The sequence below is a fragment of the Eurosta solidaginis genome, chromosome 4 (assembly GCF_040869045.1).
Source record: "Eurosta solidaginis isolate ZX-2024a chromosome 4, ASM4086904v1, whole genome shotgun sequence".
Classification (NCBI taxonomy): domain Eukaryota; kingdom Metazoa; phylum Arthropoda; class Insecta; order Diptera; family Tephritidae; genus Eurosta; species Eurosta solidaginis.
The window spans coordinates 244421252-244493340 of record NC_090322.1 but is presented as its reverse complement, the minus strand read 5'-3'; the positions used below and the strand labels follow the sequence as shown (position 1 = coordinate 244493340).

The 72089-nt window shown below is 37.2% G+C and overlaps 1 protein-coding gene and 1 pseudogene across 1 annotated transcript; one reads left to right on the top strand and one right to left on the bottom strand.

Annotated features, from left to right (window-relative positions):
• Positions 1-24707: 24707 nt before the first annotated feature.
• On the top strand, positions 24708-55713 carry mab-21 (nucleotidyltransferase mab-21). The gene is made up of 2 exons (XM_067785367.1): positions 24708-25984; positions 53506-55713. The coding sequence occupies exons 1-2, from the start codon at positions 25237-25239 to the stop codon at positions 53853-53855; spliced, it is 1098 nt and encodes a 365-aa protein (XP_067641468.1). The 5' UTR covers positions 24708-25236; the 3' UTR covers positions 53856-55713.
• Positions 42639-45367, bottom strand: LOC137249301 (piggyBac transposable element-derived protein 1-like; annotated as a pseudogene).
• Positions 55714-72089: the final 16376 nt, after the last annotated feature.

The following is a 72089-nucleotide window of genomic DNA, read 5'->3' as shown; positions in this document are numbered from 1 at the left end:
TTCTCAGAGTGTTTTTGACATTACCACCAACGAATTACACAAACAAATTATATGGAGTTTGTGTGTGTATGTGCGCTCGTTGTTACCACCTTACGGCTTCACCATGGCTATAGCATTGCCAGCACAATTCAAACATAAAGTATCACGTTTTTGTTAACGTTTTTAACGTTAACGAAAGCTTTTCGTTTCGGTTAAAAACGAGATACAATTTATCTTGATAATTTCTTTATCGATAATATTTCGAAGTGTTTCAACGGAAACGGTGGAAATTTTTTGATAAACGATTAGCTTAACGTTAAGGTGCATCCCTGGGTCAGTTACTTATTAGTTTAACGTTACGTTACACGTGTGTATCGATGGTTCTAAATTAACGGAAAGGATTAGGTCTGCTCTTGACTGTGTCTATCCAGAAATAAGGAAATCCTACAGGCTGCCACATTACCGCAGCGTCTTTCAGGCGGAAATCATAAACGTGAAGAAAGCATCAGAAATTTTGAAGAAACCGAATTTTATGAAACATTCCTTAGTTCTTATGTTAGAAAATGTGTATAGTTTTTCTTAAATATAAATTTAAGAATCTTCCACGGAATTTTGATTTTCAAACGATTTATTTTCCTATTTGGTTAGCTCCCGAAATATCATTCGCATGATGGACACTGAAAATCGCAGTATCGGTAGGCGTAACAAAATCTGTTAAAGCCGAGCCACAAACAATTTTTTCATATAGTAAATGCGTTCAACGCATTCTCACGCATGCCAGTAACATCTCCAAAATCACGCAAGATGTTGGGTTTGTAAATATAAAGGAACTTCAGACTTCGGAATTGAAGTTTATATCACGCTGCCCTTTCCCATACAAAATTTCGCGAAGCACTGTTATAAATATTCTTACTATACAAGAAAAAGGGTTGCTAACACATATTTTCCCCTTTTACTTACTTACTTACTTAATTGGCGCTTAACCGTCTAAACGGTTATGGCCGTCCAATAAGGCGCGCCAGTCGCTCCTTCGCTCCGCCAACCCGCGCCAATTGGTCACACCAAGGGAGTTTAAATCGTGTTCCACCTGGTCCTTTCAACGGAGTGGGGGCCGCCCACTACCTCTGCTTCCATAGGCGGGTGCCGATAGAAACACTTTCTTGGCCGGAGCATCATCATTCATTCGCATAACATGGCCTAGCCAGCGCAGCCGCTGCGTTTTAATTCGCTGGACTATGTTGATGTCTGCGTATAGTTCGTACAGCTCATCATTAAATCTTCTTCGGTACTCGCCATCGCCAACGCGTAGAGGTGCATACATCTTTCGAAGAACTTTTCTCTCGAACACTCCCAAAGCCGCTTCATCTGCTGTTGTCATGGTCCATGCTTCTGCCCCATATAGCAGGGCAGGTACGATAAGTGACTTGTAGAGTATGATTTTCGTTCGCCGAGAGAGGACTTTACTTTTCAATTGCCTACCCATTCCAAAGTAGCATTTATTGGCAAGAGAGATTCTTCGCTGGATTTCAGTGCTGATGTTGTTGCTAGTGTTGATGCTGGTTCCCAAATAAACGAAGTCTTTTACTATTTCGAAATTATGGCTTCCAACAGTAGCGTGGTTGCCAAGGCGCGTATGCGCTGACTCTTTGCTCAATGAAAGCAGGTACTTCGTTTTGTCCTCATTCACCATCAAACCCATCTTTACCGCTTCTTTTTCCAGTTTGGAGAAAGCAGAACTAACAGCGCGGGTGTTTAGGCCGATGATATCAATGTCATCAGCATATGCCAGTAATTGCATTTCTCCTTTTAATTTGTTAAAATACAGTTTTCAATTGTGAAAAATTTTGAAAAAGTACCTACAAAGTGTGAAATCACCTTTAGCGAAAGCAAATGTCTAATTCTTCTTCTTAAGCTTTGTTTGCAACAAAAGTTGCAAGTTATCTACTTTTTCATGTCAGATGGCGCCAGTGTCGATCGGACTGCCGTTCTCCATAATAAAGAACGTGCAATGTACTCAACATACATACGATTTCGTTAAACGCATCTGTATGAAAAACTGCTTATGTGACGGCGGACTGTTGCATAAAGTCGCGTGCTCGAAAGGCAACCACTGTAAGAAACACTCTAAATAAATACAGCGAGCGCAGTTTAAGTAAAGAGGGGTTTTTGCAACACCCAGTCCCTTCCACACTTATGCCCATGGTAATGCATTTGTTTTTATGTGTTTTGTATTTGTTGTTTTCCAAAATTCGATTACCTTAGCTTAATTTCCTGCTTCCTCCCCTCATTATCAGCGCACGGAAATTCGTGTCGATAATTCGTGAGTAAATCCCATTAATTACGATAATAAATGTATTAAATTTGACACATACTTACATACAACAATCAAGCCGAAACGAATGAAATTCGCAATGAACGAAAAATAAACAACAACAACAAAAAAGAACAATGAAAAAACAAACCAATCGATAAATAAACGCAAATGAAGCTGTGAAAAGGGCAAAATAATAGAATGGCAATAACAACAACAGCAACATTAGTATAATAGTTAATAATTGCTGTAGTTATTTATGTACGACGTTTTTGTAGCCATTGTTTGTTGTATTGTCTATATGTCGGCTAACATGAAACATGGATTCGAACTTTAAGCCCTGCTAAAGCTTTGCATCCATAACATACACACACACACACACTAACTGAGTAAATATGGGCGGTAATTCATTTAATAAAACATGCAAACATACATAAACAAAAAGGTAATAAAAACAATTAAGGGTGTCTAAGTTCGGGAGTAACCGAACATTATATACTCAGCGTGAGCTTCAATTGTACATTTCACTTCAGATAAATTACTTCAAAAAAAAAATGTCTTCCCATTTCCTCTTACAATAAAACTTGATAAGTGAAATATCTTTGATTCAAAACTATTTTTTGCTAAGTTATAGCTTATTATTCTAGTCTACGACCCTTTTAAACTTGTTTTATATCTAAGTTGCCGTGGTCTTTAACCGATCCCGTCCATTTTTACTATTTCTACTATAAGGAAAATATGTGTACAAAATTTCATTACGATATGTTAATTCTTCTTCGAGTTATGGCTCCCGAAACAAAGAAAATTGCTTAGTCATAAAAGGGGCGGTGCCACGCCCATTTTTTTAAATTTGAATTTTTTCTTATTTACTGTTTTAAATCCACTTGGGAAATGAAATACCATCGATATAAACCTATTTTTTGCAAAGATATAGCTTATTTTATTCGTCCACGACTCTTTAAAAAAACTTTTATATAAAAGTGGGCGTAGTCCTTAACCGATTTCGTTAATTTTTCTTCCAAGCATTCCATATAGTAAAAGCAACCTCTCTGCCGAACAAAATTCCTTACGATAGATTTAACGATTTTTGATTTATGATTAATAATATTTGTAAAATTGATTTTATCACAAGTGGGCGGTGCCACGCCCATATTAAAATATTTTTTCAAACTTTAATCAAGAGTCTCAATATCAGTCCACATATCAAATTTCAAATTTCTGGGTGTATTATTTACTAAATAATAAGGTTTTTTGTGTTTTTCAAAATGTTATATATATAAAGTGGGCGTGGTTATCATCCGATATCGCTCATTTTCAATGCCAATCTATTCTGGGTCCAGATAAGCTCGTGTACCAAATTTGGTGAAGATATCTTAATATATACTCAAGTTATCGTGCTAACGGACGGACGGACGGACATGGCTCAATTAAAAATTTGTTTGATACTGATGATTTTGATATATGGAAGTCTATATCTATCTCGGATCCTTTATACCTGTACAACCAACAGTTATCCAATCAAAGTTAATATACTCTGTGTGCAAAGCACGATGGGTATAATAAACGGGAATAAGTTCGAAAAGGGGGCAATCATTTGTTTGTGCTACCGGCTGTGCTGGCTGTTAAAAGAGGGAGGACAGCGCAACACTTAGAGGCATACGCTTGGTGCCAGCAGCACTACACCAACAAAAATACAATACATAAATACATAAATACACGTGTGTATGTAAAAATATATAAGGACTCTCTTTTTCTCTATATACCCATCAGAAATTGCGTAAGCGATTATGAAAAACTTAGATTACATCAAGCACTGGTGATTCTCAATACAACAGTGTTAACCCAGCGTGGTAGGGGGCATAGAATATACCCACGGTAGGAATGCCTGTCGTAAAAGGCGACTAATATACCAAATTGATTCAAGGGGTTGTGTAGCGCAACCCTCTCAAGGGGTTGCCAGCGCAATATATAGCTTCTCCAATTCTGTCAACCTCACCTACCCGTGGCGAATCCTGTTTCATTAACAGCCGAGGCTCTGGCGAGTCCGCACTCCTGATGAATCTAAGGGGTGGGAGGGCGGTATGGCCTAAAAGGTTTCATGATGTCATACCAAAGCGTTTCCGAGATGACCGGGCTAGTACCTTTATGGGGCTTGTTACCAGAACGTGCAGGATATGTGTCCAGAAAGGAATCATGAACTTTGATAACACTCCTCAAAGCCTTCGGGTAGTGTCCTTATCGCTACAACAACAATACAACAGTACCATTAACGCTACCGTAAACGGAACTGTAATCTTATCTCCAACCATAACTCTAACTGCACCCGTAGCCATAACGATAACCCAAACGGCAGTAAACGTAGCTTTAGCCACAGGCGTAATAATTCGTAGTCGACCGCGAACCGCAGCCTGCAACTAATATATATATATATACTTAAAGGTAAACTTCCTAGTTTTCGAATGCGGCTTCGTTCGTGTCTATCTCAGTAGCATCATTTCCATTGTCATCGCCAGGTACATCATGTCATCCACTAACCTTCTTCTACCTCTTCTTTTCTTCATTGATTATTTTCTTTTCTCTTTCCTTTAATATGATCTTTATTTTCATGTTCTTTGAACTTTCCATCACCCCTCGGATAGCCATTTGTTGAGGGCTTAGCCGAACTCCACAGCGCCCGACTATGTGGCTACCCGGTTTAGGGGCTTGCATCTACGCCGTTCCGCCTTATAAAAGGGAAGCCAAGAATTGCCAGCCCCACTAATCCAAGGTGTTATGCGAACTATTCCTTTTGGATGATTTACAGCCAGGGGTATAACCCCTGCTATGTTTCAATGAAGCCTTCCCGTTACCAGGCCTCATCGGGAAGTAATGATGGCCTTGCAACAGAAAGGCGCGCTGTCGTGGCGGATAGTTTTCTTCCCCTATGTATTTGTTTTGGCGAGACTTGCTCATATTGCTTTATACAGTGGTTTTTGTTATTGATATTAGAGAAAATTGCAAAGTTTACTAACGTCGATGGTTCGTAGAACATGTTTCTGAATTTCAATTCTTCATCAGCTAGCTTCTCGGGAGCTGAGTATTCAACTCGAATCTCCAACATTCATACCAGTGTAAAGGCATATGCCTTTAACCACTCAGCCATATTATTGCCCCGCTGTTCGCTTTGCAATTCCCCATATTTAATATTAGATCGCTGAGTTCTGCGAAGAAAATGCTGGTACATCCAATGGAAGAAGTACCCAAAAGGAGTAAATCTAAGAAGTAAATTTAAGATTTCGACTTTCTCGGAGAATCCAAAAGAAAGTAACCCTAAGACTCCCGCTGTTCCCGAGACGATGAATGATGTAGCGAAGTATTCATTGACTGTGGCGTTGATTGATCGCAACAATCATATCGGACAGCTGTCTACTGAAAAGTGGAGATCTGTAGACCTATTCCTATAAAAAGGAAGCTTATTGGGCGGCCACCGTGGGGTGATGGTAGCGTGCTCTGCCTACCACGTCGTATGCCCTGTGTTCACACCCCGGGCAAAGCAACATCAAAATTTTAGAAATAAGGTTTTTCAATTAGAAGAAACTTTTCTAAGCGGGGTCGCCCCTCGGCAGTGTTTGACAAGCGCTCCGTGTGTATTTCTGCCATGAAAAGCTCTCAGTGAAAACGCATCTGCCTTGCAGATGCCGTTCGGAGTCGGCATAAAACATGTAGGTCCCGTCCGGCCAATTTATAGGGAAAATGAAGAGAAGCACGACGCAAAAGCTGCAGGATGATATAAATAAGCTTCACCAATGGTGCCTGAACTCCTGTCTCTCCTTAAATACGCAAAAATGCTTCCAAATAGTTTATTCAAAATCAACTAACAATTTCTCTACAAAATACAGTATATCTAACTGTGAACTTCAATGTGTTGACAAGATTAAAGACCTGGGTGTCGTTTTTGACAAAAGGTTTTCCTTCATTAATCACATTAACTACGTAACGTCGAAAGCATATTCTATGCTCGGATTTGTACGGCGCAATGCTTCAAAATTCTCAGACCCCTATACCTTTAAGCTGCTCTACACGTCATACGTTAGATCTCACATTGAATATGCTGTCTTCATTTGGATACCAAGCAACCAAACGGCCATTTGTAGAATTGAGAGAATTCAAAAAATTTTCCTTAAATATGCCCTTCGCCCGTTAAACTTTTCGGAGCCGATTCCTTCCTACTCTGCACGTCTTTTACTTTTAAGCCTCAAGTCTTTGGAAAATCGTAGATCTATACTGTGCTTGTCATTCATGTATAATGTTATTAATGGCTACATTGATTGCCCTTATTTGCTGGAAAGGATTCGATTTAATGTTCCCCAAAGATCTCTCAGAAATTCCTTTCCATTTTATTACGATTATATCAGAACGAATTACGCTGGTATTGCTCCCATTACGCGTGCTATTCGGGAGCTTAACTCAATAAGTAATTCCGTTGCTCTTGATTTTTCTATACAAAGAGCTGAATTTATGAATATTTTGAAGTCTGCTTTCTAAGTAAACCGATTACTTTTAGGCATAAGTATTTTTTAAATTTTCCTTGTATCATAGTCTGTAAGGATTAAAATTCACAGACTTAAACAAATAAATAAATAAATAAATAAATTGGAAGAGAAGCTCGTCCTTAGATCTCTTCGGAGGTTTTCGCGCCTTACATTTCTTTCTTATTTTATTGTTTTAATGCTCAAGATGATTCGGCAAGACCCAAGTAAGCCCCATTCAACCATTGATTCGGCGGGGTGGCATAATGAAGAGAAGATGATATCGTGTGACTACATCTTGAGCCGAAAGGAAGTTGTTCAAACCATCAAGGACAAGGAACGAGCGCACTCATTGAAGCGTTGGATAGAGCGCAGATACTCACAATACCCAAAGTCAAAGTATAGATACCATGCGTGATAAAGTCGGAGAATACGCTGCGTCTTAATGTCTCTCTGCCTACGGAGGAGCGACAGTACTGCATCTTCAAAATAAACAAGCAGGCGGATGATGTGTTTAACAAGCAGCTTGGGTAAGTGTACTGGGGCACAAGGAAAATAAGTCCCGAGAAAAATAATCATTGCATGCTGGAAACTGTGTAGGTTGAAAAATACATCGAGAGTCTTAAAACAAAGGGCACGACGAAGATGTTGGAGGAGGACAAATAGACCAGTAATGGTTACGCTAGACTTCCTCTTTATTCCAGCCAAACTGCAATGAGAATAAACATGACATCAGACTTCAATATGATTTTTCAAATTTTTTGTTGGGTACTTATACGTATTACTGTGTATGTGGGAGGAAGAATTCATAAATATAAAATTTTTCCAAAGCATTGTTATGTGTGCAGAGAACGCGGCTGCTTTTGCTTTTCAAGCCCACGCACTATGGGCAAACAGGACTAATTTGATGGCAAAGAGATAATTTTAAATGTCGGTACACAAAATGGATAAGAAGCACTGAAACTATGAATTTTTATTCTTTGTAAGCTCTTTCAATCCAAACGTGTTCAATTATATTATGCAAATAAATGGATATTGATGGAAGCTTTCTCAAGAAATTTATACACAAAACTGCGTATATTTAGAGTAGTATCTACTAAATTTTGATATTTTGGAAAAGAAATAAACGAAGTTAATTCATGTTCATTCAGCTAAAGAATTTATTTTTTCAGTTACAACCTTTTTAACCTTCAGATTCTACCTTATTTACAAAATATCTAAGATAAGTCCCTGTTAACAAAACCTTTGAATTAAGATATTTCAATTAGGTTAGATCGTTTTGTTTCGCGTTTTCATTTGGTATGCTACAACTTGTAGGTGTTTAAACTCGGGCTTCTGCTTAAATTTTGGGAAAGCTACTTTTCGTTTGAAATTACGGCCTTCGGTATGATGTGCATTAGGGCGGGTCGATTTAAAAATCGCTCATTGGTCTGTGAAAACCGTATTCTAGGGATCAAAATAAGAAACTTGGGTCGAACTTTTGGGTAGGGGCAAATTTTGAAAAATCCCACTTTGACCCATTTAGAGTGCTCCAATCGAGTCCAAATGTATGACCGACACCTACTAACTTTAGAGGCTCGACCCACCGATGCCAGTGGCTCACCCCCTGGAACCCCCCTGGGGGTTCACCATACAAACATTTCAAAAAATCGCCGGTTTTGCGCTTTACATGAAAAAATCAGCTAAATAGCTATGTTTTTTCTTTATTTTTATTTTTTTATTTATAATAATATTTATTATTTATTTATAATAATATCTATTTTTTCTCTTAAGAAATTTATTTAGTCAGAACATATGTAAATGAAAAAATTAATTTAAGTGAGTTATAGAAAAGAAACTAAAAACAATTATTGTTTGAAATCTTTTTTACTTTCAAGTCTGGGCAATTTCGCACGGCTCTCTAATGTCGTCGCCATAACTGCCTCTACATTTTCCGGTATAACCCGCTTGGAAACGCTAGCTAGCAATTGAACATGTCGTTCCGTTCCTTGTATGTGTGATGGAATTTTTGGATCATTAAACGGTGGATCATCTTTATTTAAATATTCTTTCAATGTATCGTACGGAATGCTTCGCGTGAATGGTGGTTCAAATACGATATTTATATCATTCAAATTGATCATTTCCGTATAACTTGTGCAATTAAAGTTTATATCTGGTTTTTTATAAACTCTAAGTTCCATTGGCTCGTCAACATCGGTTCGATAGCGTAGAATTTTCTTGATGGCACAGTCGCGCTTTTCTTTGCTATCATCAAACAACATTGATAACAAGATATTTTCCGAATGCGCATAATATGAATTATCTTTAATTACTTGATTGACAATTTTGCGTAAACGAGGTTCTAGAAATCGTGACCAACCAATGAACTTGAAAAATAATGCACTGCCGTACACGACAGAGCTGTAATACTTGATATTGAAGTACATTGGCACATAACATTTAATTATAAATTCAACCAGAATTCTTAAATTTGCATCTGGATTATCCGTTGTCACATATAATCGCAATAATCTAGCGGCCTTGGTGAGCCACCGAGAATGTACAATTTTCCCTGGTTTGATGTTAGCCAGATCCACCGGAACTACGCCGCTAGAAATTGCATGGGCCATGTCGTATAAGTACTTCGAATCGGTGGAAAATTCAATTTTTTCTGGAGCAGGGGGCATATTTTGCAACTCAATTTTCTGGAAGCCGTCCACCACCTGAAAATATATAATAATAAAATAATTAAAAATGGTTGACAATTATAATAAATGAGTGATAGCAATAACTTACCGGAAGAGTTTCACAAGTAAAAAATTGTTTCCAGAGATTTTACATATTCTGTAAATTTTTGGGGTGTTGTTTCTTCTCTTGATTTGCTCTTGATACTTGTCAAGCAATTTATTCAATTTATTAAATACACTTTTTTTCAGCATTATTTCCATACCAAGTTTTTCCCAAATTCCAATCAACTTATCTTGTACTTGAATAGTGAATAATTTATGGGAAAACTTTTTTTGTTCTGTTTTAGCACGTTCGCTTAAGTAAAAATAATATCTCAAGATATCCAGATGGGTTGGTAAATTAAGATCAGTTAAATCAGTAGCAAAAACAGCACCATCATGCTTGGGTATATGACTCATTGGGTATTCGATAGTTGTTGATGTAGTTGCTTCATCTTGCGGTGTAGAGGATGGTGGATTCATCGTAAACTTTTTGATTTGGAATGGTCACTTCACTTATTATTGTTTTTTTTTGAAATATTTTTTTATCTGAAATTAGCACTTCACACTTTGAGTCTTTCACAACGACTTAATGCATTCACAAAAACTGTTGAGTTATATATGGTCTACGAGACGAGGTAATAAGAATGAAATGGTAATTTCAATTCTACCTGCTGTGTCTTGTGGTGGCTTAAAAAACAACACAAGCAATTTTACGATCTGCAATTGTGTCACAGTGATACCTTCATTTTTTAAAACGGTTGAATAAAAAACCCACACAACTATGTTTACGACATGCAAATGCATCACAGCGATGCCTTGGTTTTAAAAGGGTTGTGAAAACGCTAATTTCTAATAATTTTTTTTAATTTCTTTTCTATTACTAAGTTAAATTCATTTTTTCATTTACATATGTTCTGACTAAATAAATTTCTAAAGAGAAAAATAAACTCAAAAAAGAAAAAAAATTAGGCATTTCGCTGATTTTTTCATGTAAAGTGCAAAACCGGCGATTTTTTTAAATGTTTGTATGGTGAAACCCCAGGTGGGTTCCAGGGGGTGTTCCCCTGACATCGGTGGGTCGGGCCTCCAAATTTATTGGGGGTCGGTCATACATTTGGACTCGATTGGAGCACTCTAAATGGATCTAAGTGGGATTTTTCAAAATTTGCCCCTACCCAAAAGTTCGACCCAAATTGGGGGACATCAGAATTCGTTTTAGAGGTATGGTTCCTTCGGCAAAGTTTCTTATTTTGATCCCTATAATATGATTTTCACAGAGCAATGGGCGATTTTATGCCTCCCCACAAATCGACCCGGCCTAATGTGCATGCTCACAAAAGCGACCGTCAAATGTTTTTGCTCTAAATTTCGAAGAGTTTCCGGGACCACTCTATAGAATCTAAAGGCCAGTCGATATGAGGACCAAAAAGATTTCCTATTACTGAAACAATGCACAAAAGGCATTTGAGCCTTCTTTAGGTAGTAAATCAATTAGTTTAATGATTACAAAGGAAATGTAACCTAAGTCAATTACCAAGTATATAATACAAAGGAAAGAGTAAAAAATAATAGTAACCTGAAAATAGTTTTATAGTTTATTCAATAATTTACAGGCCAAAGGTTGAGGATCGAAGACAGAACTATAATATAAATTAAGTTAAAAGTTGGGGAAGATAATACAGCTCGTTGGAAACATCTTGATTTTCGAATAGCTATTATCTTCTTAGAAGGAAATGAGTTTCATAAACGGACTGAGCTGATAAAGAACATTTTGGATGATGCTGAGTTCCTAAAATTGGGAAACAAAAGATTCAAAGTCCGAGTAGGCTAATACAAATTTAATTTTTTAAATAAGTAAAAATTTAAAATAGTACGGAAATGATTTTGCGAAACTTACAGCAGTTTTAGTGTGATCAACAAAAAAATTGACAGGACGGTTTTAAAGGAGCATGGCATAATTCCAACTCAATAAACATTTGGGTTTGAGCAGGCCTGCACAACCAAACCAACAAAATATTGTAAATACTATTGGTATAAAAATCAATTTGATTCACTAATAAAAAATCGAAATCAAAAATAATTAATTTCTCTAATATCAATTACAAAAACCATTGCATAAATAAATACATATGATCAAAAATAATTAGTTTTCCTAAATTCTTCGAAGATTGGAAAAAAAATTTCAATTTGAAAACGAAATTTTTTTTGGAATTGTTTATGGATATCAGCAAAACAAAAATTTTTTTTTTGAAACGTTATTATGCAGCCTTGGGTTTGAGTTACATTACAGTTCAAGTTGATAACTAGCATACTTCTCAAATCTGAGGCGTTTTTGTTTCTCAACAGTAGCTAAACTTGAAAATCATAGTGCTCTCAACAAAAAACAGTGCCCTTGTTTTATATGTCAAAAATGCCCTTTCTCAAGTGGAGAAAAAGATAATTTTCAACTTGTATTCAATAAAAAGTGTACAAACCATACTTTCAACTGCTCCTCAACTTGATATCCCGTGGCTATAGAAATCTGCTGGATATAGATTTGAGAATCATAAATTTCACCAAATTTCTCAAAGTTTGATAGTGATGTTTGACTTGAGATCTGTTTATTTCTCAATAGCTGGAATAATATTGTTTCTATATTGGCAACATGGTACTATACAAAAGTGAGATAACCACACATTTTTTCTTGAATTTTGCCCCTTGGAAACAGGGGATAGAACATTGAAAACCTTCTTTGGTAAAATATTTATTTTTGATGGTTATATTTAAGTTGTTATGTCGATACCGGCATCTGCTAAGGCGGAAATATTTTTCCCTAGAAGTTGTAGTTTTCTATTGGACTTTAGCTTCCAAAAGCAATATGGCGGTCCATAGTACACTGCCTTTGGAGCCGTTTGTATGTTTGTATTTCAGGGTATGTAAGTAAATACTTTTAGTGGTATTTCGTTGTTTCTATTGTGGTTTTTTCTGCTGTGGCTGCTACCGTTCGTTTGCCTGTTGTTTTGTTTGTTTATTTTATTAAAACGACTTCGTGTCCTTCGATGGAGGCGAGCGCTGTTTGGTGGTTAAAATTCAATGTATGCGTGTGAGTATTTATGTTGTATAAGTATTAGTGATTATCTATGTGAAGTCGAAAAATTACTTTTCTTATTATGCTACTTTAGTATGTATGTACATGCATTTAGTGCGAATGGGCGGAGTTAAAGTGTGCTTCCACGAATATGTAGATACCATAATTCAATCAAACTGGCCAGCATTGCGGGTGGTTCAAGTTGGCAGAAGAATGTTTTGGCGAAGTTGGTTTCCTAAAATTTTCTTAGATTTTAAACAGTTGGAGGAAGCAATTTTTAAGGCGAAACATCATATAATTTTTCTTTATTTGAAAGTGTTTTAGGCATGATACAGAAGGTAGTGCCATTTAGTGTGACCCCAGCAAACACAGTTTCTAACGTTAGAGAAATGTTGTAATTTTACATTAGAATTCTAATGTAGTTCTCTAATGCATTTCGAATCGAAAACTAGATTAGAATTCGACTGTAAAACGATTCGAATAACACTAGAAATGCTGAGCTCAATATTTAAGTACGGTTTTAATTTATTATAATAGAAAAAGCCTTTGAAATATGATCCTTCTTAATACATAAGCTTATAACCAAATAAAAGTATTTGATGTAATGAAACAATGAAAATTTCGCTGATTTTAAATAATTGAACTTAATTGCGCATCACTTCAAAATTCTCATTAGAAACCCATTAGAAATTGATGTTAGAATTCGATTAGAATTCTAACCATTTCCTCGATATCGAGACCGAAGTCCCCTTTTTGTCCAGAATGCTATAATTCGCGACAGTTTCGCAAATCGTCCTCTAACCTTCTACCTTAGAGAAAGACATTACAATTCGATTCGTCTTCTAATCGTTTTCTAACCTAAATGTTTGTTGGGTTTGCTCAGAACATGTTGACAAAACATACACGTTTGTCAGTTGATCGGCCAAATGGAGTCCTTATAAACCGACAGCGCAATTTCTAAAGAGTTTAGCATACTTAAACGAAATTTTTATGAAATTGAGTGGTGATTAATTGGCCAAAAGTCCACATTTTTTATTTATTGTATAATTCAAGCGTAGCTCTTGAGGAGGGAATTGTTCAACCATTTTTTTGGGAGAATATTGCCCTGTAGGCCTGCCGGTTAGCCACTAGTTATGAGAGTTCTTTTGCCCGTTGTACCAAGGGCAACCTTGGAACAAGCCCCATCTACACATATTCTGTACCATTTTAGCCTAGACATGGATGTGGCGTCCCACAATCGTAACAAATTAAGCACCTAACACTCACCGCAGACTTTGGAGGTAGACTTTTTTTCAACATGCCTTGAGAAATATCCACTGAAGAGGTATGATAATAGGGCCATGCTAGAACAATAGGATTTTTTGTGTATTTTTTCTGTCTATGGGTCAAGTTGCCATAAAGATATGAGTCAGTAACCAATCTATGAGTCATTATCCACTATTTGTCAATAAAATTGCATGTTTTACTGTATTCTCAAACGATATTTATGCACATAAATCGTGCTATAGCATATTATTATTGTCTCAGATCACCATTGCGTTTTCATCCTGAAGGAAATTTCAATCCCGAGGAACCACAATTTCGCCTTAAACAGTAACGGTATGGCAGCGCTTTTAGCAAAACAACAAACATTATGAAACTTCAAAAATCCCCAAATACGTCAAAAAATTTTGAGCGGAACTACCTTCCTTTTTATACCATGGTTTTAGGTACAATCAATTTTGAAGTTGACATCATAACACATGGGACTAGACACATGTAAAAAAATAAATGATTTTAGGCCGAGCTTTTTTCCCATTTGCGTCGTGTGACGGGACCTACATGATTTACGCCGACTCCGAACGGCATCTGCAAGGCAGATGAGTTTACACTGAGAAGATTTTTAAGGCAGAAATATCCTCGAATGCTTGCCAAATCATGCCGAGTGAGGGCCCTGTTTAAAAAAAAAAAACATTTTTCTAAATGAAAAAACTTGTTTATTCGAAGCACTTTGCCACCACACCACGGTGGCCAGTTAAATTAAGGATATCTCTAGTCTATTTAAATGTTTTCAATAGGAACAGACAAGGCAACATCAAAAAAATAAGTCTTTCAATTAGGTGTCGCCCCTCGGCAGTGGTTAGGCAAACATTCCAAGTGTATTTCCGTCCTGAAAAGCTCTTCACTGAAAAATTATCTACCTTCCAGCTGCTATACGCAGTCGGTATAAAACATGTAGGTCCGGTTTAGAGGTTTTAGCCGGTCACTTAAACCGCGGCGGCAACGTAAGCTCTATTATATACCGGCGGCGGCGGAGTGGCCGGCGCGCCGACAAAGTGATCGGCGTAAACCTCTGAATTGAATGGCTGGATTTCAGAGTATCATATTGTCCACAACTAATGAATATGGAAACATACTGCTGACGTCAATGGTATTTGGACGATCTGGAACAATATCATTAAGTTGCGGATGAGTGTCTGGGAGTCTTGTAAAGCGAAAATTAAAAAAAACAAGTAAGGAACGTTAAGTTCGGGTGTAACCGAACATTACATACTCAGCTGAGAGCTATGGTGACAACATAAGGAAAATCAATCTGGGGTAACCCTGGAATGTGGTTGTATAACATGTGTATCAAATGAAAGGTATTAAAGAGTATTTTAAGAGGAAGTGGGCCATAGTTCTATAGGTGGACGCTATTTAGGGATATCGCCATAAAGGTGGATCAGGGTTGACTCTAGAATTTGTTTGTACGATATCGGTATCAAATGAAAGGTGTTAATGAGGATTTTTAAAAGGGAGTGGGTCTTAGTTCTATAGGTGGACGCCTTTTCGAGATATCGCCATAAAGGTGGACCAGGGGTGACTCTAGAATGCGTTTGTACGATATCGGTATCAAATGAAAAGTGTTAATGAGTATTTTTAAAAGGGAGTGGGTCTTAGTTCTATAGGTGGACGCCTTTTCGAGATATCGCCATAAAGGTGGACCAAGGGTGATTCTAGAATATGTTTGTACGATATCGGTATCAAATGAAAGGTGTTGATGAGGATTTTTAAAAGGGAGTGGGTCTTAGTTCTATAGTTGGACGCCTTTTCGAGATATCGCCATAAAGGTGGACCAGGGGTGACTCTAGAATGCGTTTGTACGATATCGGTATCAAATGAAAAGTGTTAATGAGTATTTTTAAAAGGGAGTGGGTCTTAGTTCTATAGGTGGACGCCTTTTCGAGATATCGCCATAAAGGTGGACCAGGGGTGACTCTAGAATGCGTTTGTACGATATCGGTATCAAATGAAAGGTGTTAATGAGGATTTTTAAAAGGGAGTGGGTCTTAGTTCTATAGTTGGTCGCCTTTTCGAGATATCGGCATAAAGGTGGACCAGGTGTGACTCTAGAATATGTTTGTACGATATCGGTATCAAATGAAAGGTGTTAATGAGGATTTTTAAAAGGGAGTGGGTCTTAGTTCTATAGGTGGACGCCTTTTCGAGATATCGCCATAAAGGTGGACCAAGGGTGATTCTAGAATATGTTTGTACGATATCGGTATCAAATGAAAGGTGTTAATGAGGATTTTTAAAAGGGAGTGGGTCTTAGTTCTATAGGTGGACGCCTTTTCGAGATATCGCCATAAAGGTGGACCAAGGGTGATTCTAGAATATGTTTGTACGATATCGGTATCAAATGAAAGGTGTTAATGAGGATTTTTAAAAGGGAGTGGGTCTTAGTTCTATAGGTGGACGCCTTTTCGAGATATCGCCATAAAGGTGGACCAAGGGTGATTCTAGAATATGTTTGTACGATATCGGTATCAAATGAAAGGTGTTAATGAGGATTTTTAAAAGGGAGTGGGTCTTAGTTCTATAGTTGGACGCCTTTTCGAGATATCGCCATAAAGGTGGACCAAGGGTGACTCTAGAATATGTTTGTACGATATGTGTATCACATTAAAGGTATTATTGAGGGTTTTAAAAGGGAGTGGTGGTAGTTTTATAGGAGGTCGCCTTTTCGAGATATCGGCATAGAGGTAGACCAGGTGTGACTCTAGAATGTGTTTGTACAATATGGGTATCAAACGAAAGGTGTTAATGAGTATTTTAAAAGGGCGTGGGCCTTAGTTCTATAGGTGGACGCCTTTTCGAGATATCGCCATAAAGGTGGACCAAGGGTGACTCTAGAATATGTTTTTACGATATCGGTATCAAATGAAAGGTGTTAATGAGGCTTTTAAAAGGGAGTGGTGGTAGTTGTATATATGAAAGCGCTTTTCAGATATCGACCAAAATGTGGACCAGGGTGACCCAGATCATCATCTGTTGGATACCGCTAATTTATTTATATATATAATACCACGAACAGTATTCCTGCCAAGATTTCAAGGGTTTTTTATTCCGCCCTGCAGAACTTTTTCATTTTATTCTACTTAATATGGTAGGTGTCACACCCATTTTACAAAGTTTTTTTCTAAAGTTATATTTTGCGTCAATAAACCAATCCAATTACCATGTTTCATCCCTTTTTTCGTATTTGGTATAGAATTATGGAATTTTTTTCATTTTGGTCGACTGTCTTGAGAAAGCTTTTGCTTCACCACTTTGAGTGTTCTTGCGAAGAACAAAACCCAACCTGGTTAAAAAATGTGCCTACGTATTCACATTTGTAACTGGGGCCGTCACGTGTAGGTCGTATTTAAACATGTTTGATAGACTATATCCAATGGGATTCACTCCAAGGAACTAGTTTTGGATAGGGCCGCCAACTTTAGGAAATGTTAAAGCGGGATATTTGGGTGTTGAATGATGAAGCGTGAAAATCGAAATTAAGGTTTCAGACGCTATTTTATAGTTAAGCAAATAAAGTGAATTTTCAAACCCTTCTCATAGGTGTTGAAGATATATGCAACTTAAGTGTGTACTGAGAATCACTTTAAAGGGGAATTTAAACCACTGGAGCCTACTAAAGGGTTTTGCATCACTGATTTCGCTTATTCTTTCAGCCAATCGGGATATAAAATTTGGCACCTTTTTCGCGTAACTTGCTTTTTTAACAACTTGAGGACAATTTGAAAATATGTTCGACTTGGGACATTTTATTTAAATTCATTTTACTTTATTAATTGTTTGAAAAAATTATCCGAAGTGAGCATTTACATTTATTATATAACTTTTCTTTAAGTGTTTTGTTTTAATAACTCTGTGAATTCGGTGATACGAAATCCGTGTTTAGCTGGCATTGTAATCGCCTGTTTTCTCAAATAACTTTTGAACGGTTAGAAAGTGTTAAATTTAGCAATTGGATTTTTATAACTGGCAGTGATGCACATCCCATGATACCACTTTCGACAATATCGGACCACTTTTCGAGATGAACAATAAATGGCCTAGACAGTCTTAAAAGAGTAGAAAGTATAATAACGCGCCGAACGCCGCCGCTGCCGCGCCGATATTTTTGACATTCATCGGCGGCGTGCGAAAAACATTTCAAATCGGCGGCGTATCCCTGCGAAAATCGTTGGATCATGTGGTCCACTGGAGTACTTACCATTATACTCCACTGTAATGCAGCAATGGACCAACTCATGTTTCGACACGAACAGATTTTAAGCCGATGATTGCTCGTTTTTAACGATTGTAATCACTACACGATATTTATTGGACTGTAGGTACTCCATAGATTACTCTGATGTAATGCGGATCTGGAGTATATGGTCCAGTCCTAGGACATCGCAATGTTAATTGGACCATATTTTTTGTATGAATTGTGGTTAATTTTGGAGTACTCGGTTGGTCCATAGCGAGCATGCATGCATGGAGTACTCGCGAATTTGCAGGGATATCTCTAGTCCCGTTCCACCAATTTGTAGAAAAATCTAAAAGCAGCGCTAACTGGAAATGAAGCTCGACCTAGATATATAAATTTTTTTTCTAATATTTAAGAATTCATGAGCTTAACACCGGCTTCTAACAATTGAATAATCAATTATTATGTTTGTTTAAGAGAAACTGAAAAGAATGAAACATTTACTGGCATATTGCGATGGTACCATTTCGAAAACCGCCACGTAATCATCATCAGGCAATTTCGCAATGTTAACAAAGGTGTCAACGAGATTCGAACTGCAATTTACACGGTGAACTGCCGACAAACAAACGACTTTTTTGGAAAGGGTGTAAAAAGAATTTAATAAAACGTGTCCGTCAGTCCGTCCGTTCGTCTGTGAACCGGATAACTTGAGTAAATTTTTAGATAACTCATCTTACATTGCTATTTAAAATGGACGATAACCATGGCTACTATTATATTTACACACTTAATTTAATTTAAAACAAAAACAAAAACGTGATTATTCAGTAAATAACGCAACTACAATAACCAAACTTCATGTATGGCCGACCACTAATTCAAATGTTTTAAAATGTTCAAAAAGGAACCTGCACCGCCTACTTCTCTTTTTGCGACGCATACACCGTGTTGTAAGTCGAGTTGAGTATGCAAAAACTGCATACTTTGAATTTGGGATAAACCCTCAAAATCTGGAGCTAGGGCCAAAAACCCCCTCTTCATACGCTGAACCATATATTTATTTCTGTTTAGTCTACAAAAAAATCCCTTATATGTCATCGAGAAGGGAACATTTCTGCACTTTAAGCGGCATGCAAGTTGTCAATTAGTCCACGTTAGTTCGTCCAGCCTTAGCTAGAAGGTTCGGTGGCATGCTTAATAACAACAAGATTACTTCGAAATGGGCGTTGTATGTGGCTACGAGGTCAATGGATATGAACACGCAAACTGCTCAGGGGTTTGACAAGATGCCCGTCATACTTACTGCGTATGCGAATGACGTAGCGATTGTCATATGTGGAAATTGTCTACCAACAATTAGCTCTTTGATGGATCGTTCGCTTCGGGATATGAGATATTCACGGTACGACCAGTTCAACCTAGCCTAACTTAGGGCAGATACATTTTAAAGCTAATATGAGAAAACAGCCCCATAAATGCTAAACTTGAGAACCAATATTCTAGTTTACCAATTTAAGTCTTTTGTGAATTGTGAAAAGGAAACAAAATTTGTAAAATTTATTTTTTCAAGCAAACAAATTTTTTTCAGTTTCAACGTTCTTAACGCGCTTCCTGAGATATGACTTTACTAACAACTTCACTGGGATACGAACTTATTAATAGAAGTCTGCATGAAAATTTCGAAAGTTTATTTAAAATCTTTAGATTTCTTTTGAATATGCTGTTTTGAACGGTTTGGTCTTTCAAAATTTGAATCTCTCAAGATTCGAATTGATTATTTTGCATCACCAAATTCACAGAGTTATTAAAACAAAACACTGAAAGAAAAGTTATATAAAAAATGTACATGCTCACTTTGCATAATTTTTCCAAAAAACGAATATAGAACAATGAATTCAAATAAAATGACGCAAGTCGAGCATGTTTTCAAATTGTCCTTAAGTTATTTAAAAGCAAGTTACCCGAAAAAAGTATACATTTTCACAAAAAATTCTATATTTCGATTGGTTAAAACAGTAAGCAAAATAAGTGATGCAAAATCCTTTAGTAGGTTCCAGCGGCTTAAACGCTCCTTTGAAATTATTCCCACCTCAAACTTGAGTTGAAGATATATGTACGTATGAGAAGGGTTTGAGAAATCACTTTGCCTTATATTCAAAAATCTGTTGGTTATTTGCGAAACTTTAAAATAGCGTCTGATATGTTAATTTTGATTTTAACACTTCATCATTCAACACCCAAGTCTCCCGGTTTGACATTTCCTAAAGTTGGCGGCTATATCCCAACTAGTTATTTGGAGTGAATCACATTGTTTCTAGCCTATCAACCAAGTTTAAATATCACCTACACGTTACGGCTCCTTTTACAAATGTGAATACGTAGGTATATATTGTAGTGAATTTTAGCAAATTCCGCTTAATTCAAACCTTCTGCTAACGATCGAATCGCTGAACTGTCGAATAAACAACTCCAATATTCTGTATTGCAAAATGGTCTTTATTAGCCTACTTTGCACTGAAAGAAAAATACTGGTAATATCAACCGAAATACGGGTCAATTCAACCGAAATTTCTGTCAATTTTTATCCATCGCAACAAGATGTTGAATCAACTGCGCACAAATCGTTGATTCGTAATTGACGTTTTAGTAGTCAAATGAATAAAAAAAGTTGTTGCGACAGCTTTGTATGAAAGTACCTATGTTGCCATATAAATAAATAAATGTATGGCGCGATAACCTCCAAAGACGAATTTCTCTTCCAATTTGCGTCGTGCTCCTTTTTAATTTTTTTATAAATTGGCGGGACGCGACCCACTTGTTTTATGCCGACTCCGAACGGCATCTGCAAAGCATACGAGTTTTCACTGAGAGCATTTCATAGCAGAAATTCACTCGGAGTTCTTGCCAAACACTGCCGAGGGGCGACTCCGCTTAGAAAATTTTTCTTCTAATTGAAAAAGCTTGTTGCTAAAATTTTGATGTTGCTTTTCCCAGGGTGTGAACCCATGGTCTTCGGTGTGGTAGGCGGAACACCCTACCATCACACCACCACCATACAATAGCATGCTTGCTACATATACATACATATGAATATAGAAATCACAAAACTGATTCTCAATTCTTTCAATTGCAGCCTCAGCTCATTTTCAATTTCTTCTCTCGCATGTAGTTGCCATATTTGATTGTTTCGAACAAAACTTGTAGAATAAATGTTTGACATAACATTTTAAATAGAGAACTTGTAAGTTATAGAAAAGTAAAGAATCAAATCGCAGGAAGGTAATTTACCACTGGAGTAACTTTACATGTAATTCGGCAAGTTTAATTTTCGTAACACTTTAAGTTGAAACGATTCTAAAACAACTCAAACTTTTATTTTGTCGAAAACATCAACATTAAAAAAGGATGTTTTTTATTATCTTATTAAATTCGTTCGCGTGAGTGAAAACTCATAAAAACTTGAACAAAATGTTACTAACTTTGGAAAAATCCTGTTCGTTCAAGCAAAACTTTTTCAGCAAGAGGGCGCAATTTTGCATTTCGCTTGGACCAGAAGTTGCAAATTTGTACCCGATAAATAGGTGTGCCGGTATCTCATAATTTTTTGCACAGTAAATTCAGAAAAGGGTTTTTTCGTTTTGTATTGATAACTGAAAAACTAGTTTTTTGTTGTTTTCCCGTTTTGTGTGTTTTTTCGATTTGATGGTTTTCTTATTTTGGTGTTTTTTTTTAACAAGTGGCACCATCGTCATAAGTACAAAGTAGAGAGCGCAGTGAGCGTACAATTCTCTTTGAAATTTCCTCATGTATTGACAGTTGATCGCCGTTGAAATGACATGTAAGATCAGTTGTGTTAACAGAAAAATCAGTTAGATTGATTAGGAATCTGTCAATTTTACAAAATGTTGTTAACTTAAGAGCGCCAATTTCTCTTCTGTTGAAATGACTAACCTAATTTGTTCGCTTTACAGAGAACTCGGCCGAATTGACCATAATTCGATCAATTTCACCGAATCTCCGTTAAGTCAAGAACAACAGAACCGATTTGTTGATTTTACTAGCACCATTTCTTTCAGTGTGGCAGTTAGTACAATTATACTTCACAATTAAGCTTTACTTCGCAACTAATAGCATGTTTAAATCAAACTGAGTAGTGAATCCTCAGCTTGCGCTGCTTTTATACTCTCTGTTTTCTCTTTCACCCATTTCTGCTAAAGTCTAGTTATTTCGCGAACAGTTCAAGAACATTTGTATCTCATGCTTGGTTACCAGCTATATACATGTATATTTGTAGTTGATGCTTTTCTTATAGCCACTACTTCGGCTGATGACACCGCCTGTGTGTGTGTTAGATATCTCTTCGTTGCCTTGTACGTAAGTGTCGCTGCTTGCTGTGTTTTATTGTTGGGATAATTTACTAACAGCATAGTGATATCAACATTCGCCACAATATATTTACCAGGTGAGGCTTTTTCCTTCGCAAGAACATTCAAAGTGGTGAAGCAAAAGTGGGTTTCTGATACCCTCACGTAGGGGATAGTCGAACTAGTCTGAAAACTGAAGCAACGCGGTTATTCATAATGAATGCTTGTATCAAAAGACCGGAAAACAACAGTTTGGACTGGGCATATAACCTTGACATCTTTCAATTTAAAATCGGTCACTTTCATTCTAAAATGACGTTTGATTTAAGGAAGGCTATTGCAATTAATGTTTCGAACGCAAACGTCTGCAAATTTAGGTCTGAATTTAAAAAAATTTATCTAGGGTCCTTGTAAAATTTAAATTATGTAGCATTATAATAATTTCAGCCATGAGTTACGGAATGATATCCACTGGCTTTCGAGGGTGGCATCTTTGGCCGAATAGTTACTCCCTAACACTTCAAGGTGTTTCTCTGGTAGTGCTCGGCAGTATAGCACGAACAAAAATTCGTTATAAAGTCTTAGGAGCTACACCTAGAGCTTCTAGGAAAGTGACGTCTACGAAGGTATGAGTTCGAAGTCGCAGTCGTATAGCTTCTTTCATGGCATGTAGTGTGAGGGCCAGGAGGCGTGGTAGCGACTGGTGGTAGACAGGATTTCTACTGTTCACTAATCGGGATTTATAGTTTTTAAAACAGCCGAAAAAAACGGTTTGGCGCGTTCATCAATAGGCCAGCGTTGGTGGTAATCATTAAAACTGTGCCACGAGAGTCATAAGTATTGAAAAACCATTAATAGAAACCGTAAGTCGCCTTTGTGCGTGACCAGGAAGGAGTCACAAATGATGTAAAGAAATCGCGTCGACAATGAGCATTAGGATTTAGTCCAGAACATCTCCTTCGGCGAAACTACGCTTTGCGCGAGACATACAGAAAAAAGTGTGACCATTTTAAGTACTTGAATTTTGTCGGCAGACGCAGCAGTACCAGTCCCTTAGAACAGGGTTAGGTTCGAAGGCTCCCTGGAGTAAATGAGCGAATGACAGTCTCTCCGCAAGGAGCTAATCCTGAAATTTTTGGAACGATCCGCGAGACTTTGAGGCAAAAAACCCGGATCTTTCCGAAATGGTCAAAACGTTAATTTCCTTAAATACGTACAAAGAAAACTTTTTTAAATAGAAAAATTAAACTTTTTAAAGTACGAATGCCGGCGTTCGACGGCGCGCCATCCACGCTGCCGGTATATTATAGTGCCTACGCTGCCGGCGCCGATAAAGGGATCGGCGTAAACCTCTACATAGTATATAACCTATAGCTGAATCGGTTGCGATGAATAGTGGACACACATCCTTTTTGGTCATAGAAGTGGAGAATATTGTAGAGATAAAATTGAGAGGCACATTTCAGTTGTAGCTGAGTATAATGGAATTTAGCAGTACTCATTTTCTGCGCAACAGTTTCATAAGGGTAGATAAAGTTACACTCTTAGCAGTCCATATAAAGTTTAAATGCATATATATATACATGTAAAATAAAACAAGCTAATATGGGATTTTGCTCATAACGGCACTCAATTGAAGTTTAAAACAGTGTTTGTTTGACCGATTTGAGTCTAACCATTGCTCAAAAATTCTATTTTGAGGCAAATATGAAATTTTCAATGTAAAACTAAATCCCATAATCCCCCATTACGTACGCCATTGTCAAATACACTCTACGAGAAGCGCAAACTGAGTACTCGCATCAAACTAAAAAAATTCCAACACAACACCCCAAGATACCTACTGCCATTGCAATCTTTCTCAACAGGCATTTAAGCTTATATGTGTGCGAGGTATGTACGTTTGGATGTGATTGCGCTTGAATGGTTTGTTTATGTATGAGAGGTGGCGAAAAACACAACACCAAATCCACTTAAGCATATTTATACACAGGAGAAACAACAAAATTCACGCATTCGCATCAACAAACAATAACTCAGCTGAGAAGCAAACCGGCTATGCGCCAAGCACAACAGCCATTTTGTGCTTTCTCTTTCACACACCACCAATGCGATAGAGAGTTGATCATTGTGAGTAATTGAGGCGAGTATACAGCAGCGAATGATAGAACAGGATGGCTATTTACGCTGCAGATGGCATCAACCAACAAAAACGATGTGGCGACAGCCGGCAAACGACCGTTCGTCTGGTTTGTATTCTTCTTGTGGTGAGTGCGCCATACACGAAATCAGTCAACATTGGAGCTTGGTGTTGTGTAGGTACGCAACAGTGCCTGAAGAAAAGAAAAAGTGAAGAGAAAGCGACGGCGTTGGCGCTTTTTGTTCGATTGTTGCGTTAACGACGGCTGATGGGTGTGTAAATTGGTTGATTAAACGCGCGTGTGCTGGGTGTGGAAAGATTGATGATACATAATTAATAAAAGTTTTAAATGTAACCATTTTGGAAAATATAAAAACAACAATAACAAAAATAAGTCCACACAATTTTGTGCAAAGTGTTAAGGCTTAGCAAAAGAAGGAATAAAATGGTGTAAATAAAAAAAAGATTTTAACAGGTTATTGCAATTTGCAGCTCAATAATGCAGCCCTTCGATTTACCGTTATATTAATAAAAAAAAAAAAAACACAAATTTATAACCCATCAACATCACTGCCGCTTCATATAGTCTCACGCCATAAAATTTGTTTTCTTATCAACTCGCTAAAACAAAACAAAAAAAACCACGCGGCTCAAATATGCTTGTGCCGTCGGATATGATTGCCGCCCAATCCAAAATGGTCTATCAAATGAATAAATATTGCGCGGATCGTGTGCAAGTGCGTAAAGCACAAATTCATAAACAAATACTCGAAGTGTGTCGTATTGTGCAAGATGTCCTAAAAGAGGTCGAGGTGCAAGAACCGCGTTTCATCTCCTCCCTCAACGATTACAATGGTCGTTTTGAGGGTCTCGAAGTGATTTCGCCAAATGAATTTGAAATTGTCATTTACCTCAATCAAATGGGTGTATTGAATTTCGTAGATGATGGCACATTGCCCGGTTGTGCGGTACTCAAGCTGAGCGACGGTCGTAAACGTTCAATGTCACTGTGGGTCGAATTTATTACCGCGTCCGGTTATTTATCAGCGCGTAAAATACGTTCCCGTTTTCAAACTTTGGTGGCGCAAGCATGTGATAAATGCGCTTATCGTGATATTGTCAAAATGATTGCCGATACCACAGAGGTGAAGTTGCGTATACGTGAACGTATCATTGTGCAAATTACGCCCGCTTTCAAATGCGCCGGTTTGTGGCCACGTTCGGCTGCACATTGGCCACTGCCCGGCATACCGTGGCCACATCCAAATATTGTTGCAGAGGTTAAGACTGAAGGTTTCGATATGCTGTCGAAGGAATGTATTGCGTTGCAGGGCAAAAACTCGGCTATGGAAGGTGATGCTTGGGTGTTGAGCTTTACCGATGCTGAGAATCGTTTGCTACAAGGTGAGTTTGATGTATGTACTTAGTTTTAAACGCCTTTCTTGTGCCTGCGTGACCCTGCCTGAGATGTGAATTGGTGTGATAGGCAGGGCATTTTTTAAGTAATACGAACGTGGCCAAATGGCCACGTAGTAGTCCGCCGTGGCCACGTAGTAATCATAAGCTGGCCACAACTAAATTTCGAAAATAGGGAACAACACCTAACTGAAATAATGTTAGAAATTTTCTGAACATACATGATTTCCCCAAAATGTCAAAAAATATATAACTTGCTAATTCTAATGAAGGTTTTTGGTGCTAATCGAAGAAATTTAACAACGAATGAATGATAGTTATACCTATATGACACTACTTTATTTTCGAGTATTTTTTCTTGTATTTTATCTTCAATTTTTTGCCGCACTCCCTTCTAATGCGGCTTCAGTACTGGTGTAAGTGTGCAAACTATATTTTAAAAAACTAACGAAATACAAGAAAAATACAACCTAGTTCATTAAAAACGAACGAGCCAGTTTGTTTTTCGATAGGTTTTTTTGACATTCGGCCGTTTTTTCTTTATTTTTTTCTGACAAATGAAAATTTTGTTTTTAGTTTGAAAATTTGGTGCATAAAAACACAATTAAAATCAACATTCGTGTGAAAAAAGTAAACCATTAGAGACCGAAATAATTTTCGCGTGTTATTTGCATTGTTTTTATTGTTAAAAATGTTAATGTAAAAATAAAATGTAATACATAAACAAAAACATGCCAAACTCACTAATTATGGGGGAATAGTGGTCTCGCTTTTTCATGATAGAAATTGTTTTTGTGTTTTGAAGTTCCGATAAAGTTTCGTCAGTTTTTTTAGCTTGGAATCCAAGCAAAATTAAAGTAATGTCATATATGCTTTAGAGATGGGAAAGGGGTAAATACCCAAATGGTAAATACCCGGTAAATTGGTTATATATGGTAAAAATGGGTAAAGTCCCAAATATTTACCCAAAATAAGGGTAAAAATAATCTTTTGGAAAATATGGGAAACAAACACACAAATTCAATCCAAAATGTACCCAATTTGTCCTATATTGGCGGGTAATTATCCATTATGCTATCGGTTTAATTAGTTTTAATCTGTAATCCAGCGTTTTTCAAAAATATTTAGCCAATAATGAATGCCCTTGCAAATATTTAAGTTTACCCAGTAAACATTTTAAGTCGAAAAAGAGTCGGAAAAATATCTAAATTGGAGCGTTTACAGCCGGTATGTGCTCATTTAGGAGACCGAAACCAATGTATTTCCTCCTTGTTATGGTCGTCCTATATGAGTCTATTAACGTATATCATTTGAGCCTAAAAAAGAGTCCGACATAAGTCTTAAAAGGCGTTTAAACAGCTCACATTATACTCTAATGGAACTCTCCGGCGTCATTTTTAACTCTAATAAACTCTGACTATCTGACACCTATATGGCCTATTTATTAGGCATCGTCAGCAGTTATTGGGATCATAGGTTAGGAGCTTTTAGGCCGTTAAATAAAAGGCAAAAATTTAATTTTCTTGTACCCTACTACGCGTTTCGACGCTCTTCTGATTCCTATATTGCCCACTTATTTTGGACTCGTTTCGGATTCTTAAATTATGAGCGCCGTGAGCCTGTTTGAGGGGTAGATTTGTTTGGGTAAATATGTGTCCCTTATAAATATTCTCTTACAGTTCTGGAGTTTAATATGGTTCAAAAGATTCAAAAATGCTATCACCTGAGAGCCTTTTATGACTCTGATTTGATGAAATTATAAACAAACGAAAAATATTAAAATTAATAAACTAGGCAGCTCCGGAATAAAAACTCTGAAATTTTTCTGCGACAATTTATTCTAAATAAATAATAATTTAACTAATGCTTATTTCATTTCTATCTTATCCTCATGTGAGTTTTATCACAACAATTTTCTCCCCTATGTTTTTCGCTTCGGATATATGTGAAAAATTCTTCCTAAAAGCCCTGAAGTAGTGTCATTAAAAGGATCAAAATTAGCAGTATATGACGCCAATAAGGCTCATATATGATATCGGAAGAAGGTCTGTATAAGACTTATGTTAGAGGCAAAATATAAGCATATAGCATTCGCTTCAGGTTCCTAAATGAGTTCATAACGAGTGCAAACGATCCAAAGTTTGGACTCCTTTCAGACTAATTGTTGACTCCGAGTGTTTGCTGGGTTGTTTGTTTAAAAAAAAAAACGAAATTTTTTTAAATTGTAATTCCAAGCAGCCTCGATTCAAACGATTTTTAAATACCCAAAAAAAGATACAAAAAAGGAATATTCCGGGTATTTTCCCGGTATTTACCCATAAAAATGGTAAATACCCGGTAGAATCCCAACTCTAATGATAGTTCATCAAATATACTGTCGATGAGGATTTATATGGAAAAGAACATAGGTACTCACGACTTCCGTAACATATATAAATTCTACAAATTCTGCACGTGCTCGAGGATTTTTGTCAGCATATAATAAAAAAATTTTGGGCAAGTATGTAATAAGTTGGATATGAAAAATAACTATTCCTGGGATTACTTGTTTTATTGCAAATGTTTTGGTATGAGTGAGTCACAACCACGGTTGCCACAGCATGTTTTTTTTTTACCAAAAATGGCAATATTCAAAAGCTGACCGGTATGGTCAGTCATGTCGAGGAGATATTTTTCTTTTGGCCACCTAGTGAAAAATCCTTAAAAAATGTCCTGGTGATAGGACGTTAAAACGGGTTACATTCCACTAAGATTACGCCAGAGTCATACTAAAATTTTCCGTCGGTGCACTAGACCGTACACAGCATATTCTTGGGAAATAATCGTTCAGTCCGTTAAAATATTCCGTTTAAAGTGTAATCAGCCATTTTTCAAAGACGTGGACATAAGTGCCAACCCTCTCTCTGCTGGCGACAATTTTAAAGAGCATGCTTTAAGAGCATGGCATCATCATCATTCATTAGCGCTTAGCTGCCTAATTGACTTTCGCTGTCTCGCAACAAGCCACGCCAGCTTTCCCTGTTTAACGACAAACGCCGATTTGGAGCACCAAGAGAGGTCAAGTCTTCCTCAACCTGCTTCCCCCAAACTCAGTGGAACTTTATTCCCTGCACTATCTTTGTATTTGCGTATCAGCCCTTTATTATATCTCCTTCGATGCTCGCCGTCGGCATCTTACTTAATAACGGCATGGCTATTTTTAAAGAATTGGCTCTAGTCGGATTTGTAGACATCGAAGGGTTATTTAAAAATTCCTGCCTGATTAACAAACTTTTGAACAACAGAACTGCCCCCGCGAAATGTGAACAGGCAGCAATAGAGCGGCACATCACACGACCTGCTCTATTTCCTCTACTCTTTGTAAACGAGGTTCTGTTGGAGCTGGAGAGTGGCTATCTAATGGTTGCCTACGCAGATGGCCTGGCGCTCCTGGACAGTTGTAAGTTTCTGCAGATCCGACGCAGTGTTTCGTAGGGCTTTATGGACCGTGACTAAGTGGGCTGAGACATATGGATTAGGTGTAAACTTCTACAAAACGGTAATAGATCTATTCAGGAAGACCAGTGTGATTGATAGGACATCTAGGAAGGCGTTGTTTACCTTGCACTTCTGCGGCGCAGCTACAGATAAACGCTGGGAACTATTGCCATGAGAATTCGGCATACATAATTCCGGAGCTCCTGCATTCTTACCTACTTCGACTTTATATCAGACAAAGACAGACTGCTGTGTTCCCACAACTGCTCCCTTCACAACCCTAACCACAGTCGTTCCCTCGAGTAAGGACTAGAGACTGGACTGGTTATCTTGTAGATACACGATTGGCTCTCGTACAAGGATGGTGGTTTTGGCAAAGCTCTATATCAGATTTAACTTTAAATGAGTAAGACGCCGCGATAAAAAAAATGAACAACGAGACAGTTGGACAGCATAACTAATCACAGATATTAATTAATGGAGAACGGGAAGCTTTGGCGAAGTAAATTACTGCGTTACCTGAGCTCTCTCTGGATACTTCAAACCTTAGCCTGCAGAATAAAAAAACCGGAGAAAGTACGTCAGCTTACGGTAATGTAGACGATGAAGCCAGAAACGACAAATACTTGAGCAAAGAGTTGGTCAAATCGATAATGTTACAACAAAAAAGCTGAGCAGCTTTGAAGATTGGCAACAAGTCAGCAGGTTCGTAGAAATCACACTCATGGCATGAAAGTGGGACCGTAACGCGGAAGCCTCGCCAGCGATGTGTTCCAAGCCATGCAGTTACCTTAGGTTGGCTAAGTTCTATCTTTTTTTTCAATAATTGATGTAGTTTGCTAACTGCCACAAACCTCCAAAAGAAATGAGGGGACATGGCATGGAGCCAAGCCATCTGACACAAACTCTTCACGACTAATCTAATTTCTTAATTTCTTCCTAACCTTTATCTACTACTAGTAGGGTGATCCCATGGAAATGTTGTTTTCTGATAGGGGCATTTCTCCAATTCTTCTAATCTTGATTTAAAAGAAGTTTAATCTACATTAATCCCAAATCCTTGTAAATCTAGCAATCTTTCTGTCAATATCCTCTATAATTAATTGTTCGTCTAGAACTAAGAACAGGGCTTTTATAGATTCAACAGAAGACCCTATCGAAGCTCAACATATATTTATATGTTATATACATAGTAGTGTATGACAGAGCTTCGGATCCTATCCCGATACGACAAAGCTTTCGACTAATTTCGATTTTGGTACCGACTATTTCAATCTGATGTATAACGAAAGTCGATCAGCTGAAAGATTCAATGAAAAAAAGTGTTTAGCATTATCAATGTGATTCACAAAGAATTTTGGGGAAATTAAGTCAGCTGATTAGGATGGGCATCATGTGCCGAGGTTTCCAGACCAATGTGTTTATTAACAGTCAGAAATAAGATTTATGGCATGCAACCAGCGATAATTTTTAAATTTTCTGATTTACTTAAAACACGATTGATATAAAGACTCATAAATCAAACGCAATCGAGCTGATATGAAAAACCTTCTGAGCATGTCACTAGAACATCGGCACATAAAATAACTGCAAGCACCGGCATATAATTAATTGATCACGAATTTCACAATAAGCAGACGACCAAGTCTGAGAATGGTTAAAATTTGTGGCCGCAGTTTATGCACATACGAACTTTACACATTGAAGTGCAATCAGCTGTTCCTGGCAGGCTTCCTCAACGTTGAGCGTTCCTTCAATAACCTTAGAACGGAGGCCATCTGCAGAGCTATTGAACGACATCGAATCCAATGCTCTATAGTTGCTTGAATTGATTGACGCTGAGTAGCAGGGTCGTCAACGAAACTTCATCCACGGAAACATTATGTATAATGACTTCTAGCAACATCTCAGGGAGACGTTTTGTCACTTCCCTTATAGATGTTTTTAGTTATCAAAATTTCGTAAGCCTTCAAACTGAAACGAATATGAGAGCGCAGGGCTATAAGCTGATATGGCAGTAGAACGATAAAATTGTGTGAAAACAACCTTAGGTCTCGCAAGGACTGTGTTTCGGCAGTTGATAACATCCAGATACCCTTCAAAAAAGGCACACGAGAGGGTTTAGGCAGCGGTAAGGTCATTACAGCCTGCATAGAGGGGTAAAAAATGGTAAAAAAATATTGGGCTGGACTGGACTCAGAGAACATGTTTTACCGAATTTTTGAGCTTGGAATGTCTGCCAAGCTGGGACCTATGCCAGGCAGAGATCAGCTAGACTCAGGGCCGCAAAGAGCCGAGCCGGGCCCCAAGGACAGTGCGCGTTTACGGGCCCCCCTAAAAAAATAAACTCAATCCAGTAAAAAAAATAACATAAAATAAATAAATTTCTCAATTCACACTGTCAGTTTTATTTCATATAAAATAAGATTTACTGGAGCACTTTTTAGATTTCTTTGTTTGATTTGCTTACGTTAACTTTTTCTAAATATGTACATTTTAAATGCTTGAATCAGCCAAGAAAAACTTTCCGTGCTTTTTGGTCTCCCAATATGGAAATTACCGATTCAAAACTAATGCTTAGAGGCTGGACTCCAACGCCAATGTTCCAAGGCTTGTCAAGCGATTTTGGCTCATAGTAGAACGTAAAAATTTTTTCACGAGAGACAATAGACTAAAAGAACGCTCCCCTTCAGTCACACTGACTGGAAGTGTGCAAAATATTCTTAATGCTATGCAGATGTTTGGAAATAATACTTCCATCTTCAAGTCATGAAATTTGTTCAGAAGTTGAAATGGTGGCAGCGAATCACATCCCAAATTTGCTAAGTGGATGGCTTTGAGATGAATGATTTCATCTATCAGATCCGTAGAAATATCGGTGCCATAAATCGTGCAGAATGCCGCTGCCCTTTCTCTGAGCTCTTCTTCCGTAAATTGAATCGCAATGTCATTTACGGCTTCGAAACGTCTTGTCATGTTACCAATCAAGCAGTCCAAAAGAACGTAAAAAACTTGCTGTTTGAATTGAGTTTCGGAATCACACTCAGGTGATTCGCCAGGTAATTCATCGAACTGGCGCTTTCTTATCTTCCTTCTTTTCTCTGCGAAGGTATTCACAACTCCTATAATCCCTGCCCGAACTTTACATTCTTGAAGTATGATCGACCATTGACCCCTGAACTTCTTCAACTCATCAATGAGGCTACGTATATTTTCTGTTTCCACGTCCAGTGTGACATTTCTAGCTTGCAGTACCAGATTTCGATGGTTGATTACCGTCAACACTTTGAGCCAAATGGAGGCTAAGAGGATACACTCAAATTTCCCCATATATGCTTCAATACTTTTCAAAGCCGTTACTGTTTCTGAACTCAGATTCAAAAGCTTCAATAGCTTTCACAATTTGGGGAATGTGGGTTGCGAAAGGTTTCACACTATCCACACGAGCAGACCATCGTGTTTGTGACATGCCGTGCAAGGAGCAATTAGTTTTTTCTTTGGGAATTTCCCATCTCTGAGGGCTTGCGCTAAAGGTATTATACAATTTCTGCATAATACCGAAAAATGTGATGACTTCTGCACAACATTCAGCAGCTTGCACTCCACATAAATTTAAATTATGACAAGTACAAGGTGCAAATATTGCCAGGGAGTTATCTCTCAGGATAGGACTCTGCGCTCATTTGTAATGACCGCTCATATTACTGCCATTATCATACCCTTGCCCACGGCAGTAATCCAGGGGAATATTGTGCTATTTTAAAGTACTGCGAATCAGCTCAGCGATAGCTTCTCCTGTATTTGCATCACAATCGACAAACTCTAAGAAGGGTTCTTGGATTTTCCATTTTCCGGAGTCCCTGTCTAATAAAACACAACGCAATATAAAAACAGTCTGCTCAATATGTGCCGAATCAGGGGGTGCATCCTCTATTACTGTGTAATACTTGACGGACTTTCTCTCGCTTTCTATCTTTCTAATTACCTGACTTGCACAGATTTCTATGAACTCATTTTGTATTCCATCAGACAAATAATGTGCTTGGAGACGATTCTGCGAAGTGTCTCTCTCCAGCGAGCTGCCTCACTTTTAAGGGTTTTCGCTAAGAGAAAATCCACTGAACTTGCATTTCGAATTCTCATTTCACATTGGCGCCACTCTATTTAGCAAGTTTTATCATTTTGACTATTTTCATATTCAGGAATTTTGTCTTGTAACCTCTTCCAACCTTTTTCTTTAGAATAACCTGAAGAGCATGTGTGTATGTATGTATGTATCTATGTCAATACTGCTTTGCCTTACCGGGCACCCAAAAACCTTCCGGGCCCCAGGGCAATTGCCCTGGCTGCCCTCCCCGGAAAATCGATCATGCTCATCGAAGATCATGATAGCGTATAGCAATAAGCTTCCTCTGCAAAAGATGTTAGGAATCAACTGATCACTTTCTCCCGCTGTTTCGGACTGCACACAACATGAGTAAAATTTGTGGGCGCACAGTTTTTCAGAAATAACAAGTAAGGAAGGCTAAGTTCGGGTGTAACCGAACATAACATACTCAGTTGAGAGCTATGGAGACAAAATAAGGAAAATCAATCTGGGGTAACCCTGGAATGTGGTTTTATAACATGTGTATCAAATGAAAGGTATTAAAGAGTATTTTAAGAGAGAGTAGGCCATAGTTCTATGGATGAACGCCATTTAGGGATATCGCCATAAAGGTAGACCAGGGCTGACTCTAGAATTTGTTTGTACGATATGGGTATCAAATGAAAGGTGTTACTGAGCATTTTAAGAGGGAGTGGGCCTTAGGTCTATCGGTGGACGCCTTTTCGAGATGTCCCCATTAAGGTGGACCAGGGGTGATTCTATAATGTGTTTGTACGATATGGGTATCAAATCAAAGCTGTTAATGAGTATTTTGAAAAGGAGTGATCCTTAGTTCCATAGGTGGACGCCGTTTCGAGATATCGCCATAAAGGTGGACCAGGGGTGTCTCTAGAATGTGTTTGTACGATATGGGAATCAAATGAAAGGTGTTACTGAGCATTTTAAGAGGGAGTGGGCATTAGGTCTATAGGTGGACGCCTTTTCGAGATATCGCCATTAGGGTGGGCCAGGGGTGACTATAGAATGTTTGTACGGTATGGGTATCAAACGAAAGGTGTTACTGAGCATTTTAAGAGGGAGTGGGCATGAGGTCTATAGGTGGACGCCTTTTCGAGATATCGTCATTAGGGTGGGCCAGGGGTGACTCTAGAATGTGTTTGTACGATATGTGCATCAAACGAAAGGTGTTACTGAGCATTTTAAAAGGGAGTAATCCTTAGTTCTATAGGTGGACGCCTTTTCGAGATATCGCCATAAAGGTGGACCAAGGGTGACTCTAGAATGTTTGTACGATATGTGCATCAAACGAAAGGTGTTACTGAGCATTTTAAGAGAGAGTGGGCATTAGGTCTATAGGTGGACGCCTTTTCGAGATATCGCCATTAGGGTGGGCCAGGGTGACTCTAGAATGTGTTTGTACGATATGGGTATCAAATGAAAGGTGGTAAAGAATATTTTAAAAGGGAGTAATCCTTAGTTCTATAGGTGGACGCCTTTTCGAGATATCGCCATAAAGCTGGACCAAGGGTGACTCTAGAATGTTTGTACGGTATGGGTATCAAACGAAAGGTGTTACTGAGCATTTTAAGAGGGAGTGGGCATTAGGTCTATAGGTGGACGCCTTTTCGAGATATCGCCATTAGGGTGGGCCAGGGTGACTCTAGAATGTGTTTGTACGATATGGGTATCAAATGAAAGGTGGTAATGAGTATTTTAAAAGGGAGTAATCCTTAGTTCTATAGGTGGACGCCTTTTCGAGATATCGCCATTAGGGTGGGCCAGGTGTGACTCTAGAATGTTTGTACGATATGGATATCAAACGAAAGGTGTTACTGAGCATTTTAAGAGGGAGTAGGCATTAGGTCTATAGGTGGACGCCTTTTCGAGATATCGCCATTAGGGTGGGCCAGGGTGACTCTAGAATGTGTTTGTACGATATGGGTATCAAATGAAAGGTGGTAATGAGTATTTTAAAAGGGAGTAATCCTTAGTTCTATAGGTGGACGCCTTTTCGAAATATCGCCATTAGGGTGGGCCAGGTGTGACTCTAGAATGTTTGTACGATATGGGTATCAAACGAAAGCTGTTACTGAGCATTTTAAGAGGGAGTGGGCATTAGGTCTATAGGTGGACGCCTTTTCGAGATATCGCCATTAGGGTGGGCCAGGGGTGACTCTAGAATGTTTGTACGATATGGGTATCAAACGAAAGGTGTTACTGAGCATTTTAAGAGGGAGTGGACACTAGGTCTATAGGTGGACGCCTTTTCGAGATATCGCCATTAGGGTGGGCCAGGGGTGACTCTAGAATGTTTGTACGATATGGGTATCAAACGAAAGGTGTTACTGAGCATTTTAAGAGGGAGGGGGCATTAGGTCTATAGGTGGACGCCTTTTTGAGATATCGCCATTAGGGTGGGACAGGGGTGACTCTGGTATGTTTTTGTACGATATGGATATCAAATTAAAGGTATTAATGAGGGTTTTAAAAGCGAGTGGCCCTTAGATGTATATGTGAAGGCGTTCTCGCGATATCGACCAAAATGTGGACCAGGTGATCCAGAAAATCATCTGTCGGGTACTGCTAATTTATTTATATATGCAATACCACTAACAGTATTCCTGCCAAGATTCCAAGGGCTGTTGATTTCGCCTTGTAGAACTTTTTCATTTTCTTCTACTTAATATGGTAGGTGTCACACCCATTTTACAAAGTTTTTTCCAAAGTAATATTTTGCGTCAATAAACCAATCCAGTTACCATGTTTCATCACTTTTTTCGTATTTGGTATAGAATTATGGCATTTTTTTCATTTTTCGTAATTTTCGATATCGATAAAGTGGGCGTGGTTATGGTCAGATTTCGCCCATTTTTTATACCAAGAAAAAGTGAGCTCAGGTAAGTACGTGGGCTAAGTTTAGTAAAGATATATCGGATTTTGCTCAAGTTATTGTGTTAATGGCCGAGCGGAAGGACAGACGGTGGACTGTGTATAAAAACTGGGCGTGGCTTCCACCGATTTCGCCCATTTTCACAGAGAACAGTTACCGTCATAGAATCTATGCTCCTACCAAATTTAAGAATGATTGGTAAATTTTTGTTCGACTTATGGCATTAAAAGTATTCTAGACAAACTAAATGAAAATGGGCGGAGCCACGCCCATTTTGAAATTTTCTTTTATTTTTGTATTTTGTTGCATCATATCATTACTGGAGTTGAATTTTGAGTTAATTTACTTATATACAGTAAAGATATTAAATTTTTTGTTAAAATTTGAATTTAAAAAATTTTTTTTTTAAAAGTGGGCGTGTTCTTCATCCAATTTTGCTAATTTTTATTTAGCACATATAGAGTAATAGTAGTAACGTTTCTGCCAAATTTCATCTTGATATCTTCAACGGCTGCCAAATTACAGCTTGCAAAACTTTTAAATTACCTTCTTGTAAAAGTGGGCGGTGCCACGCCCATTGTCCAAAATCTTACTAATTTTCTATTCTGCGTCATAACATGAACCCATCTACCAAATTTCGTCGCTTTATCTGTCTTTTGTAATGAGTTATCGCACTTTTTCGGTTTTTCGAAATTTTCGATATCGAAAAAGTGGGCGTGGTTATAGTCCGATATCGTTCATTTTAAATAGCGATCTGAGATGAGTGCTCAGGAACCCACATACCAAATTTCATCAAGATACCTCAAAATTTACTCAAGTTATCGTGTTAACGGACGGACGGACGGACGGACGGACATGGCTCAATCAAATTTTTTTTCGATCCTGATTATTTTGATATATGGAAGTCTATATCTATCTCGATTCCTTTATATATGTACAACCAACCGTTATCCAATCAAACTTAATATACTCTGTGAGCTCTGCTCAACTGAGTATAAAAATGGTAGTTTTAGCTCTTAATGAAGCTCGCAGAGAAAAGCAAGTGGTGCTTTATGGAAGGCTAACTACGAAGTATGTGATTGAAAAAATGTACGCCCTCTTAACCTAACTTAACACTGTGCTCCACAAATTGCTTAAACCGCACGAGTTCGCATCAAAACGAATTCATGGAACGTTCTTTCTGACATCATTCTGACTGACTTCCTACAAACGGATCGTTATGTTCACAAGTTTGTTGGTATTGTTGTTGTCACCAGAAAGTACTCTCCTAGGATTTAGAGGACTGTTTGAATGTGTGCAATTCTTTGTCGGATATGACTCCGGTACCATCCGGTACTAGCACGTTCTGTTACTGGCCCGACTGCTTCCAGACAAAAATTTTTTATGAGCTCAAATCTTCGGATCTATAGGTTTCTATAGCATATCTGACCCGGGAATATATTTTAAGCCCTTAATTCGCTGTGACTGTGAGTTTCTCAAATTTATCGATTCGGCTTCATTGGTTCCAGCTGGTAGAGTAAGGGCTAAGTTCGAAGTCGAAACTACAAACAACTAAACGCAAGAGAACCTAAATAAAGGACGGTTCAAAGCTTCTGATTCTGCATATTTAAGGAATTAAACAGCTACATCAAAAAGAATTGAACAGAGGGTGTCACAGCTTTTTTTTTTTTTAATTCTACATATCGAAGCTCTATTCCCCATAAGATATGTAGATATGTAGCTTCCTACGTAGACGACTGCACAATAATGTCAACGAGCCCTAGTCTCTACATGGGTGAGCTGTGATCAAAAATATACAGCTGCCCAAGTCTAAGGCCATCTTTGCGACGTAGACGGAGCGGATGATACACAAATTGGACGTCCTCAGCAATAGCATTACGTCGCGGCGCCGACTGGGAAATATCCTAAAATATTTGGGATGGTCCTCGATAATAATCTCCGTAACCGCAACTGCCTCTAAAGTAGGTAGGTAGATAGGTAGGTGAAATGGCTGCGACCCTGGTCGCCCAAGTAGCTATTTAAAGCCGTTTTGATGCCATGTAACTCGTCTAAAAACTTACTGAATGTTACGGTCAATGTATTACAACCAGCTAGAGTTGTTGATAAAATTAAGAATATTCGGGATTGCTATCACAGATAACCCTCTGAGATCTTCTAGAAACGGGGTTCCAAGGAACCTTAGCTAGCTCTAGCTAGAGCAGGGCATTTACACATAAAGTGTTCTACTGTCTCCCTGGCATTTCGAACTTTGCAGCTTCTGCAGTATTCGTTATATGGTATGCCCATCTTTTCCGCATGCGTACCTACTGCCCAATGATCGGTGCAGACTGCTTTCAGTTTGCGTGTGTTAGCCCTGGATTTGTTCAGAAGACTTCTCGTCCTCTTTCCATCATAGTTTGGCCAAATGGATTTTGATATTGCACAGGTGGTGATGTTATTCCACTTTGTTTGTGTTTTCTTCAAGTAGGAGCTTTGGACATTCCCCTTGGCTACTGCTAAGGGTATGCCTACTTCGACACTAGTTATTTCCTCGTTCATCTTCGATGACCCCTTGCGTGCTAGCTCGTCGGGCTTCTCGTTACCCCCTATCCCCCTCTAAACCGGGACCCAGATAACGGGTAGTTCTAGATTGGTGGAAAACTAGGTTATGAGTCGCTTACAAGCCCACACTAATTTTGAGTTAATGTGTGGCGAGGAAAGCGCTTTTATCGCTGCTTGGCTATCCGACAGAACGCAAACTTTACCAGGTACATTGAAGCCCTCCAGTGATTTGCAAGCTTGCCAAATCGCGAGGATTTCTGCTTGAAACACGCTGCAGTGCGATGGAAGTCTGAATGATGCACACAAATCTAGGGACTCAGAGAAGATTCCGCCCCCCACTCCCGATTTCATCTTGGAGCTGTCAGTGTAGATTTGGATGTCGTCGACCCTTATGCCCGGCTTTCTCTTCCAATCGTTCCTGCTTAGAATGGCGGTATTACAACCGTACTCAAACTTCAGTTTGCGAGGGTAGTAATCTGTCTCGGTACTACATGTACCATCCGGAAGTTTATTTAGGATACTACTATGCCCTTGCTGAGTATCCTCCCAACACCCAGACTCCATGAGTCTCAGTGCGATTTGTGACGATGTACAAAGTATATGCAATTATATGTATGGCTCTCTAAAGTTGAGAGCCGCAACAAAATCAATTGGGGAAGCGTGGTTTGAAACATAAAAGGCAGTTTGTCAGCCGAAGAAGTCCTGCGCGTCGTCATATGGTCGTACGTCTTTAGAGAAACACTGGAAAATACTGCCGATCTGAGAAAACACGGATGAGATGCAGTATCTAAGAGCTCAGCCCTTGGTCTGAAGAAACATGACGAGGTATTCAATTAAGATAATCGATAAACTCCTTTGCGCGATGTATCCCGTTATCAGAGAAAAGGCCCCATTCGCCCCATTATGCGAATAAGATGCTATTGACCGCCTTAATCGAATTTATTGGCATACTTTTATTCAATTCATAATCACATTGAAATATTTAAAAAACGAGTATAATAAATATTTGCAAAAGACATTTTTGAATTCCCTTGAAACATTTTTGAAATTCCAAATGACAGATAAATGGAATGATAAACTACACCGCCTCGTAGCCATTGTCTCTCATAAATTTGTAATTTGTTCGTTGTCGGGAGCTCTTCCCAACAGTGGCTGCAGTAAGTAAATTTGACAGCAGTGACACCTTCATTCTGCTCATAATCATAAAACTTAATCGTAAATTCATTTCTAAGTGTTTGATGTAAATGTTGAATCTTATAAAATATTATAAATCTTAACGATTAGATAAAGCATTAACAAATAAGAACGAAAAGTAAGTGATCGTAAGCAATCGTTCGCTCTGCTCGCGGCGTTGCACAGTGTTTCGTGTAGAACAAGCTAGCTGGACAAAATTATTTTATGAGATTTTCCGTTTCATATGCAGTCATTTATTACAACTACGTCATTTTTTCCAGCCATATGTTCTTTTTTTTTTTTTTTTCCAAAATTTTACTTCATATGCATACATTTGCTTATTTCATATACTCATACTCATACTCATAACTCATGTGAATAAGTGACATAGATCCAGAAAAATTTAAAGGACTTAAGAATATTACTTTATTGTACTTAAATTGAATGGAATACAAATCTCAATACTCTAAAAAATTCTAAAAATTCGGAAAAAAAAAATTAAAATTTTTTATGAAAATTCGTCGAATTTTTTAAATGTAATTTAGTTTTTGTTATAGATCGTGACAAATTTTCTTATGGGAAATTAGTTAAAATAAATTTGCGAAAGCGAAAATTGTAAGAATTATCCAAAAAGGGGTGTCTACTTATTTATGTGAGTGACTGTACATATGTACATACATATTTTGTATTTATTTGAGTATTTATCCTGGCACTACAATTTTTACAGAATTTTTTTATCGTACCAGTCAGGAATGTAAAAGTGAATTACAATAATAATAATAACAATGTAAATAATTAAATTAATTATGTGAATATTACTTATTACAAAAACTTAAAAGTAAAGTATCATACAAAGTAGAAAAGACAATAGATTTAAATTAAATAAAACCTGATCCAACAAAAAGTTATAGGGTAGGTTATCTTTTATAATTATATTATTATTCGCTATCATCACTTTCATTGGATGAGTCACTTGTGGAATAGTCATGAACATCAGGAACACTACTGTGAAAGCTTGAAACAACTGGGGTATTTATTGACTCCTCAACATTATCGGGGGACAGTAAATTTAAGACTTCTGAAGTCAGACTTTTAAATTTTTTCTTAGGTATCTCCCTAAAACTGTTAACTAAAGGATCCGATGGTATAAGCAAAATATTCATAAGATCTGTATTCGTGGCTTCACGCGTCTGCTTTTGTGTGTTATCAGCCCTGAATCGTCTCAAATCTTTGTTACGGGCTTCCTGTGCTTCCTCGGAAAGTTGACCAATAGGTAAAATTGCTGATTTTATAATATCAGTACTATGCACTAAGATTTTATGAACTGTAACAGGCATATTAAACCATGGATAGATATCTATGTATAGTTTTTTAGTCTCGACCGCAAATTTTTCAAATCTTTGGATATTTATATTGTACCCAGATGCTAATGCGCAAAGGAGAGTGTCGAATCTTTTGATGAGCTTTACATCCAATACCGTTATCTCAGCACTAGCCTTAGAATTTTCGAAAAACCTACGAGCAGTTTTGCCGTCATTGGTATTGCCGAAACCTGGTTTTGGTTTATCTTCATTAATCCATTGTATGTACCTGTAAAAAAATTAAAAATAGATGTGCAAAGAACTCGCAATGGTTTTTTCTTTGGACTATTAGAGAATACTTGCGACTATAACATATGTAAAATTAAGCCCGGATGTCCTCGGAAAAATACCTTTTCTTCTTAATAACGGAATGTTAAATATATTGAAAATACTCTAATTGCGAAAGAATTACTATTAAAAAATTTTACTTAACTTCGAGCTTAGAATCCATCAAAAAAATTATGTAAAAGTGTTCACTTAAAAGAAATATGAATCTTAATATTCAACAAGAATTTTGCAAATTAATCAATGCATTTTACGGCCACTCCTGCTTTCTTACTTTAATTACTCAATATATATGAGCAAAAATCTCAAAAAAAAAGCAAAAATCCCGTTATTTTGTTTGTTTTCTTTCATTTCTCATTACACCTTTCTTGGAATATGAACTTTGTTTTTGTCCAGCTAGCTTGTTCTACACGAAACACTGTGCGTTGGCCTGAGACAGTGAAGCTATTTGCGCTTTTTTGTCTCTATTCTGGTTTGAAAAAATATTCTTTTTTACCTCTAACAGAAATTACTACCACAAGAATTGATAGTAAAAATTTATTACTTCGCAAAATAACTTATGTTAACCCTCAAATCCATGAATTTTTGTTTGGTTTCAAAAAATTTAATCAAATTAATTTCATATATCTGAGCTCGAATCTGCTAATAATTTTCTAATTTGACTTTTCGTTTTCGGGAAATAATTAAAAAAGTGCAGTCCGCCTTTAGGCGGACCCATACAACAACGCCTGGATTGTTATAAAAAAAGAAAACAGCAACATATTTCGAATCTTAAACATTTTTCAAAGATTTATTTCAAAATTGTTTTTATTGTTTAGTGTGGAATTCTATAAAACATTGTTTTGTTTCAGAAAGATAAATTTATTTCACATTTTACACAAAATGTTTGGGTTTCTGATTTACAACCTGGATACTTGAACATTTTCTTTCCGGATCTATCTAAAAACTTGCACCAATATCCTGATTGTCATAGCGAATGTCTATTGGTGGCATGTACGCCTTTTTCGCCATGGGTTGAAGGGAAGCTAAAGGGGGCGACCACGTTTCGTAGACGGAGTTGAACGCATCCAACATAATACTTCTGCAACTTTTGTTCTGAACTCAGGTAGGGTATACTGCTTTTAATTAGGATTTTGATGCAACCTCTTGTACAATATATAAGAGTTAACCATAGCCACATCTAGTAAATGATAGAATAAGCGAGTTGTCTACTTTTTTGTCTTCATTCGAATATGGTATCGTCCGATAAGTCCATCCAATAAGTTGACTCCACCATTATGTTTGTTGTATTCTTTGAGTATTGCTAGGCAGCTTATATCAATTTTTCTTTGTCTTTTCGATCCCAAAGTGTTATTGTTGAAGGGTATGATGCAACATATAAAGGGTTCTGATCCCACATAACCAGAAAGAAACATTGGCGGATCTAGGCGAATCTAGGATTTGGTACGGGGGAGGGGGGGGCTTGACATTTTTTCACTTTAAAATTTTGTTTTTGTTTTCCATGATGTGTTAAATAAATTTATACAGAATATAAAATGACATGACAAAACGAGGATTTTCAAAATTTAAAAAAATTAAATAACTTACTAATAAAGTACAAGCAATATTTTCTGAAATGAAGTTCTTCTTTTATTCAGCACACTCGAGATAATGATATAACAACCTTATAAAAATAGTCATAAAAACCTTTCTTTCAAACCCACTTATTGCTGGTTCAATCTTCTATCGACCAATCCAAAGATTCGAGTCGTCGATGCTTCGATTTACAGAAAAGATCGGTTATTTCTTCAATGTCCGTTTCTATTTATTTGTGGACGTTCCCTAGTGCCAGACCAGTCAGTCGATTTTCAGACATGTTGATTCTCAAATAAGTCTTCAAGCGCTTTAGAACAGAAAAAGAACGCTCTGCGGTCGCTGATGTCACTGGGATAGTCGCAAATATTTGCAACAGGCCGATTTCAGTTGCAACTCAGGTTGTTGAAGTGTTCTACTGAGAGTCAAAATCGGCGAATTCACATCGTTGAATGTTTGGAGAGTGATCAGAAATTCGGATTTCTCAATAGCACTGAGAAGTTGCGAGGCTTTTGAAGACGTTACAAGTTCATTATCATACTTCAAGTTACCTAACACTTCAGCAATATTTGGGAGAAATTCACTAACGGTTTCCACACTATCGCGTTTTTCAACCCATCGAGTGAGGCAAAGTGTTCTGAGGCGAGTTTTCTGTGATTCGGGTGATCTTTCTTTGATTTCATCCTCAAGTGCTTGCGTTCTTTTGTGTGATGATGTGAAAAAATTTATTACTGCAGAAGTGGTTCCAAGCATATTTCGAATTTCGGGAACTTCACACGCCTTGCATACACAGAGACTCCAGGAATGGTTGAAGCAGTGAGTGTAAAATGCAAGTGGTTGCTCTTTCAAAATCAATGCCCGAACTCCATTTTCTTTTCCAGAGAAATTCGATCCCCCGTCGTAGCCTTGTCGCCGAAGATTGATTAGATCCAGCCCTAGGACGTTCAAAAAATGCGAGATGCATTCGGTAAAAATATTCACAGTAGACAATTTTTGGCATAAAAAATTTAAAACCATACCGGGTGTCCTCAGTATGCCGTTGCGTGCAAAATGCACGTAACTCGCACGTATGATACCTCAACCTTGCACGTAATGACTTAGTTCGAACGGAGGGGGGGGGGGCTTTAGCCCCTATAGCCACTCCCCAGATCTGCCACTGGAAAGAAGACGAACTGGCCTTGTATCGTACCACAGAACATTGCTTACTTCCACGCCACAAACTACTCCAACATTCTGTTCAGGAAAGCCACGACTTATGTTTTTCTTTTGGAGCTCAGCATCAGTAGAAAGTTTAATGTTCGGAACACGATTTGCCTGCACTGTTCCCAATCCCTAAATTCCGCGGCTCTTCAAACAAACTTCTAGTCCTACTTATGTGTAGAAAATATCGAAGTATAGGATGTGATTTATATTGTCAGGTATGTTTTTTGACAATCTTACAACGACGTTCGAAGCAGCTTCTAGATCAGGACAGTCAGGAAAAGCTTTATTGTCCCCAGCGCCGCAATATAATTCGAAATTTTAAGAAAACCCCGTATAGTCGCAGAGAACAAATAACTTCGATATGGGGTTTTGCCGGCATATATTGCTCAAAAGGATTTTTTTTGCATTTTCGAAAAGCATATTTGTTCATCCACACAAAGACGCTGAAGCATAGGAATTGCCCCGAAACGGCTATTGAAATGTTGAATAAGAGGTCTCGCTTTATATTAGCTTTATCCAAGTTCACCCTTCTTCGCGCATAAAGAAATGTCATTAAAGTGAAGTTTTGATCGGAGCTCCTCAAAACGATTACAAGTCATTGCTAAGCGTACCGGTTCCAGAGAATACTGTCCCCAATACGAGCGAGAAGCCGGATACCGGAAAACTGACATGAAAAATAATATCCCCAAAAATGTTCGAAGTTCCACTTCGTCAGTTTTAAACTTTGTAGAAATATCGTTTTGGGTGGCATAAAGATTCATTTGAGTAGCTAAAGTCTGGATAAAAAATTTTATCAAATACCTGTAATATCTGGAACGTAAATAAAAATTAATTTAAAGACATACCTTTAGAAAATCGTTTGAAACAATGTATTGAACAATCATATGTGGTTCGTAAATTTTTTCGAAAATCTGGGGTGTCCTTATCACCTCGAAAAAACAGTTCGTTGACGTGAAGCTGAAGTTGTGTGTTTTTCCATAAATTCATTGTCAGACGGTAATAGTTCAAAAAAATTTTGTATTTCATCATCTGATAAGTTTTTATTATTTAATCGGAACATTTCTAATAATAAAACGAAAATTTAAACAAATCTTAAAGTAGTAACGTGGTCCTTTTTCAGCAAAGGCTACGAAAATAAAAACACGTATCTGTATTTTGTATTGCCCGTCTAAAAGCGGGAGTATGCACTAGAGGGTTAAGTCATTATTTTCTTTCGGCTCAAAATCATGGAGGTGGAGTATTTAGGTTGGAGACGGTTTTCTTACTAATATTTCAGTAAATTTTAAAATTTTATATCGTTTTTCAATTAACTTAACTGGTATTCAGCAACACATTTAAGAATTTTAGTTGAATTCATTTTTATTCAAATTTTATCATAAGAAAAATGCTTGAAATATCATTTCGGGAATGCTTCCGAATAAAAAACATGTCTAAAGACGCCATGTTTTTTTTTGTACATGTACTATGTACATTAAGCTGGGTTGATTTGCATGGACGAAAGTTAAACCATATCGCGCCATCGATTTTTCGATAGGTTTTGGCCTCAGAAAAAAAAATTTCCACTAGGCATACCCAAAAAAATAATTTTCGAGCCTGCAAAATTTGACTTTTTTTGACTTTTTTTCTTTGATTTTTAAGGTTTTTTTCATGACCTACTAAAAAAATTTTCATGTATATCCTGTCCGACTCAAAATTATCCGCTAAAAACTTTGGCGATAACAGTTTTTTGAAAAAAAAAATATATATTTTTTGGGTTTTGAGGAGTGTTTTGGTGAAAAAATTTATTTTTCGCCTTTTTTTAAGGGTTTCTTCAGAAATGTGCAAAAGTGTTACCGATGAAAACGAATTTGTCTCATAGTTCCTATCCCACTTAAAATTATGCGATAAAAACGTTGGCATTAACAGTTTAAAAAAATTTTTTTTTTTTGGTTTTTGGGACTTGTTTTGGTCGAAATCGATTTTTTCATTTTCAAGGCTCCAAATCATTTTTTATGTATATGTTTCCGTTAGACCCACCAATAAGTATACCAAAATGATGAGGGGACGAGCTAAGTTGATTTAGCCATGTCCGCCTGTCCGTCTGACCGTCTGTCCCTTTGTTTGAACGCAAACTAGTCCCTCAATTTTTGAGACATCTTGATGAAATTTTATAAGCAGGCATATTTTGATGGGGGATTTCACATTTGTCGGAATCGACTGGATCGGACCACTATAGCATATACCTCCCATACAATCGATTGTTCAATAAGAGGGTTTTCGTCATTTCTGCCCCATTTTAACAGCTAGCAACATCAAATTTTACCACAAGCTTACGTATTGGGCATAGATGGTTGTCTGAAAAAATCGTCAAGATCGGACATATTTATTTAAAATAAAAATCGATTTCGAAAAAAATGATGAAAAGCCTCTTACCTGAACAGTCGGTTGTAATCGATTTTTATTATTACTTGTTTTTTTTTTTTTTTCATTTCACACACTACTTCAAATTTCTTAAACGGAACATCACCACCGACGGCAAAACAACAAATCCATCGAACAATCATCGGTGGCATGTTTTGGCTTCATCGCATTCCCATTGCTTATCAGCGCCAAACGAGTCTTAATTTGTTGTGCCAGCTGACATTTTTATGGGCGGCATTGTTGTTGTGTAACGCTTTCTGTGCGTTTTATTGCTTGTACATAAAAATAAAAACTATAAAAGTTCTGTGACAATAAAATACTGCATTTATATATTTGTATGTATGTATCATATGCACCTAATTACATATGAACTTGAGCTATTTGTAATACACATTTACATACTTTGGTAATATATTTGTTTACTTTTAAACTTCTCTCGATAATTTTATTTTATGTAAAAAAACCAAAGATTTATATTAGACGCAATAAATTCATAATTTTTTTTAATGATAAAAGACTTTTGTATGTCGTAATAAAAATTGAAAAGCTGTACAATGCTAGTTTTAGTTGGCTTAAATAAATGGATAATAGTTAGAATAACGAAAAGAAATAGAAGAATAGAATATGAAAGTATGCAAAACTTAGCGAAGCTAAAGGGAGTTTTACATTCCTTAAATGAGGGACCAGTGGCGTAACAATATGGTGGCAATGCTGACAAAATGCCACGGGTCCCGACCAAAGAGGGCCCCGGGCCAAGAAGCCGCGAGCTCAAACATATTTTTTTACATTGTACCTGAGTAGGACTATAGACTCATGACGGGTATTCTGACTGGACACTTACTTCTGGCGTCACATGGCGTCAGTAATAGCAGATGTAAGATGTGCGGGCTGGAGGATGAAACGATCGAGCACGTCCTGTGCTCTTGCCCTGCGCTTGCTAGGCTAAGACTCAAACTGTTAGGAGTGATACAGCTGTCAGATCTAGAAGCAGCAAGTGGCTTAAATCCTAGGAAGCTTCTAGTATTTGCCAAGAGGACGAAGTTATTTTATAACATAGGTCCTGGTTTTTGATAGGGTTTTTCAGTTTGGTCGTTAAAACAAATTTCTGGTAAAACTACGGACTTATTCAGTCTATGTGAGGTCCTCATGGACCGGCCAGTTCAACCTAACCTAACCTAAGCTGAGTATTTTATTTTTTTGAAAACTATATTTTCTAAGTTCTGCTTAAAATCCAAAGTGAGACAACTAAAGATCATAATGCAATTTCAAGTTAATCGTTAAGCATTTCAACCAAACTAAACAAATAAATGTTCATTCATTTTTAGAAATGTACACGTTACACGTTAGAGAGGTTATTAAAAATAAATAAATAAATGTAAGGCGCAATAACCTCTGAAGAGATCTAAGGCCGAGCTTCTCTTCCAATTTGCATCGTGCTCCTCTTGATTTTCCCTAAAAATTGGACGGACGGGACCTACATGTTTTATGCCGACTCCGAACGGCAGATGAGTTTTCACTGAGAGCTTTTCATGGCAGAAATACACCCCGAGCGCTTGCCAAATACTGCCGAGGGGCGACCCCGCTTAGAAAAATTTTCTTCTAATTTAAAAACTTTATTTCTAAAATTGTTGATGTTGCTTTGTCCAGGGTGCGAACCCAGGGCATACGGTGTGGTAGGCAGAGGACGCTACCATCACACCACGGTGGCCGCCAAGGAGAGAGGTTATTGGTATACAAATATTTCTTTGAAACAATTTAACAAATTAAAATTTTTTTTGGGCATACTATCAAAAGATGGAATATTTTATCAATTATATTGTAACATTTAGTGCAATTCCGCTTATTTGCAACCTTCTACTAACGTTCGAGTCACTAAACTGTTGAATAAATAACTCCACTATTCAATAAAGCAAAATGGCCTTTATTTAAAGTACTTCAGAATAACACTTTTACTGCTCGCCAGATAGCGTCTTAAATCAAACTGATTGTCGCGCCTCTACTGTTGCTGCCTTTTATACTGTCTTCTGGTTTCCTCGTTGCATATTTCTAGGCTTTTCTATTTCCAGAATTTACTAGTTAGTTATCAGCTATAAAATTACTCAGCTGTAACTACAGATGCATGATTTTATAGTTTCTCTCAAACCTCATGCGCTTGTATGTGTGAGCGACACTTGCACAACCATTGCATACTTTCGGGAGTATCTCAGATATATTCATGTGGTTGTGCGTTGCTTCTCCGCTGCGTGTACTTACATATGTTTAGACATAATGATTGAATTATTGATATGTATACAAGTCACTGCTTAGCATCGGCTTAGAGATGATAGTATCTCTTAATGCTGCTAATATTCGTGAAAATATCTAATAAATAAAGCGAGTATTTAACTTCAATAAAAATAAAAACATTAAACCCTACTATTTGGCCAGGATGTTATGATGTCATTTTTGCTTTAAAAGTTCGGTTTGTTGAGGTCCAAAATCACTAGCGAAACATCCTGTTAAATTGCAAATCAGATGAAATAAATGAAACTATTTCACTCAAAAAGAAGATCGAAAACTACAATTTCGTTATGATATTGGTTTTCATTGCAAGATCCTACTTACTATCGAAGCAGCCTCTAAAGCAATTCAAACTAAGGCCACCGATCTTTCAAATACCTTAAAACGTTTGAATATTTGTCTAGAAGAATTGGAAAAGAATCGACATGAATTTGAAAATTAAAAATGGAAGCGAATAGTATAGCAGAAAAATGATCCATCACCCCTGAATTTTCTAAAACTCGCCAGAGGATGATAAAATGCCATTTTGATGAAATTGTTTCAAATTCCAGTGTTTTGCAACCTTCCACTTTAAAAGTTTTAAATGACACTGCTCTATTAAAAAAGCTCAAGAATTTGTTGAGATATTTAAAAAAAAAAGCAAGATATATCTTAATCAGTTGCCAGAGAAACTCCCAGTTTTCGACCCACTTTTAGAGACGAAATAGAAAAATCGTCGAGAGAGAGAAACCTTACTGATTTATTAATAATAAAAAATAATTTTATTTCTTGCAGCTTTCTTGAAATAAGTACCGCCTTAGTGTTATTTCTTACAATTCCTGTGACTACAGCTAGTGCTGAACGATCATTTTCAAAACTAAAATTGATAAAAACCTACTTAAGAAACTCTATGAGACAAGACAGGTTATGTAACTTGGCCATTCTGGCTATTGAAAATTCTATAGCCCGATCTTTAAACTTTGATGATGTTATAGACACTTTTGCGGAACAGAAATCTCGAAAAAAGATGTTTCTTTCTTTTTTAAAACGCTCTTTATAAGCTAAAGTACAGTGACGAACGGGACAATTTTTAAACGGTTTCATTTAGCTTGACTTGACAGGCCGGCCGGCCATTGGGAACGAATTTTGTGATTAAAATTTAAGTAATTTCCCTATAAGGTACAAGCTTCAAACTTGGAATATAGTTCAGAACACGATAACAATGCAATAATAAGAAAAACAACTTCGATAGGTGGCGCATGAATCGAAATATTTCAAAAAATCGTATCTGTGCTCCGATTAGTCTCATATTTGGAACAAATATTACATACAGTCCGGTAGAAGTGACATCAAAATACTTCGGAGTTCCAGGACATAGATTGTAAAAAAGTGTCAGGAAAGAGTCCTTGTAATAATGAGTCGCTAAATGAACTAAATAGAATGAGAAATAATAGGCTATTAAATAAAGACTAAAAACTTGAAAAAATTAAATAAAAAAAATGTTAAGTTAAACGGTTTTATTGAAAATATTACTTACATTCAGTAATAATAATACTAAAAGCTAGAAAATAATTAGGTAGGTCCTAGGTACTAGTCATCACACTCCTCATCAATCTAGGGCTTTGATCAGACAATTAAATAAAAGCGATGGGCGCGTGAAAGTTCTAAAAATGCGAGGCGTAGCATAACCTAATTAAGGTTCAGTTGGCCTTGCTTATGACTATCAATGGAAATTTGGTATATTCTTGGGACAGTATACATTTTGTATGTTTGCTTATACCAAAGCTCCTCTTGTTGTTGACATGTTAATTTCTGTTGTTCTTATTAAGCGGGAAGTACCCTTATTGCTTTTAATACATGCAAAAAAAAAACAATATTAAAGCAGTTTTAATTTTTAATTTTAATATATTTAAAAATTTGGGAAACATTTAAAGAACGCGACATCTGTTGATTTTGTAAACTATACAGAGAGCAAACCTAGATCAACTCAAAAATTTGCAATATTCAGAGAACGCGAAAAACTGAATGCCTTACCCATATGCATTTATTTTTTAAAACGCCTTTTCTCGATAAATGGAGTATTTAGCTCGGTAGGTATTCAATCGGGAAGCATGGTGGTAATCATAACCTCAAAATGTCAGATTATTGAGTTAGCTTCCTTTTATTTGTGGTGTACGATGTATAAATATTTATATATTACATATCTTCAAATATAATTAGACTAGACTTATTGCAGACTTAATAAAAAAGTACCTGGGCGACCGAGCTTTGCTCGGCAATCTTCGAGTGTGTCGCATAACTTACTTTGTCCTACATGTTATCATTAATCAAACTCTACTTTTGAAATGAATGGAATGAAAAATTGGAAGTGGGTAATTCCAGCCTATAATATAAGGGATTGTTATGACAATTAGTGAAATCGAGAAGTAAGTTATTTAGGTCGAGTATCTTCATGAGTCGAATTATTAATTTCAAACATTTTTTAGTTATACACTATGAAAGTCTCACAATTTTATTACATTCCAAAAACTTGTAAATTTCACGCATGACAACTATCAGTTAGTTTAATTAAATGTCGAATTACTTCCCTAAGCGACATCTGTTGGTAAGTAGTTAAATGGTTAGATGTCGTTTTCAAATTGAACATATGCCTCTTGTGTTCAACGGTAGAAAATTGCCTTGGTGAGATATCTTTTTGCTACGGTGAGAAATCTTTCTAATAGTAATCTGTGAGAAATTGTAATTATTAATTTCACATTTGCCAAAAATATGGATTTAAATATATTTTGCTAGAATTTGCCACGGTGCCTTGATATTGCATTTCCATTTTATTAGCGTGTATGAAATTTAGAAAATTAAGTCGAATCATGTGTGAGATTTTTTTACGAAGTTTTTTATTTTTAATGTTCTCCTTTAAAGTTTTTATATGAGTAAGTAGAATACTATTTCGTCTAACTACCCCAACCCTAAATGGTAACCCTACTCAAATATGTCCCTATTGTAATGCGGAGTGAAATACCTTTCGTTTGATACCCATATCGGCATATCTCATGCAAATTTTTTTTTATTTCAAATAGGTGGCAACCCTACTCAAAAATGAACCTATTGTAATGCGGGGTAAAATACCTTTCGTTTGATACCCATATCGGCATATCTCATGCAATTTTTTTTTAATTTCGAATAGGTGGCAACCCTAAATGGAAACCCTACTCAAAAATGTTCCTATTGTAATGCGGAGTGAAATAACTTTCATTTTCATATCGGCATATCTCATGAAATTTTTAATTTCGAATAGGTGGCAACCCTAAATGGTAACCCTACTCAAAAATGTCCCTATTGCAATGCGGAGTGAAATACCTTTCCTTTGATACCCATATCGGTATATCTCATGAATTTTTATTTTTTTCGAATAGGTGGCAACCCTAAATGGCAACCCTACTCAAAAATATCCCTATTGCAATGCGGAGTGAAATACCTTTCGTTTGATACCCATATCGGCATATCTCATGAAATTTTTTTAATTTCGAATAGGTGACAACCCTAATTGGTAACCCTACTCAAAAATGTCCCTATTGCAATGCGGAGTGAAATACCTTTCGTTTGATACCCATATCGGTATATCTCATGAATTTTTTTTCTAATAGGTGGCAACCCTAAATGGCAACCCTACTCCAAAAAAATATTCCTATTGCAATGCGGAGCGAAATACCTTTCGTTTGATACCCATATCGGCATATCTCATGCAATTTTTTTTTTATTTCGAATAGGTGGCAACCTTGTGAAACATCCTGAGTGGCAACACCTAGGTAGAAAGTCTTAGAAGGTGATACATTATCTCTGTACCAAATTTCACTTAAATCGGTTGAGCCGTTCCCGAAATCGTTCGGCTATACAAACAAACAAGAATTGCTCGTTTAAAGTTATAAGAGATCCCAAAATTTTAAATATCGTTATGAAATCTTGTTTTTCAGATCATTAAAGTCTTCTTTGTATTTTGGTTATCAAAATGGTAAATCGAAAGTGACCTTCTTTAAATAGATACATATTAAAATGTTTACAAATTGTTTCATAATATGACAAAAAAATATACACAGAAATATTGGCCCTGTAATTAATCAAAATAGAATAAAATTACAGAATACGATTATAAAGTTCTTACAATTCGAAATTTGTATGCTTATATAATTTTAAAAATCACTCAACAATTATTCACAAACAAAATTTTATTTTGTCATTTCAGGTGCCAGCCGCAGACGTTGTTTAAGCATTTTGAAAACGCTACGCGATCGCCATTTAGATCTGCCCGGCAATCCTGTGACCTCGTATCATCTAAAAACATTGCTGCTCTACGAATGTGAAAAACATCCGCGCGAAATGGAATGGGAAGAGAATTGCATTGCTGATCGCATTAACGGTATATTTCTACAATTAATTTCCTGCTTGCAATGTCGGCGCTGCCCACACTATTTTCTACCAAACATGGACCTCTTCAAGGGCAAATCGCCCGGGGCATTGGAAAATGCGGCGAAGCAAGTCTGGCGTTTAACACGAATTATGCTGACAAATGCGAGATGTTTGGAGGAATTATAAAGTTGTTATAATTTTAAGTAAATTTTATAATATTACTATTATTTAGGTTGTATAAATTTATATTATAATAATTAGTGTTTTTTTAATTTAGTTCGTTTATTTAAACAAATTTCAACGTGGCTTATAGAAGCGTGCATCAAAACAAAATATTTTAAAACAATAATATGAAAAAATACTGTATTTAGTTGTTGTATTTGAAGCAAATGTTTTGTAGTTTTGGCTTATATTCAAGGTTTGAAACGAGCTCAAGGCCAGAACATTAATTTTTTGTAATGATTATTGTTTTTTTTTTTTTTTTTAATTTTTCTATAATTGAAAAATTTTTATTTTGTTTTTGGAATAGTAAGTAGAAAATTTTTCAGACAACCTGCCATAGCTGCGCAGATAGATCCATTTCGAAGGTTGCTAAGCCTTCATCATCATTACGCTTTAGGCACGCTGCGCTAACCATTTAGCTATACAGCGGTGGTTTGTTTGACTGACAAATTGCTACTTCTTACCAACTATATTTACTCAGGGGTGGCTTTCCGTAATTCGATATCGATCAAGAACGAGTATAAAATAATCGTTTTCGCTTTCCGTAACACAAATTGTCGACGCGTCGTATGGAACGTTCGATACAAACTATTCGTTGCCAAATTAGGTGTCGAATTTCCTTTTTGAAAGTTATAATTTTATGCTTTGGTGATCATTTGGGGAATGATTTTTTCTTCAGCGATTAAGAAAGAAGCGCTTTTTATAAAAGAAAATATTTTGGTAGCTCCAAACAGCTTTCTAAGCACCCTTTGAAATCTGCAAACGAAAGAGATCATACAAAGATACGGGAACTAAAATGGCATCATCGAGCGTTCGATATCGACTTGAAGTATCGAATCAACGAGTGTTGACTATCGAATCACGGAAAGCCACACCAGCGTTGCGCCATCTGTTGCAAGACACTGATAATCTTGGATTTGTTTATTGTCAATTACTTTGTTTGACATTTCCCAAGTGCTCATGGTTTATTAACAATTGTTTTTGTTTTATCGGCCTATTGATAAAGTATCTGCGCAGCTATGGCAGATTGTCTGAAAATTTTCTATTTACTATTCCAAAAACAAAATAAAATTTTTCAGTTATAGAAAAATTAAAAAAACAATAATCATTACAAAAAATTATTGTTCTGGCCTTGAGCTCGTTTCGAACCTTGAATACTTTATCAATAGGCCGATAAAACAAAAACCTTTGTTTTGGCTTATATCTAAATTAAAAAAATTTAGTTTTCAATTATATTTGTGTGTGTGAGTTTGTGTTTAAGCGCTGTTCAGGCACCAGTGAATAAAATGTAGTAGTGCGCTTTGCTTTTAGTAATAATGCTTTGAAAAAAAAACAAAAAATATATATACATATATCTATATAAATTTTAAATATATGAATATTCAAGCTAAAAAAAAATTGATTAATCACCTTTAAAGTGGTGCTTGCAAAATGTATACGATCGCTTAAGCTTTTCATTAAAGATCTTTCCTTCTTTGAATTCATACACTGAAAGAAATGGTGCTAGTAAAATCAACAAAATTTGTTCTTGACTTAACGGAGATTCGGTGAAATTGATCGAATTACGGTTAATTCGACCAAGTTCGTTGTCAAACGAACAAATTAGTTTAGTAATTTCAACAGAAGAAAAATTGTCGCTCTTAAGTTAACAAAATTCTGTAAAATTCACAGATTCCTGGTCAATCTAACTTATTTTTCTGTTAACACAACTGATCTCTCTGGTCATTTCAACAGCGATCAACAGTCAATACATGAGCAAATTTCAAGGAGAATTTTACGCTCACTGCGCTCTCTACTTTGTACTTATGACGATGGTGCCACTTGTTTAAAAAAAAAAAATACCAAAATAAGAAAACCACCAAATCGAAAAACACACAAAATGGGAAAACAACAAAAAACTAGTTTTTCAGTTATCAATACAAAACGAAAAACCCTCTTTTGAATTTACTGTCCAAAAAATTATGAGATACCGGGACACCTATTTATCGGGTACAATTTTGCAACTTCTCCCCCAAGCGAAATGAAAAATTACGCCCTCTTTTTGCAAATATTTTGTTTGAACGAACAGGATTTTTCCAAAGTTAGTAACATTTTGTTCAAGTTTTTACGAATTTTCACTCACGCGAACGAATTTAATAAGACAATAAAAAACATCCTTTTTTAATGTTGATGTTTCCGACAACATAAAAGTTTGAGTTGTTTTGGAATCGTTTCAACTTAAAGTCTTACGAAAATTAAACTTGCCGAATTACATGTAAAGTTACTCCAGTGGTGAATTACCTTCTAGCGATTTGATTCTTTACTTTTCTATTTAAAATGTTATGTCAAACATTTATACAATTTCTACATGCGAGAGAAGAAATTGAGAATGAGTTGAGCTGCAACCGAAAGAATTGAGAATCAATTTTGTGACTACTATTTTCATTTCTATTTCCAAAACGAAGTTCAAAACTATAAATTAAATAAGTTATAAAATACAAAATTTGGTGAAAGTTTGCGTTTAATAAAACAAAATAATAAAGTGTATAATGTTTAATGTGTGCCAGCATATTTGATGTAAGCCCAATTGACGGTCGGTTAGTAAGTGCCACCGTGGTGTGATGGTAGCGTGCTCTGCCTGCCACACCGTATGCCCTGGGTTCGCACCCCGGGCAAAGCAATATCAAAATTTTAGAAATAAGGTTTTTCAATTAGAAGAAATTTTTTCTAAGCGGGGTCGCTCCTCGGCAGTGTTTGGCAAGCGCTCCGAGTGTATTTCTGCCATGAAAAGCTCTCAGTGAAATCTCATCTGCCTTGGACATGCCGTTCGGAGTCGGCATAAAACAATATAGGTCCCGTCCGGCCAATTTGTAGGGAAAATCAAGAGGAGCACGACGCAAACTGGAAGAGAAGATCGGCCTTAGATCTCTTCGGAGGTTATCGCGCCTTACATTTATTTATTTATATGGCAACATAGGTTTCATACAAAGCTGTCGCAACAACTTTTTTTGTTCATTTGACTACTAAAACGGTCAATTACCAAACAACGATTTGTGCGCAGTTGATTCAACATCTTGTTGCGATGGATAAAAATTAACAGAAATTTCGGTTGAATTGACCCGTATATCGGTTGATTTTACCAGTCTGTTTCTTTCAGTGTAAATATCTACTTCTATGTACATATATATACATATGTGTAAGTATGTATTAAGTACTTTTATAATATTTTCATAGTTTTTATTGCTTCTCTACATCACCTAGCTGTTTTTTCTTTTGTTGTTATTATTCTTCACTTTTCGCAATTTTTATTGCATTAGGTACTTAGTATATAATTCGTTCAGTTTATTTATTGAATTTCTTGTAGTTTTAATTGAAAAATTTGTAAAATTATAAAAAACACAAATCAAAAGAAAATAAACTTATTACCTACGTATAAATTATTTAGTATGCAAAATACTTATTACAAATCTAAAACAAACAAAAAATGTGTTCTGCATTCATTTCTATGTAGAGCAAGTCGCTATTTTCAACAGGTAAGCTCTCTGCCATACGTATGTATAGGTGATTGCATGTAAGTATATGTTCATAAATATATTCATACACATATATTAGGATGGGTCCAATTTTTTGATAAAATTTAACAATTAAAAAAGAACTGATATATAGGGAAGTAGGGAAGTCTAAGTTCGGGGAAACCGAACATTACATACCCAACTGTACAGTTGAAATGCAGTTGTGTTTGTTTTGTGTGCTTAATAGTGTTACAAGGCTGCGCAATAATAAATATGCATATGATTCTATTCTGAACAAAATTTTCTTCGAGTTATGGCTCCCGAAAAATAGAAAATTGCTTACCCATAAAAGGGGCGGTGCCACGCCCATTTTTTACAATTTGAAGTTTTTCCTATTTATTGTTATAAATCCACTTGGGAAATGAAATACGATTGATATAAAGCACTTTTTTGCAAAGATATAGCTTATTTTATTCGGCCACGACCCTTTTAAAAATCGTTTATATAAAAGTGGGCGTGGTCCTTAACCGATTTCGTAAATTTTTCTTCAAAGCATTCCTTATAGTATAGGTAACCTCTCTCTTCTTGAATTATGATTTGTGAAATTGATTTTATCACAAGTGGGCGGCGCCACGCTTATTTTAAAATTTTTTTTTTTTAATTTTTATCAAGAATCTCAGTATCAGCCCACACGTAAAATTTCAACATTCTAGGTGTATTATTTACTAAATAACCAGGTTTTTGTGTTTTCCAAAATGTTTTTATATTTTTCAAAAAATTGGGTGTGGTTATCTTCCGATTTCGCTGATTTTCAATTTCAATCTACTCTGGGTCCAGATAAGCTTGTGTACCAAATTTGGCGAAGACATCTCAATATTTACTCAAGTTATCGTGTTAACGGACAGACTGATATATGGAAGTCTATATGGGGTATTCCATCCCATTTCGACCAATTTGGAACCCGAACCCTTTAAAAGTGAAAGCTGAAAGTTTTCTTCTTTTTCTAGCTTACGTTTTTCAGAATTTTTTCAAATTTTTTCATCCAACTCAAAAAAAGTTATGAATTTTTAAAAAAACATCGTTTTTGTTTTCAAAATGCTATAACTTTTTCAAAAATTTACCATTTGGGATCATTTTTTTTTTTAAATTTGTTTTTAAATGTACTTTTCGGAAAAAATACAAAAAAATGTTTAAAGTTTTTTTTAATTTTTCAGTTTTTCGAGATTTTTCGAATTTCGCCATTTTTTTTTTCATAAAAAACTTCAATCAATTCTGCAATTTGCCCCACTAATCCCGGAGTGGGCCGATTTTTTTTATATTTTTTTTTATTTAATTGAAAAAAAAAATTTTTTTAAATAAAAATTTTTTTTTTTTATCAATTTTATTTATATAACAAAAAAATGTAAAAAAATGATTTTTAAGTATTCTTTTCTTTATATATTATGGTAATGCGGCCTAATGCAGTTGCTGGACAGCGAAAGAGAGTACTTTTAATCGTAGATTACCATAATATATAAAGAAAAGAATACTTAAAAATCATTTTCTTACATTTTTTTGTTATACAAATAAAATTGATAAAAAAAAAATGTTTATGTTTTATTTTTGAAATTTTTCTTTTCAATTAAATAAAAAAAATATAAAAAAAAAATCGGCCCACTCCGGGATTAGTGGGGATGATTGCAGAATTGATTGAAGTTTTTTATGAGAAAAAAAAATGGCGAAATTCGAAAAATCTCGAAAAACTGAAAAATATAAAAAAAAAACTTTAAAAATTTTTCTGTATTTTTTCCGAAAAGTACATTTAAAAACAAATTTAAAAAAAAAAAAGATCCCAAATGGTCAATTTTTGAAAAAATTATAGCATTTTGAAAACAAAAACGGGGTTTTTTTAAATTCATAACTTTTTTTGAGTTGGATGAAAAAATTTGAAAAAATTCTGAAAAACGTCTTTCGTAAGCTAGAAAAAGAAGAAAAACTTTCAGCCAATTCTAAAGGGGTCGGGTCCAAAATTGGTCGAAATGGGATGGAATACCCCATATATATCCCGATTCCTTTATACCTGTACCACCAACCGTTATCCAATCAAAGTTATAATACCCTGCGTACATGTACAGCTGGGTTTTTTATACCATATACCATATACTTTCGCCAATTAACTAATTACACAGAAAGAAATATGGCTATTAGTAAGTACACCGAACAAGGATTGGGTCACTCTTTGTATCAGAGATCGTGAAAGGTATAGTTTTTATTATAAAAAACATTAAAAAAATTGAGAAACAAGCTATAAAGAGAAATTTTTTAATTATTATTTCATTCCGAGCGAAGTAGTAAACTCCAGTTCAGTTTGATTTTTTGGTATAAATTGTGGCTATTAGCGGTTTTTTGCAATCCTCAGTGCTGGACTAAGAATGTTGAGCCGAGTTACTTGGGGGGTCTCTTTAAGGAGGATGTGATCATGAAAAATACAATTTTTTGCCAAATTTTTTTTGCGTCAGATATTTTGATATTATCTCCAAAATTTAGCTCACACTGTACATCTCAGAAGGACTAAATTAGTGAGTCGCTCTTCTTCCATAAAAGTACGAAGTCGATTTTTAATCAACTATATTTTGGGCATCGATCTTTCACTTTGTTGCATCATTGCCAGGTATAAACGTAAAATAATCTCTGTTCTTTCATTCCCTTTTCACTCTTGCGTAGGGATTTGCAAAATATTTCAGTTGGGCCGGGCCAGTTGGTTTCCCAAAGTGACTTCTAAATCTTTCCGATATGTTTCAACAAATTATTTAGTCTTAAATTCGATTTATTCTCATTCTATGAACATCAGTTCACCAATGAAATTTAATCTCTCAAAAACTAGTTTGCACAAGACAATTTCGTCTCCAAGTGTGCATTTTAACTTACCAATAAGAGGAATGGTCTCTAGCTGAAAGTTTTATGGTCGATGCTCGAGAGCCAAGGGTTACAAGCGAACATTTGCTGATCGAACTTGTACAGAACGCATCTCTTTTTGATTTTACAAATTATAACACAGAGAAGTGTGAGTGATAATAGCAGTTTGTGGCATGGCCGCAAGACATTGAAAAGATTTGAATAAAATATTTGAAGAATGTAATGACTAAAGGCTACATTATAAAGCTATTCCGAGATAGCACATTTTCTTTGCATGTCCCTGTGCTTGATTTTTAACCCCGTCTTTCTATTCAGCGTCATCTCGAATCGTAGATAGCGTATTTTGATGGGTATAAATTCCACTTTGACAGTTTTTGTTACATCAGCACGGCATGACCAGTATCATTCCATAAGATACACTGAAAATTGAAAAGAGCACTGTCTGGGAGCACCCGCTGTTTGCTGTATTTATAGAACATCCATTTACGGAATATAATCCACATTATCATTCACTTCCAAGATTCTTGCCTGCATTTTTTTTGTACTTGCCGCTGATGTTGGGTACATTTTCGTAAAACTGATCCCGACAGTCTTGGATATCGGCGCTATGTTTTTGTAAAAACAAAAGTAAATCATCTGCATACTTTCACCCACAAAGTGGGATGAATGTCAAAAGCTGTTCGATTGGATTGAGACTTTTCATTTATCTGATAGTTACAATCAGTTGATTAATGTACGCTTCATAGGGTGATGAATCAATCGATAGAAATATAATATTTTTTTCGTCGTCTTGTGGGCGCCTTAAATGTGGAGGCCCAGGTCCGCATAAAGAGGGCCTGGTCTCACAATAGCTGAACTAGTCTCAAGAATAAATGATTATAGGTCTTATACCTCGCCTAATCTGACATAGTCACTGACCACGGACGTTCTGTTCACGACATGAAAGGGTTATATTACGCAAAAATTGGATGTTGAAGTCGATGACACTATATTAACGATATATTGGTTCATTGGCTTTAAACCATTTCATTTACCTTGTGAGGCCAAAAAGGTCGATATAAAGGAGCTGTAACGTTATTGCCAGAGCCTCTTTTCTTCTCTGCTCTCTTGGGTAACGACTTTTCTGTGCTCTCCATCCACCTGCTTTTTGCGTATCATGCCCCTCACCTTCATAGCCCAGAAATTCAATGGGAAATTCTCTAGCCAAACATTAGTTTTTTGAATTTCTTACGATCAGTGTTGTCATTTTAGATTTTTTCAAACTAGATTTAGCTTTTTTTCTCCTTTTAGCTTGAAAAGTTTCGATTTAGCTTTAAGCTTTTTTCAAAATTTTCGAAAATCTAGATTAAATTTTAAGAACATTGCATCAATTTGGGTTAGACCTAACATTTTAGGGGATAAGGAACAGATAATTTTGGCAACTTTATCAAAGCACCATCAATCTAATATCATTTTCGTTCCTTGTGTTTGCCACTCGATACTATAACTGTTTAATTTGCTTCGAAACCGCTTCCAAGCGAAATAGAATTTTTGATTTCAGAACATTTAACTGGGTTTCTAAGTCCACATGTAGACAATAGAGCTATGCAATGATACATATATATTACGTAAAACGACGGACTCGACCCGTTGCAAATCTCATCCACACGAATGGGAGAACTCCCTGCTTTCTCTAATTATGTCAACAGGCATACAATTTATTTGAAAGATACCGTTAAGTGTAAGGCTTATAGCTCATATAAAGAAAACTTACATAAAGAATTATTATAAGCCATAAGGTAGAATATAACAACTTTATTATAAGGCTTATGGGCCAACAAAAATAAATATTACTTACATAAGGCCTTATTAAAAAAACTACTTGCTATATTAGGACCACTTATATAAGGCCCACCCAAAATCAGCCTAACATAAGCCGTTATAATAGCGAGGTTGAATAAGGATTGGTGTACCATAGTATAACCTTATTATAAGTTTTATTGCACATATAATAAGACACCATCTGACTTCAAATTCCTTTTGTTCATATTCATAATAACCCATTTCAAAACTTTATTTAACCGGGCGTCACTCATCGGCAGTGGTTGGGGCAGTCCAAAAAGCGTCATGAAAATATTCCCTCCAAAAACTCATTTGCCAGATAACTTGCCAGCAAACTTGAAAAAGATGTTCCCAGACAGTGTGGAATGTAGAGTTTACATCTTCCATGGGTTTTTTAAAAGGACAAAAATAGGTTTCCTTATTGAGAATAGTTTTATCGTCGTTCTTATTTTGTAAATAAAAAACCATTTACCTCAAGGTTAGGTTAGGTTAGGTTGGGTGGTAGCTTCCCTGATAGCGGAAGCACACTTGGACAATATGAAGGTCCGTTGTGATACCACATATAATAAACTGAAATAACGGCGACGTAGATATAACTACTTAGAGAATCGTTGGGTAGCAACGATAAAGTTCCGAATGATCCCGATCTCAACCTTGGATAGCTCCTCGGGAGATCCAAGTGAGTCCCGACCGAAGTACTTTCGCCTAGTTCCAGCAAAATCTGGGCAATCAAGCATAAAGTGATTTGGTGATTCCACCTCATCATCCTCCATACAGCTGCAGCAGGATGGAGTTTCCAATATACTGAGACGTACCGCATGGATACCCATTGGACAGTGCCCTGTCAAAACCCCAATGACCATTGATAGATGAGCCTTAGTGAACCCAATTATTTCAGCAGACCTCCTGCCACATACTTTCGGCCAGAAAGATCTTGCTACCCTGTAAGACGTAGTGTCCGCCCAACGTTTGCTGAGCTGACTCGAGGCCCAGCTATGGAAGAGCAATCCACGGGTGGCTAGCGGAATCCCGAAATCACTACAGCCATCTTCATCCGGTTCAGTTGTACCAATTCGGGCTAAGAGATCCGCTTGACAGTTACCCGGAATATCACTATGGCACGGGACCCAGATAATCTTAATTGTAAAATAATTCGATGCAATCGCAAGTGAGGTCAGGCACTCCCATACCACCCTCGATCGCACTGTAGTTGAGCTCAAGGCCTTTATAGCCGCTTGGCTATCAGAGTAGATGTTAAATTCCCTAACCGTAGTAGCACTGGATAGCATTTCATCCACCGCATCCTTAATCGCAGCAACTTCCGCTTGGAATATACTGCAGTGATCAGCCAACTTATACTTGCGCCTTACATTTAGCTCTTGACAAAAGACCCCCCGCCAACCTTTGCGTTCAACTTCGACCCATCCGTGAACAGGTTAACCGGTCAAATGCCCCAGATAATTCCTCTTCCCCACTCCTCCCCTGAGGGGGAATGACAGGGGTGAAGGTTGCATAGGGAGCGGCTATCGGCATGCAATAGTCCGTCCTGTCCGAGATAAAGTCGAAACGAGTAAGAAGGCTCGAGTGTCCGAAATCAGAAAGCAGAAAACCCATATCACGCAGCCTGACCAACGACCGGGCCGCGACCGCCTTTCCCGCAATATCTACTGGATATATATTCAGAATGACGTCAGTGCCAAGGTAGGTGTTGTCCTCAGAGCGCCACTGATACCAATCAGCGCCGTCCGTTGCACTGGCACTAACATTTTGGAGGTCTCACCGTGTCCAGTGTTTTCCACCAGACCAGCACCCCATAGAGCAGAATCGGTTCGACCACCATCTCATAAAGCCAGTGTACTACTCCTGACGAGAGCCCTCCTGTAGCAGTACAAGGCAGCCGCGGCCTTCCTGGCCCTATCTTCCACATTGGGCCTCCAAGACAGCTTCTTGCCCAGAACAATCCCCAAATATTTAACCCTGTCAATAAGTACCAACGGTACCCCTCCAATCGAAGGAGTTCTGAAGTCGGGTATCTTATATCTCCTTGTGAAAAGAACCAATTCTGTTTTTCCCGGGTTGACCGCCAATCCATATGATTCAGCCCACCTAGCCACAGTATCCAGGTAGCCCTGCAGAACATCGCGCAGGGTGCCCAGAAATTTGCCTCTGACTAGGATAGCGAGGTCATCTGCATAGGCAACCACCCGTCAACCATTGGCTTCCAGCTCCACAAGAAGCTCGTTGACTACCACAACACAGAGCCAGGAGATAGGACAACCCCCTGTGGCGTGCCCCTGCACACCTTCCTCTTAATTATGGCCCCTCCCCACTTCGCTTCGACAATTCTGCCGCATAGAAGTTTGTTAATAAATTCAACCAGAGCCGCTTCAACTCCTAAACCCACCAGAGCTCTTTCGATTGCCCCCGGTAAAACATTGTTAAAAGCCCACTCGATGTCTAGAAAGGCACCCAGATCATACTCTTTGTGTTATAGGGACCCCTCTGTTTGCTTTGCAATCGAATGGAGAGCCTTTTCCGTCGATCCGCCCTTGCAGTACACATGCTGTGAAGCCGACAGTAACCGCCGAGGTATCCTTTCCCGTAGGTACAGGTCAATCAGCCGCTCAAACGCCTTAAGAGGAAACGACGAGAGACTGATTGGCCTGAAATCCTTAGGTGATACATGAGAGTTTCTGCAGGCCTTGGGAATGAAGATGACCCTAACCGTGTGCCACGACTTATCGATATAGTTAAGCCTGAGGCAGTTAGTGTAGATGATGGCCAACCAGCGGCAGTAAATCCCTAAAGACTTTTGAAGTTGCGCAGGAATGATGCCATCCGGGCCGGGTGACTTATAGGGCTTGAACGAACTTATAGCCCAGGATATTTGACTTTCCCGTAGTGGAATGGCAGGCATTTCTGCATGGCCAGCGACCGCCGTCAATGCAAGCGAAGATGCCTGCGCAACTGGGACATCGGGAAAATGATTGTCCAGTAAAAGTCTTAGGGACTCCTCGCTACTCATCGACCAGTCCCCACCATCATCTCGCAGATACCCCAGAGGGGCGGGATTCCTAGAGAATATTTTTCTAAGCCTCGCGGATTCATTGCAGCCTTCTATATTTACCTCAAACAAATTACGAAAACTTATAGACTATAGTGGAGTTTTATTTATCATGTATTCCTTTGAAATTAAAACACAGATAGCATCTGCTATTTTTTTATTTTTTATGAACAAAATTTATAAAAAGCATGGAAAGTTGCCATAAACTTTAGCTTTTTTTCTTAGCCTTACAAATTTTTATTTAGCCTTTTTAAGCTTTTTATTTTTGTAAATCTAGCCTTTTTTCTGAAAAACTTCTGGCAACACTACCTACGATTGAAAAGTAAAATCATCACTCGTTGAACGAAAATTACTCTCTATAAGTGTGTCGTCGTGTGTGTTTTATGCGAACGGATCTAAAAAACTCCGGCCCAAAAAGCATACTCAGTTAATACTATACTCTTTACCTAGCGAATAATCATTTAAATAATCGATCCACCTTAACCTTCACATGTCTGCATATGCGTGCTGCACTCTACAAGATGCATGCAATCGAATTTATGTATGTTCGTTGAAATGACAGCTTTGACATGTCCAACGCGACCAACTGACTAGCGCATGACATGTTTGGCATATAAATTACCAGCAACAAGTAATTTCAACGACACTTAACAATGACAATAAAGTTAAAAATTGATTATAAAGTTGATATGGCGCTACGGCTGCGGCCAAATCAGTTGGGGTGTATGAAACCCAACAAAGTATTTGTATATATGTATGTATGTATGTATTTCAAAAATGTGTATTGTACACGAATGTTTGTTTTTATTTTGCAGGTGAGTGATAAATGATGGCACAATAAAGAATATCGAGTATTTTGCTCATTTTGTTCACGTTTGGCGAGCTGAAATTTCCAAAAAAAAAAAATAAAAAAAAAATATATAATAAAACCAGAATACCAAAAAACATGCAAACGGTTAATAAACAAAAACGGTATTTATTTTAGTATGTTAATTACGATTTATTTGCGAATTTATCACAGGTTGAAAGGCAACTGTGCCGACAGTGATAAATTGTGTAACGTGCATTGAGTCACAAATAAAAATAAAATTTGTTTCAAAATTAACCCTGAACTTTGATTATTTTTTAAAAATATTGGCTTAATTTTATTTCATGCTTGAAACTAAGCTGAGGTCTTCATAGGTGAAAACTCAATAACAAATGTACCTACTTTGGACAGGCAAGACGCAGTAAATTCCTCCCTTGGCAAACGAAAATTATTTATGTTTAGATGTTAAAGTTTCAATGTTATAAATTGAATGTAAGTAGTATGATAATAACGAAGTGATATGAATTGTGTAATTTTAAATAATGTATTGTTTGTTTTGTTTCTGTTATATTTTATGATAAATATACAGTCTCCCTGATGAAGATGAAAAATTTCATCGAAACGCGTAGGAGGAATAGAGAAACCTTGTGTTTTGTCTTTTCTTTATCAGCCGAAAAGATCCAAATAATTACAAAAGCATACTCTTCAAGTCACTAATCGTACCCGTCCTGCTATATGGTGCAGAAGCATGGACCATGACAACATCAGAAGAAGCGGCCCTGGGAGTGTTCGAGAGAAGTTCTTCGAAAGATTTATGAACCTCTACGCGTTGGTAACGGCGAGTTTCATAGAAGATTTAATGATGAGCTGTACGAGCTTTACGCAGGTACAAACATAGTCCAGCGAATTAAAACGCAGCGGCTACGCGGGCTAGACCATGTTATGCGAATGAAAGTTGATGCTCCGGCTAAGAAATTATTTATATCGAACCTGCCTATGGAAGCAGAATTTTACGTACTAAAAATGTTAACTTATTTGACAATTTAGTTTATGTATAATTTCTAACAGTTAATTATAATCCTCAGCTGATGATTTTTATTCTGTAGTTGAGCAGTTTCAGATCTCAACGCTTAACAAACCTCCGCCTATCAACAACTCGACGAAAACTAATCCGTGCGTCATACGGATGCGCCCTCGCGTCGGTTAGGCCGGCTTTGGAGGGTATTAATCCGTTTGGTATTATTATATTATTAAGCAGCGACTGGCGCGCCTTGTTGGACGGCCATAACCATTTAAACGGTTAAGTACCAATTAAGTTAGCACGTAAGTACTTTGGGGCAGCCCAAAAATATTGAATGTCGCAGTTGTAAACTATATATCTTCTGAGTCCGTATGCAATCTTCCCTGTCATGTAATAAAAAACCTGCTCGTTGGTGTTTCCGTGGTTGGAATGTGTATTTAGGGCTTGCGTTCCACTTAATGAAAATGGGAGGGAGGATGGTTCTTAAAAGTTATTTAAAAGTCATACAACTTTTTATGTCTTTCGCCTTGTGTTTTACAAATATTTCAAAGATTACAGAGCCCCGCATCAACTTAATATCATTTTCTCAAGAACTCAAACGTTAAAACAATATATGAAATGGTTCACAGGCTGGATCCCTTGAGAGAAAGCAGTTTGCCCCGGCTGTGTTCAGAAAGATAGGGAGATACTTTAATAATGCTTGCTTGAAAGCTAAAGCAATATATTTGGTAGCGGTAATCAGTTAATCTCATTGTAAACTAGATTAAGTTGGCTCTGCGATCCACAATCATAAGCATCAAGCTAGAAGCAGGTAAGGTTGCAGTACATTAGATTGGGTCGAAATAAGAAGTTGCAAAAGGGCCGTACCTAAATTTCAAGCTTATGAGGAATTTTTCCTCATTTTGAAGAAATTTTGGCCATGAGAAGAGGAAAAAATTTCTTAAGTGCCATTTCATTTAAGTTTTTTCTGAGTGTATGTTGAGACAGTTTCAAAAACTTTTATTATTTTTATTTGAAAAACAGCCAAACTGTGAAATATATGCGAGAAACATGTAAAATTGACGTCACCATTAAGAGCGGTTCCAGTACCAAGTTCTCGTTAAATTGAATGATGTGTAAACAAACTTTTGAAAAAAAATTCAAAACCGTTGGCAATTTTGTAATACCTACTTACGATCAATTCGGATAACTGCGGGATCAACTTCGGGATTATTTCCACATTTATTTCGATATTATTTTGGGTCCATTGAAAGAGAAGCTCAGCCTAAATCTCTTAGGAGTTATATCACGCCTTGTATTTATTTTCATTTATCGTCTGGTTTTTCGATGGCACGCCCATCACAAACCGATAATTCGTCGATAGCAAATCACTAACAAGTCGATAATAGTTGTTATCGATAACAAAACGTTCCTACTTCGTTAAGAAGTCGATAGTGTCACGGATATTAGCATCACTAAATTATCCCATCACTAAGGCGATGCTAAGGCCATGCCAAACAGTATTTACGTTAATAATTAAATCAAGTATACACATATATAAGGCAGCCCAGAGAGATGTCACACACAGATGCATTTACTTATATGCCTATGTGCGCGCGGGAGACTGTAAACTACAAACATTCACATCAATAATTCAATCTTTATGTATCTACATAAACGAATAAATAATTGCGTCTACACATATGTACGTATACGAGCAGCGAAGCGGCAATGCACAAACACATGCATATATCTTATCTGAGTTGTCACAAGAGAGAGCAATAATTTGTGCACGTAGTTGTGGCTGGCGATTTTGTAGCCGAAACAACTAGTAAGTTCTGGAAATCGAAGAGCCTAGAAGTATGCAGCGTAAACTATAAAAGCGGGGCAAGCAAGTAAGAAGTAATTCAGTTTGATTTGAGTTGTCAAGCAGTTTGATTAAGACGATATCTAGCGAGCAATAGCAGTGTTATTTTGAATAGTAGAGTTTCATTGAGCTATCAATCAGTGTGGTTATTAAGCAAGCTATTCGTTGCACAGTTTGTTATTGTGAAGTACTTTAATAAAGGCCATTTTGCATTATTACAAATTGGAGTTATTTATTCAACAGTTTAGTGATTCGAACTTAGCAGAGGATTGCAAACAAGAGGATTTGCAAGCAAATTCGTTACAATTGGTGTCAGAAGAGGAATTGTTGAATAAATTCCAGAAGACAACAAGGATATGGCAAAGTTCAGTGAATTAAAGATCCAGCAACTGAAGAAGGAGTTGGAGAGCCGTGGATTGAATACAAGCGGCGTTAAACTCGAACTTCAGGCACGTCTACGAGAGGCAATGGAAGCAGAAGGAACTGATGTGGAAGAGTATGTCTTTCACCTTGATGGCGAGGAGACAACAAAAATTGAAGAGAAAAACGAAACATCGCAGACGGTTACCAGCACAGACTTGAACATGATTTTGGCTGCAATATCTGCTCAAACATCGACAGTGGCTTCTCAACTGGAATCACAAAAGACAGATATAACATCTCAACTGTTATCTCAACTAGAAGAACAGAAAACGTATATGTCATCACAAATGGAATCACAAGAAACGCGTATTTCAGAAATGCCGACACAGATTACATCTAAGATTGAAGCACAAGAAACGCGTATTTCAGAAATGTCATCGCAAATGTCATCTCAACTGGAAGAACAGAAGACATATATGGCATCGCAACTGGAAGAACAGAAGACATATATGATATCTCAGTTGGCTCAGCAGTTGAAAGCGCAAGAGGATCGCATATCATCGCAGTTGGAGGGTTTTAGTGAACGACAAGATAAAATGGAAGCTGAGATGGATGCTTTGAAAGATCGGATTCAGCAGTTACAATTAAATCGTCCAGCAGTTTCAGCGAGTAATCCAAAGGTAAAAACACCATCCTTTGACGGTTCTGTTCCTTTCCAGGTCTTTAAGTTACAGTTTGAGAAGACCGCAGCAGTGAACAACTGGAATGTGGAAGATAAAGTTGCCGCACTCTTCGTAGCATTGAAAGGACCAGCTGCCGAAATCTTACAGACTATTCCAGAGTACGAACGGAACAGTTTTGACTCATTGATGGCTGCTGTAGAACGGCGATACGGAAGCGAACACAGGAAACAGATATTTCAAATAGAATTGCAAAACCGCTACCAAAAAGCAAATGAGACATTGCAGGAGTTTGCTTCAGATATTGAAAGATTGGCTCATCTTGCAAATGCGGACGCACCCGTGGAATACACTGAAAGGGTTAAAATCCAGAGTTTCATAAATGGCATACGGGACGTGGAAACGAAGCGAGCTACATACGCAAACCCAAAGCTGACATTTGCTGAAACTGTATCACATGCATTGACTCAGGAAACGGCCTCACTATTGAGTAAACCAGCATACAAAGCTCATCGTGTAGAAGTGGAAAGACCAGATTGGGTAGACTCTATTTTGGAAGCACTGAAGGGATCACAACAGAAAAATGCCGGAGTTATTAAATGTTTCAAGTGCGGCAACCCAGGTCATATTGCACGACATTGCAGCAACGGTCCCAATAGCTCCAACAATGCGGGTGGTCGTAAACGCAGAGCAGAAGGTGATGAGCAAATATCCAAGACCACTCAATCGTTAAACTAAATCGAGTCAGCCGCAAGGGGCGACAGCTGGCTCCCGCAATTGAATGCCCCATAATCTCTATCTCGCAGATTGGAAGAAGATCGAGCAATCTTACTGTTGGAGGACATGTGGACGGAAAGGAACGGTTACTGACTGTAGATACGGGTGCATCTCATTCCATCATTCGAGCGGATTTAGTCAACAAAAAGATAAGACCATTGCTTGGAGCAAGATTACGTACAGCCACGGGAGAGGACACCCAGGTAATTGGAGAAGTAGAGTGTGAAGTCGCAATTGGGAACGTCACGGTAGTACACAATTTTATAGTGGCAGGTATTGTTGATGAAATCATAATTGGAGTGGACTTCTTAATCAACCAAGGCATCAGGATCGATATGCAAAACAAGACGATGCGATATAAGAACATGGATGTGCCACTTAATTTCGGCTACGAGAGAGGCTACAGCAGTAAACGAGTGCTGGTGGAAGAGAGTCAGCAAATACCACCAAAATCAGAAGCAGTCATCTGGGCTAAGATTGATGGAGATTGTGGGACAAACAAATTGTAGGTTGTCGAAGCAGCAAATAAATCAGCACTGAACATACTTGTAGGAAAAACCCTGGCTATGACAAAACAAGATGGACGTATTCCGGTAAGAGTACTCAATGAGTTCAAGTCACCATTCAATTTGACCAAAGGAGCTATTTTGGGAAGATGCCAAGAGGCCGAAGTAGTTATTAACTGTGAACAGCTCCAGGAACACGTTTCATCTGGAAATACTGATCTTTCAAATGATATCACGGCATGGACGCCTATCAGAGTAAGGCAAAACAACTGCTCATAAAATACGCGAACATATTTGACCAGGATGGTTCCAAACCAGGCCGCACCAATGTTTTGAAACATCAAATTGACACTGGAGATGCGAGGCCGATCCGTCAAGCTCCACGTAGTGTTCCACTGGCGAAGCGGGAAGTTGTGAGTCAAATCATACAAGAAATGAGTGACAGCGGCGTCATCGAACCATCAGCTAGTCCATGGAGCTCACCGGTAGTACTTGTAAAGAAGAAGGATGGAAAAATGAGGTTTTGCGTGGACTACCGGAAGTTGAATGACGTTACGAAAAAGGATAGCTACCCGTTACCAAGAATTGACGACACTCTGGACTCGCTATCTGGTACGAAATGGTTTTCCACACTGGACTTGAAAAGCGGCTACTGGCAAGTTGAGGTGAAGGAGAAAGATAAAGAGAAAACAGCCTTCAGTGTCGGTGATGGTCTTTGGCAATTTACAGTGATGCCTTTTGGACTATGTAATGCACCAGCTACTTTTGAGAGACTCATGGACCAGGTACTGAAAGGACTACATTGGAAAACATGCTTGGTGTACCTGGATGACATCATCGTATTGGGCAAGAGTTTTGATGAACATCTTAAGAGCTTGGAGGAAGTTTTCCAGAGAATAGCTGGCGCTGGTCTGAAGTTAAGTCCC

What these genes read in the sequence shown, in the direction of transcription:
- mab-21 (XM_067785367.1), top strand. Translation starts at nt 25,237, where the DNA reads ATGCTTGTGCCGTCGGATATGATTGCCGCCCAATCCAAAATGGTCTAT. An exon ending in TGAGAATCGTTTGCTACAAG is followed by an intron (nt 25,985 to 53,505) that starts GTGAGTTTGATG and finishes TTGTCATTTCAG; the next exon opens with GTGCCAGCCGCAGACGTTGT.